The following is a 69,453-nucleotide window of genomic DNA, read 5'->3' as shown; positions in this document are numbered from 1 at the left end:
GCAAGACGGAGCACTCACGTTGCCCTCACAGATTTGGTGTCAGTTAGTGAGAGGTTGGGGTCCACGCCTCATCCAGAGAACCCTGAAAGGACCACACTTACCCAGGAAGCTGTCATCACCACAAAGGGATCAGCCTGGACAGTTCCCTGGACAGTTGGATGGCCAGCACAGTATCATCCAACGCAAAGAAGATACCACACCAAAAAAAAGAAGAAAAAAAAAAAAATACGGGAAAGCAGGGGGATTTCCAGGAAGATGGCAAACTAGAAACATGGACTCTCTTCTCCTCCAGAAAAATAGCTAGAGGTCAGGCTGAAACCACCTGGAAAAGATCTTCTAGGGCTTAGGACACCAGGTGAAGGCTGGACACTGCCTGGAGGGGAGAGGGACAGAGGGGGGGATTGCGATAACAGAACTGTGAGCGGAAACCAGCGGCTGCTGCTGCCGGCGCCCTCCCCACACCAAAGACACGTTAGAATTCTCGGGTCTCTGGGCCTGCGGCTACAAAGGGGGCTCCAGGGACCTACCACCCCAGGAAAGGGGAAGGGAGGGACACAGCCTAAGGCTCACTCAGCTTTTGGCCCCAACACGTGGTCTGCTGTGTCGCACAAGTCCTTCCAGGCCAGGCGGGTCTGTGCCATTGTTTACCTCCAGAGCTGGCAAGGGCTGCAGAGAAATGACCATCTCCATCTCCTTCTCCACTGACGGGGGCTGACTGCTGGGGAAGCAGAGGGGAGTGGAAGTATTTCCCGCCTGGGAAAAGGGAGGGGACTGCCAGGGAAGGCTGGAGAATGGTCTCTGGGAAAGTTGAAAGACAATATGGCTAAAGAGATAAATGACACTGAGAAGACACTGAGGGCAGCAGATGTGGCTCAGGTGATAGGGCATCTGCTTACCATATGGGAGGACCCGGGTTTAATCCTTGGGGTCTCCTGGTAAAAAATAGAAAGCATGGCTGCGTGGTGAGCCAGCGCCCACAGGGTGAGCTGAGTGCCCACGTGGCAAGCTGAGTGCCCACAAAGCGAGCCGAGTGCTGCGTGAGTGCCCACACCGTGAGGCAGTGCCTGTGTAAGCGAGCCACGCAGCAAGATGATGACACAACAAAGGAGAGACAAAGGGGAGAGTCAAGGTAGGCACAGCAGAGACCAGGAACTGAGGTGGCGCAGGTGATAGGCAGCCTCTCTCCACATCAGAGGTCCCCAGGATCAAATCCCAGTGAATCCCAGAGGAGAAAAAACAAGAAGAGAAGACAAAAAGGGAAACAGATACAGAAGATCACACAGTGAGTGGGCACAGACAGCAAAAACAGCAGAGAGGGGGGACAGGGGAGGGGGAAAGAAGACATTGAGTGAGGGCAAAGAAGAATTTGAAGTCCTGAACAGATAAGTAACAGAGTTCATGGGGATGAAAGACACAATAGATTAGATAAAAAATACATTAAAGGGAAGTGGATTTGGCTCAATGGGTAGAGCATCTGTCTACCACATGGGAGGTCCAGGGTTCAAACCCAGGGCCTCCTAACCCATGTGATTAGCTGGCCCATGGGCAGTGCTGATGTGCGCAAGGAGTGCCGTGCCACGCAGGGGTGTCCCCTGCATAGGGGAGCCCCATGCTCAAGGAGTGGGCCCCGTAAGGAGAGCCGCCCAGTGCAAAAAAAGTGCAGCCTGCCCAGGAGTGGTGCTACATACATGGAAAGCTGATGCAGCAAGATGACACAACAAAAAGAGACAGATTCCCAGTGCCACTGACAAGAATACAAGTGGACACAGAAGAACACACAGTGAATGGACACAGAGAGCAGACAACTGGGGGGGGGGAGGGAGAGAAATAAATAAAAAATAAATCCTTAAAAAAATACATTAGAGACATACAACAACAAACTCAAAATGATAGAAGAAAGAATAAGTGATGCCAAAGACAGAACAACTAAAATTGAAGAGAGAAAAGAAAGGAAAAAATTGAGCAGGGGCTCAGAGAGTTGGATGACAACATGAAACACAACAACATACATGCCATGGGAGTTCCAGAGGAGAAGAGAAGGGAAAGGGGCAGGAAGAGTATTTGAGGAAATAACAAAAGAAAATTTCCCAACTCTCATGAAAGAAATGAACTTATATGTCCAAGAAGCGCACTGTACCCCAATTAGAATAAATCTGAATAGACCTACTCCAAGACATATACTACTCAGAATGTCAAATGTCAATGATAAAAAGAAATTTCTCAGAGCAGCAAGGTAGAAGCAAACCATCACCCACAAAGGATGCCTGGTAAGACTTAGCATGGATTTCTCTTCAGAAACCATGGAGGCAGGAGACAGTGGTACGATGAAATTAGGGTACTGAAAGAGAAAAAGTGCCAGCCAAGAATTCTTTATGCAGCAAAATTGTCCTTCAAATATGAAGATGAGTATAAAATATTCATAAACAAACAGAAACTCAGAGAGTTTGCAAAAAAGAATCCAACTTTGCAGGAAATATTAAAGGAAGACTTAGAACCTGAAATGAAAAAACATGAGAGAGAGTCTGGGAGGAGAGTATAGAAGAAAGAAGAGCAGAAAGGATAAACAAAAGAGTAAAAAGACAGACAAAAATATGGTATGACAAATGAAAACCAAAAAATAAAATGGTGGAAGGAAATAACGCATTTACAGTAATATAACTGAATGTGAATGGAGTAAACTCCCCAATCAATGGTTACAGGCTGACAGTATGGATTTAAAAAAAAAAAAAAATACGCCATCACATACTGCTTAAAAAACTCACCTTAGACCCAGGGATCCAAACTGGCTGAAAGTGAAAGGTAGGAAGAAGAATCTCCATGCCAATAGTAATAAAAGAAAAGAGGGAAGTGGATGTGGCTCAAGCAATTGGGCTCCTGCCTATCACAAGTGAGGGCCCAGGCTTGGTTCCCACTCCCTCCTAAAGAAGACAAGCAAGACAGCAAGCTGATGTGATGGGCAGGCATGGCAAGTTGATGCAACAAGATGACACAAGAAGAGACACAAGGAAAACATAATGAGAGAAACAACAAAGCAGGGAACGGAGGTATGTCAAGCAACTAGGTGTGCCCCCCTCCCACACTGGAGGTCCCAGGTTCAGTTCCTGGTGCCTCCTAAAAAGAAGAGCAATACACAACAAACAGACACAGCAAAATGCAAACAACAAGGGAGTGGGGAGAAATAAATAAATAAAATCTTTAAAAATTAGCAGGGTTAGCAATACTAATATTGGGCAAAACAGACTTTAAATGCAAAAAGTTATGAGAGATAGAGAAGGCCATTATACATTAACAAAGGGGACAATTCACCAGGAAGATATAACAGTAATAAATATCTGTGCATCTAACCAGGGTGCCCCAAAATACATGAGGCAAACTTTGGCAAAACTGAAGGGAGAAACAGACGTCTCTACAATAATAGTTGGAGACTTCAACACACCACTCACATCATTAGACAGAACAACTAGACAGAAGATCAACAAGAAACAGAGAACTTGAACAATATGATAAACGAGTGAGACCTAACAGACATACACAGAACCCTGCATCCAATTCAGTGAGTATGCAGTCTTCTCAAGTGCCCATGGATCTTTTCCAGGATAGACCATATGTTAGGACACAATGCAGCTCTCAATAAATATGAAAAGATCAAAATTATACTAAATACCTTCTCAGATCATAATGGAATGAAACTGGAAATCAATAATAGGGAAAAAGAAAATTCATAAACGTGTGGAGGCTGAACAACACACTCCTAAATAATCAGTGAGTCAAAGAAGAAATTGCAACTGAAATCAGTAAATATATTGAGACAAATGAAAAGGAGAACACAACTTATCAAAACTGATGGGATACTGCGGTCGGTACGTCCTGTCCGGTGGACGACGGGGCAGGAGAGGCCTAGGCTCCTGCGGGGGCTCGCAGGCGTGGAGGGCGCGCGGCGGAGAAACCACCACGGAGACGAGGTGAGCACGCAGGTCTAATTTATTAAGGGAAGTACATGTGTTTATATAGGGTTATGGGGGAGTGAGCAGGGGACTGATTGGCTGTGGCCAAAGGGGGATTGGATTGGCGGTGGCGAGCAGTTGGTGGGGGGAAGAGGCAGATTCTAGGTTGGTGAAGGGGCGGCACCGGCGGGAAAGGGGAACGGGGCTGGGAGTGATTGGTAGGGACTAGTTCCTTGCCTTTTATGGTGCGGCTTGTGCTGCGGCTTGACAGTGCGGGAGGGGGCATGTGAGCGTAGGCAGCTTCTGCTGGCTATCAGCAAGCCGGCTGTCGGTTGCCTGGGCGGGGCCGAGGGCAGTGCGCCCGTTCCATGGCTGAGGGCAGTTCACCCGTTCCAGCCGCCCTACACCCGAGTGGTGGGCTGCGCATATCCCCCACTGGGCGCGGCTATGCTTGCCAGCCAGACTTCAGCCTGCCTCACCTCAGGATACAGCAAAGGCAGTCTTGAGAGGAAAATTTATAGCCCTAAACACCTATATTAAAAAAGAAGGAAGAGCTAAACTCAAAGACTTAACTGAACAATAGAAAAACTAGAAAAAGAACAGCAAACCAAGCCTCAAGTAAACAGAAGGAAAGAAATGGTAAAGATTAAAGCAGAAATAAATGAAATTGAGAACAACAACAAAAATTAGAGAAAATCAACAAAAAACCTAAAGCTGGTTCTTTGAGAAGATGAATAAAATTGACAAATTCCTACCTAGATTAACAAAAGAGAGAGAGAGAGAGAAAGATACAAATAAATACAATCAGAAATGAAAGGGGGGAAGTTACAACTGACCCCACAGAAATAAAAGGTATCATAAGAGGATTTTTTTTTAGTTTTTAAAAAATTTTTTATTTCTCTCCCCTCTCCCCCTCCCCACTTGTGTGCTCTCCATGTCCATTCGCTGCATGTTCTTCTGTGACCGCTTCTATCCTTATCAGCGGCACCAGGAATCTGTTTTCTTTTTGTTGTCTGCTCTCTGTGTGTGTGGCGCCACTCCTGGGCAGGCTGCACTTTCTTTCATGCTGGGCAGCTCTCCTTACGGGGTGCATTCCTTGTGCATGGGGCTCCCCTACACAGGGGACACCCCTGCGTGGCAGGGCACTCCTTGCGCGCATCAGCACTGCACATGGGCCAGCTCCACACAGGTCAAGGAGGCCTGGGGTTTGAACCGTGGACCTCCCATGTGGAAGGTGGAAGCCCTAACCACTGGACAAAGTCTGCTTCCCTCCATAAGAGGATATTATAAGAAACTGTATGCCAATAAACTAGACAACCTAGATGAAATGGACAAATTCCTAGAAATTCACAAACAACCTACATTGATGCTACAAGAAAAACAATAACTTAACAGACCAATCACATTTAAAGAGATTGAATCAGTCATCAAAAATCTCCCAGCACAGAAAAGTCCAGGACCAGATGGCTTCATGGGTGAATTCTACTAAGCATTTTGAAAAGAATGAACACCAATCCTGTTTAAACTCTTCCAAAAAATTGAAGAGAAGGGAAAAGTTACCCAACACATTTTATGAAGCCAACATCACCCTAATACCAAAGCCAGATAAAGATACTACAAGAAAAGAAAATTATAGACTGATCTCTCTGATGAACATAGATGCAAAAATTCTCAACAAAATACTTGCAAATCCAATCCAACAGTGTATCAAAAGACTTATATATCATGACCAAGTGGGATTTATTTCTGGTATGCAAGGCTGTTTCAACATAAAATCAATCAATGTAAAACACCACATTAACAAATTGAAGGAAAAAACCACACGATCAGTTGGTGCAGAAAGGGCATTGACAAAATCCAGCATCCTTTTTTGATAAAAACATTTCAAGAGATAGGAAGAAAAGGAAAGTTCCTCAATGTGATAAAAAGGCACATATGAAAAACCACAGCCAACATCACACTCAATGGGGAAAGGTTGGAAGCTTTCCCACTAAGATCTGGAACAAGACAAGGATGCTCACTGTCACCACTGTTATTCAATATTGTACTAGATGTTCAAGAAAAAAAAAATTAAAGGCATTCAAACAGGAAAAGAGGAAGTAAAACTCTCGTTGTTTACAGATGGCATGATACTGAGAGAATTGTGAAGTATCCATGACAAAGCCACTTGAGCTAATAAATGAGTTCAGCAAAGTGGTAGGATACAAGATCAACATTCAAAAATCAATAATGTTTTTCTATACCAGTACTGAACAATCTGAGGAGGAAATCAGGGGGAAAATTCCATTTACAATAGCAACAAAAAGACTTAAATAGCTAGGAATTAATTTAACCAAAGAAGTACAGGACCTATATGCAGAAAACTACAAAACAATGCTAAAAGAAAATTTAGAAGACCTAAACAAATGGAAAGACATTCCATGTTAATTAATTGGAAGACTAAATATCATGAAGTTGTCAGTCTTACCCAAACTGATTTACAGATTCAATGCAATACCAATAAAAATCCCAACAGCTTACTTTACAGAATTAGAAAAGGCTATTGCCAAATTCATTTGGAAACGAAAGTGCACCCAAATACACAAAAGCATTCTAAAAAAGCAGAGCGACATGGGAGGAATTTCACTGCCAAACCTTGAAATATATTACAAAGTTACAGTGATCAAAACAGCTGGTACTGGCATAAAGGTAGACATCAATCAGTGGAATAGAATTGAGAATCCAGAAATAAACCCTCACCTCTGTAGAGTCAACTGGTTCTTGACAAACCTACCATGTCCCTGTCAATGGGACAAAACAATCTCTTCGACAAATGGTGCTGGGACAACTGGTACCTACAACCAAAAGAATGAAAGAGGACCCTATCTCACTCCTTATATAAGAATCACCTCCAAATGGACCAAAGACCTTAATATAAAAGTCAGGACCATAAAACTACCAGAAGAAAATGTAGGAAAACATCTTCAATCCTTGTGGTAGGTGGCGGTTTCTTGGACCTCACACCCAAAGTATGCATAACAAAAGAAAAAATAAACGGGACCTCCTCAAAATTAAGCACTTTTGCACCTCTCAGGTCTTTGTCGAAAGGGTAAAAAGGCAGCTGATTCAATGGGAGAAAAAATTTGGAAATCACACATCCAATAAACATTTAATACCCAGGATATATAAAGAGATACTACAATTCAACAATAAAAAGATAAATGACCCAGTTAAAAAATGGGCAAAAGACTTGAAAAGGCATTGTCCAAAGAAGAAATACAAATGGCAACAAAACACATGAAGAAATGCTCAACATCACTAACAATTAGGGAAATTCAAATCAAAGCTACAATGAGATATAATTTCACACCTATCAAAATGGCCACTATTAAAAAGACAGGGAACTACAAGTGCTGGAGAGGATGTGGAGAGATAGGAACACTTATTCACTGTTGGTTGGAATGCAGAATGGTACAGCCACTGCAGAGGACTGTTTAGGCAGTTCCTAAAGAAAACAAATATAACTTGCCATGTGACCCTGCAGTACCACTACTGGGCATATACCCAGAAGGACTGAGAGCGGTGACACGAGCAGACATCTGCACTGATTCTCATGGTGGCATTATTCATGATTGCCAAGAGTTGGAAACAACCCAGGTGTCTATCAACCAACGAAGATAAACAAACAGACGGTAAGAAGAAATGAAGTTGCAAAGCATACGACAACATGGATGAACCTGGAGGACATTATATTGAGAAAAAGGACAAATACTGGATGATTGCGTCACTATGAACCAAATATATTGTGTGACATAGTGTATGATTCAAAAAAAAATTATATGTATCAATACATGTAATTGAGAAATGTACATTTTTATTCAACTGGTTTTTTTAAGTTATTATTTATCATTTCAATTATTAAATGTACAAGTAAAGTTAAAAAAGAAAGAAATGGGAAGTGAGTCCCAACGGGGACTCCCCGGCCCTGGCTGGGAGAGCTGTGGGTCTGCCACCCTGCTCGGGCACCCGCCCAAGGCCGCGGGGATTCCTTCCACAGCAGACGGTGCCCAGGCCAAGGCGCAGGTCGTGCGGCCACGGAGAGGAGATGGCCGTAACTCAGAGCTCCAGGGCCTGGCAGCACCGGCCTCCATGAGGCGTGACGCGTGCAGTGACCACAGCGGAGTCGGACTCAGAGGCTGGAACGCGGACGCGAAGGGGCTGAGAAGCAGCGCTCTCAGCAGAAATCGTCACTGCCGCCCGGCTCTGTGGATTGGACAAGCTCGTTCCAGGTGTGGGCCGCCGGAAAGAGCGCTGGCTCTGAGTACATGCCCAGCGAGCAGTGCGGGTCGATGTAAGGAAGGGACCCCAAAAAGGGGGCAAACCCAGGCCTTGGCCTACCCCTTATTATTTATTCACTTAGGTGGGAAGAAAGGTGGTTTTGTTGTTGTTGACTAAACAAGTTAATTTAAGGCTTTGCTATCCCTTCTCCAAAATCCAAACATCAGAGTGAGAAAGGAAACGGCTCTTACACTCTCTGACCTCACACATCCAAATGCAGGTTTCTTGTGCATTTTGGCCCTTACGTTCACTGTGACTGGACAGGACTGCCCCTGGCTTTCTCAGAACACTGTGTTCACCAGGCTAGCGCGGTTTTTTTAAACTCTAGAGAGCCTAGGAGTGACCTGGGCCTGTTAAGCCTGCAGAGTTTTTCTCTTCAGTCCAAGACCCTCTGCTAGGTCTGGGGAGTGGCTCAGGAACCCACACTTTTACAAAACACTGCAGGCTGTTCCAGGCAGGCTCCTGAGCCCTCCACTTGCCTTTAGAGTCTGTGCTGGGCTTGAGGAGTGCGGACCCTTCCCCTGCATTTGCCTTGAGGAGCGGCCTCTGCTCTGCTGCCGTGACTGCTGCCAGAAAAAACACAGCCAAGGCTGAATCGCTGTGCTCCACAAATGTCACAGTGTTTTACGTGTGCACCTAATTTCTTCACTAGATTTTTTCTTCCACTGACCTTGGCCTTTGATTTAACTTAGGAGATGGTAAAAGCAATACAACACATCCCTATTTCATTTTGGTTTCTGTATGTGAAATGGGATATATTTTTACCTTATTCTTGTTGTAACTAAACCTTTAGTTTAGTTGTTTTACAGCAGATGTAAGTACCTTGGGAGATACTAGTTATTTTGTTAATGTCATAGTTTTTGCCTAAGATATAATTTAATTTTTTTCCCTCTAAGTATAGGAATAGATCCAGAATTCTGGTATTTTTTCAATGCTATGCCTTGAGTATGGCAGAAATAAAAGTTGAATATTCTAGATTAAAAAATTTTTTTTAAATCCCCTGGAGGATTTCAACAGTGGATTAGAGATGGCAGAAGAAAGAATCAGTGAATTTGAAGATAAGACAATTGAAGTGATACAGGCTGAGGAGCAGAAAGAAAAAAGAATGAAAAAAGTGAACAGAGGGAGCAGGTGTAGCTCAGTGCTTGAGTGCCTGCTTCCCATGTATGAAGTTCAGGGTTCAATTGCTGGTACCTCGTAAAAAATGTGGACAGAGCCTAAGAGATCTTTGGGACACCATGAAGTATGCCAATATACACATAGTGGGAGTTCCAGAAGAAAAGAAATGGAGAAAGGGACAGAAAGAACATTCAAAGAAGTAATAGCATAAAACTTCCCAAATTTAATGAAAGACACGAATCCCAATGAATGCCAAATAGTATAAACTCAAAGAAAACCATGTACAGATGCATAGAAGGGGGTGGGGAACTAATGCTTAATTGGTACAGAGTGTCTGTTTGGGGTGATGGGACTGTTTGGGTAACGGAGGGTGGCAATGGTAGCACTACATTGTGAACATAATTAACACCATTGAATTCTTTGAATTAGTTTGTAGATATGTATCCAGAATAAAAATTAAAAATACAAATATATATCATAAAATTTCACAACACAGTGAACAATTAGGCAAACTACGGCCAATAGTTTATAGTACAATTATAATAATAATATTTCATCAGTTATAACAAAGGTACCACATTAATACAAAGTGTTAATAATAAGTAAAACAGTGTAAGGGGGTAAGGGGGTGTATGAGAACTCTGTACTTTGTGTATGATTTTCTGTATACCTACAACTTCTTTAAGTAAAAGAGCTTACAAAGGCAGAGATTAGCAGATTGGGTGAAAACATAAAGTCTTTCTAAAAGCTGTCAACCAGAGACTCACTTTAGATATGAAGATATAAAGAGTTTGAAAGTGAAAGGGTGGAAACAATATTCCATGCAAAAAATAATCAAAAGAGATGAATTGGCTATATTATACACAGACAAAATAGACTTTAAATAAAAAGAGGTTACATGAGACAAAGAAAGATATTATATATTGATAAAAATTTCAATTTAGCAAAAAGATATAACAATTATAAACATATATGCACTTAACAACAGAGCTCCAATATATATGATGCAAAAATTGACAGAATTGAAAGGAGAAATAGACAATTCTCCAATAATAATTTGAGACTTCAATATACAACTTTCAGTAATGCTAGATCAATAAGAAAGTAGAGGCCTTAACTAGCCCTACAGCCTAATTACTCCTAACAGACATATACAGAACCCTCCACCCAAAACAGCATACATATTCTTTTCAAGGACATATGACTCATTCTCCAAAATAGACCATACATTAGGCCACAAATCAAATCTCAATAAACTTACAAAGTTAGGATATTCTTCGACCACAATGGAATTGTAGTGAATTAAAGTAACAGGGGCTTTGCACTGTCATGATGCCCCAGCATCTCAGACCCAGCTGTTAGGTCCCTCAGTAACCTCCCCTGACACCTACTTTCACAAGGTGAACAGCGGCCCCCTCCCCAGCCTCCTGCCCAGCTTCACACCCCCACACAAGTCAAACACAAACCCTCAACTGCCAGGATTGCTTGGCCGACTGCTGAGCTCCGCCCAGGGGGCACGACGAAGCAGCTTCCCCAGGCCCTTTGTGAGCGTTCGCTCCTGGCCTGCTTCCTCGCACCGTGCTCCTGACAGGTCCCCCATGGGGCGCTGCTAGGTGCTGCTCCTCCCAGTCCTAGCACCCATGAGTGTTAACAAACCTCTGGTGTCAAAATAAAAATAATAAAAGTAAATAAAAAGCCTCTGGTGTCACTTGTCCTTGCCACAACTGACTATTCATATAAAGATCCTTATACTCAATCACAATGGAATGAAGCTAGAAATCAATAAGAAGGAAACCTGAAAATTTACAACTCTGTGCAAATGAACATACTCATTAAACAATCAAGGGGTCAAAGAAGAAATAACTATGGAAATTAGAAAATACTAGTGACAAATGAAAACAGAAACACAACATACCAAAACTTACGGGAAGCACCAAAGGCAGAGCTTGGAGGGATTTACTGATTTACTATTGTAAATGCCTACATTAAAAAAGAGGAAAGGGGGGAGCAGAGGTGGCTCAGGTGACTGGGCTGCTTCTATCATACAGGAGGCCCTGGGTTCGATTACTGGGAACTCCTGGTGAAGGCAAGCTGGCCCGCGCTGCCGCAGAGAGCTGACAGCCCATGCCACTTCAGAGAGCTGACAGCCTGCGCTGCTGTGGAGAGCTGATGGCAGACAGTGAGGGCAAACAACAAGGGGGTAATAAATAAATGAAGTAAAATAAACAAATCTTAAAAAATAAAATAAAATAAAATAAAGGGGAGCTGATATAGCTCAAGTGGTTGAGTGCCTGCTTCCCACGTACGAGGTCCAGGGTTCAATCACGGTACATCCTAATAATAATAATAATAATAATAATAATAATAATAATAAAGGTCACAAATCAATAATCTCACAACTAAAGGAATTTTAAAGAGAAGAGAAACCTAAACTCAAAGTTAGCAGAAGGAAATAAGTAGTAAAAGTTAGAACAGAGCTAAATGAAATAGAGAAGAGAAAAACAATAGAAAATTCAACAAAATCCAAATTTGGTTTTTTGTCAAGATCAATAGATCAACAAACCTCTAGCCAGGTAACAAAGAAGAAAAGAGGACACAAATAACAAAAATCAGGAGTGAAAGGGGAGGCATTATTAGCTACCTTACAGAAATAAAAAGGATCATAAGAGAATACTATAGTAGTTTGATACAGCAATGAATTCCAAAAATAGATACTGGATTATGTTTGTAATCTGGTCAGTAACTGGGTGCGAATTAAGTTATGATTAGGGCTTTGATTGGGCCACCTCATTAGGGTGCTGAGGGGTGGGGACTCACAGATAAAAGGCATGGCAAAGGACAGAGTTGAGGGTTTCTGATGTTGCAGTTTTGATGTTGCAGTTTGATGCTGAAGTCTTAAGCTGGAAGTCAGCACACAGAGGAAAGAGAAGCCAGCCCCAGGAAGAGAGGACCTGAGCCAGGAGAAGACCACAGAGGAATAGAGAAGGCTCCTTAGAAATGGCAGAAACCCCAGAGAAAGAGAGAGTGCCATTCACCTGACAGTCTACAGCTGACCTTGTGGAGAGAGGCAGAGCCTAGAGAGCCTCATAGTCTACAGCTGACCTTGTGGAGGAAACAGAGGAGCTGAGCCCAGAGGAACCCAGGAAGCCTGAGCCCTCGCGGACGTCGGCCGCCATCTTGCTCCAACACGTGGAAATAGACTTTGGTGAGGGAAGTAACTTATGCTTTATGGCCTGGTATCTGTAAGCTCCTACCCCAAATAAATACCCTTTATAAAAGCCAGCAGATGTCTGGTATTTTGCATGAGCACCCCTTTGGCTGACTAATACAAATACCATGCAAAATAGTATGCCAACAAATTATATAACCTAGCTGAAATGGACAAATTCCTAGAAACATGCAATTTACCTAACTTGACTCAGAAAAAAATAAAAAATCTCTACAGACCTATAACAAGTAGAGATATTGAGTCAGTAATAAAAAAAAAAAACCTTCCCAACAAAGAGAAGTGCCGTACTGGAGGGCTTCACTGCTGAATTCTACCAAATAGTTAAGGGTGAATTAACACCAGTCCTTCTCAAACTTTGCCAAAAATTGAAGAGGAGGAAACACTTCCTCATTAGTCATTCAAAGGGGTGCTGATGCAAAGTACCAGAAACCTGTTGCTTTTATAAAGGGTATTTATTTGGGGTAGAAGCTTACAGTCACAAGGCCCTAAAGAGTCCAACCATAAGAGGTACTTCCTTACCCAAAGTGCCAAGAATTGAAGTAAGATGGCGGGCGATGTCTGCGAGGGCTCAGGCTTCCCTCTTCTTAAGCATCCGTGGTCCCAGCTTCTGCTCTTAGCTGTAGGCTGGGACAAGGCTCATGTCTCTCCCAGGGGCTTGTTTCTCTCTGGGCTCAGCTGCTCTGTTCCCTCCACAAGGTCAGCAGTATACTACCAGGCTCGCCTCTCTTCCTGGGGTGTCTGCCATGTCTATGGAGCTGTCTCTATTCCTCCATGTTCTTCTCCGTGTGTCAACATCTGTGAGAGTCTGTTTTATCGGCACACCAAGGGGGCTGGGACTCAACGCTGAGTCACACTCTAATGATGTGGATGAATCAAAGCCCTAATCTTAACATAATTTAATCAGACCTTTCAGCTAAATCTAATACAATCAAAGGGTTATCACACCCAGAGAAATAAACTAGTTTTCAAATATAATCTATATCTCTTCTTGTAATTCATAAATTGCGGTCACCCCTCGGGCTGAAGTGTGGTTTGCTGGCCTGGCGGGGGAGCAGCCGCGGCAGGCCAAGCCGCTGCCCCCATAATAGGGTGGCTGGTTGGACTCACCGCCACCCCTGAAGGAAGCTCGGCATGGGCGCAGAGTGCCCTCAGGTCTCCCCTTCTCGGCAGCCATGCTTCCGCGGCCGCCCCTCCTCCCGGATGGCGCCACACGATGCCTTGTGGGGCGGCACCCTTCTTCTTCCTTCTCCCTGCGCAGGCGCAGGGCGGAAAATTCCAGTCTGCCCTTTTCCCCTCCCCCGACAGCAGCAACAGCCAGGCGTGGGCAGAAAAATCCAGCCCGCCCTTTTCCCTTCCCCCGACAGCAGCAACAGCCAGGCGTGGGCGGGAAACTCAAGTCTGCCCTCTACCCCAGCAACAGCAGCCACCAATCGCTAAACCCTGCCACTTCCCCCAGCAACAGCAACAGCCAATCCCTAACCACCACCCCTCCCCCGTCCAGTACCGCCCACTGACCTTTCGCCGGCAACCAATCAGAACAGGGCGTGGCTTTGACCAATCAGCCTTCCCCAGCCCCTATAAAACTGTTGCCTCTCCCTCAATGAAGTGGACTTGCGTGTTTACCTTGTCTCCGCAGTAGTTCTTCTGCCGTGCGCCCTCCAGTCCTGAGAGCCCCCGACAAGGGCCTGGCCTCCCTTGTCCCCAGTTTGTCGCCTGCTTCTCCGGGTGACCCCCTCGTTGCCGGCTTCGCCGGGCGACCCCGTCAGCCGAACCGCGCAACCCCTGTGAGACCGACCCCTCGTCTGCTGCCGGACTGACCCCTTGTCCCAAGCGGGACTGACCCCTCGTCCAAAGCTGGACCGACCCCTCGTCCGCAGCCAGACCCCACCTCTACCGACCGAGCAAGCCGCCGCAATAAATAATATCAAACTGCCGCATTTCCTAACTTATTATATGAGGCCAATATTACCTTGATACAAAGCCAGATAAAGTCAGCACAAGAAAAGAAAATTACTGACCAATATTCCTTATGAATATCATTTCAAAAATCCAAGTGGAATTTATTCCAGGAATGCAAGTTTGCTTCAACATAAGAAAATCACATTATAATAGAATGAAAGATACAAAGATAACACATGATCATCCCAACTGATGCAGAAAAGACTTTTGACTAAGTGCAACAGTCTTTCATGATAAAAACACTCAGAAAACCTGGAATATAAGAGACCTTTCTCAAATGCTAAAGGGCAATTATGAAAAATCCACAGCTAACATCATACACAATGGTGAAAGCTGAAAGCTTCCCCCTTAGATCAGGAACAAGGCAACGATGGTGCTGTCAGCACCGTTATTCAACAGGGTACTGAAAACCCTAGCCAGAGCAATCAGGCAAGAAAAAGGAAGGAGTCATCTAGACCAGAAAGGAAGCGATAAAATTATCCATATTCTCAGATGACATGATCCTACATATAGAAAATCCAAAAGAATCCACAAGAAAGCTAGTACAACTAATAAACTTATTTGGCAAAGTTGCAGGGTAAAAGATCAGCATGCAAAAATTGGCTGTGTTTCTATCCACCAGTAACGAACAACACGAAAAGGATAATAAGATAACAGGTCCACTTATGAAAGCATCTAGGAATAAATTTAACCAAGGAGGTGAATGGTTTGTGCACTAAAAACTATGAACAATTGCTGAAAGAAGTTGAAGAAGAGCAAAATAAATGAAAAGACATCCCACGTCCATTGATTGAAAGACTTAATTTCATTAAGGTGTCAAAAATATCCAAAATAATCTATAAATTCAATGCAATCCTTATAAAAATCCCAGTAGTCTTTTCACTGAAATGGAAAAGTCCTCAAGTTCATATAGAATTGCAAAGGGCCCTGTATAGCCAAAACAATCTTGAAAAAGAAGAACAAAATTGGAGCACTCACACTTCCTGATTTCACAAGTCCCTACGATGCGACAGTAATTAAAACAGTGTGGTGCTGGCAGAAGGATAGACACATAGATGGATGGAATAGAATTGAGAGTCCAGAAATAAACCCCCACTTCCATGGCTGTTGAGTTTCAACAAGGGTTCCAAGTCCACTCAATGGGGGAGAGAATACTCTCTTCAACACATTGTACTGGGACAACTGGGAATCCACGTGCAAAAAGAATGAATTTGGGACTCTGCCTCTCATGAGCACAAAATTTAATTAAAAATGGATCATCACCCTAAATATAGGAGGTAATACTGTAAAACTCTCAGAGGAAAACAGGGAAATATCTTCAAGACCTCATATTAGGCAACAGATTCTAAGACTTTTCACAGAAAGCATGAGCCACAAGAGAAAAATAGATCACTCTGACTTCATCAAAATTAAAAACTTTTGCACTTCAAAGGGCATTATCAGGAAATGAAAGTAACCCACAGAACAGGAGAAAATATTTGGAAATCATATATCTATTAAGGGTTTAATATTTAGAATATAGAAAGAACTCTTACAGCTCAAAAACAATGAAAAAATCAAACAACTCTACTTACAACATCAGCCAAGGATTTGAATGAACATTTCTCTAAAGACACAGGGATAGTCAATAAGCTCGTGAAAAGATGCAGAGACATAGGAACCCTCAACACTGCTGGTGGGGATGTGACATGGTGCAGCTGCTCTGGAAAACAGTCTGGCGGTTCCTCAGGAAGTTAAACATAGACGTACCATAGGACGCAGCAATTCCACTCGTTTGGTATACTCCCAAAAGAACTGAAAGCCGGGATTTGAACAGTGTATGGGTACACCAATGTTCGCAGCAGCATTATTTACAATAGCCAAAATGTGGAAGCAACCCACGTGTCCACCAACAGATGACTGGATAAACAAAGTGGTCCAGGCCAACAATGGGACGTTAGCCATGAAAACGGGAGCTGGCCCACGCTACAACGTGGGTGAACCTCGAAGGCATCCTGCTTCATGAAAAAAGCCAGAAACATAAGAAAATACCATGTGATTTCTTCTACAAAATATTTAGAATAGGCTAATTCGTGACACAGAAAGCAGAAGAGTGGAGGCCACAGGGCAGGGTATGCGGAGCTGTTGCTCAGTGGGTGTTTTTGCTGGGACTGAGGAAAGGGTTCTGGAAATTGAGTGGTGAAGGCTATACAACATTGGCAATTATTAAAGTCACGGAACTGTCCACTTAATAGCGCTTACAATTATTTTTATGTAATACATACGTACAAGTTTTAAATTTAAAAATTGTTAAAAAAAAAAAAAAAGAAGAAACAAGGGAGGCCAGAGGATGATGATAAAATGACATCTTTAAAGCGCTATAAAAAAAAAAAAAGAATGTCAACTCAAAATTCTAGAGCCAGCAAAACCATCCATCAAAATGAAGATGAGAAAAGCTGTGGCCAGTGAAGAGAACTCCTTTCCAGCCGAGCCTACTGACCAGAGGCCTAAAGCACCTCTTCAGGATCGGGGCAGTGACTGGTGAGGCTGGCAGGAGAACCGGAGGCTGCAGGTGCCAGCAATCACAGAACAAGTCCAGACACGCGCGTATGAGTTTACATGTTATACGTGTATAAATATACCTAGAGAGAGAGAGTTCTTTCTCTCAGACGGTGTGACAATATTCTTTGGGGCTTATAATGTAATAGAAGCACAAATAGGAAAACAGGAGGGCCGGAGGGCTCTGATGACCTGAGTTTGGGCTGTTCGTATAACATTATTTGAAGGTGGACTGTGATATATTACATGTATATAGTAATTTTTAGAGAAATCCCTAAAAACAGTCGCAAGGGGGAGTGGCTAAAACTGAATAGAAATGATGCAACGGAAAACTAAAAAACACCCAACTCAGCATATTTCTCCATTTATTTAGGCCTTATTTAATTTCTCTCATTGTGTATTGTACTTTCAGTGCAGATTCTTGCATATCTTTTGTTGGATACCTTTAAAAGCGTTGATATGCTCCTTGCTGTTGGGAATGGCATTTTAAAGTTTACATTCCAGTTGCTCCTTGCTGTTGTATAGGAGACACAATTTACTTTTTAAACGTTGATGTATTATTTCTCGCTGCATACCAGGCCACCCCCAAACTGACCGTTTGTCCACAGCACCTGCGGCCGGCCCTGACGCCCTGCGGGGCAGACGGCGAGCCCGTCTGAAGGCCGCTGTCCACAGCTGGAGCTCCCCCCGTCCATCGGCTCCGGGTGGGGCCCGTGATCGGGGCGTGGGGATGGGACGACTGGACACGGGCCCCTGCCCACTGCCCCCAGGAGCAGGAGAGGCGCACCTGCCCCAGTCACCCACCCTCTGGATGGGGGCCGGCTGGTGCAGCCTCGGGACCCTGCCCCCTGGACCCTGCCTCCCACCCTTGGGTGTGGGGTAGAGGAACGGGCCCAGAAGCTTCCTCGAGATGGGAAGGGGGATTCGACTCCATCCCGGGAGGAGCAGCGCCAGCTTCGTGGGCTTGGGTGAGCGCGGACTGGCACGGGCTGTGAGCCTCGCTCCTCTAGCTTGGCCTTTCTTGGAAACAAATCCCAGGAAGTACTTTGGATAAAGCAACATCACAGTTAACGTGGTGGGTGAGTCATTACCTGATGTGGGGTAGTCAGTTCTAGGCGCCCTCGTTTATTGTATCAAGGAAACCAGGCAAAAAATTTGAACAAACGAATTTCACTATCAAATCCATTGTCTATTTTAAGCCAAGAAAATAATAACTCTGCCTGCGGAAAAGCTTCTGCAGAATTCCACCTACCCCTGTAAAGACGGTCGCTGAGCCCCCGTCCCTCACGCTGCAGAAGCCAAGTTTCTCCCACAGCCCGGGGGGCCAGCCCTCGGCTGCGCCGTCTGCCCTGCACCCTGGGCGTCTCGCTCCCGTGAGCCGGGGCCCATCTGGGAGCCGTCGCAAGATGCCCATGCCCTTGCTAAAGTTACTGTTTTCTTAGGATAGTGCAAACATAATCAGTCAGCTCTTTTCAGGAGAATTAGAGGTACTCATTTACAGAAGTGTTGAATTACGATTCTTTATGCATCGAGAGAGCAGTGATTACTGATTACTAACAACTGGCAGGGCACGACTGTTTTCTCTGCGGATGGAGAAGTGTGTTTCTACGATGGCCAAGCGCTAAGAACCACAGGGTGACGCAGCATGGGCGAACGCCGACAGCCAGCCACTAACTGTGACAAACGACCGGCTCCTGGCGTCGATGGCGATCAATGAGACTTGCCAAATTAGTAAAATAGAGACCACGAAGCATACATTTGTATTACAGAATAATTTCACAATAACCAGGGACTGTGGAGGCTCCAAGCACGGGGTTAAGCGCTGAGCAAACCTGGCATCCTGTGGTAACCCGCAAAATCAGACTTCGCTGAACAGCTCGGAAGGATAGTGCTGCCAGGGCCGATGGCAAGCTGGATAAACAAGCCACCAAAGTGACAGGGAGCTGCGGGCGGCGCGCACGGCGTCTGCTCCTACCCCTGAGTCATTACTCTTTTCGTGCCATCTCCTTGTGTAAAAGCATATTCTCACTAACATCTCCAGTGTACATTTAAAATCTCTTTTCATTATTATTCCAGTCACACGGAATTATTACACAACAAATTAAATCCTTATTTTGACTTCTTAAATTCACATTATTATGAGCTCCACTACCTTCCCTGTAGTATCTACAGTACTGAAAAGACTTTAATGTAGACTATGTTTGTGTACTAAACGCATAGTATTTATTCACTTTAACTACAGCCATATCAAAATGCACCGTCATACAGGTGAGTTACAGGAAACCCGTTGCGTGCTGGTCACTGCTCACCCTCAGCCGGCCCCGCCTGCCGCTCTGAGCCCGGGCGCTGACCTGCCTGTGGACGGCGTCTCCTCGAGCCCTGTGCACCCCGTGATCAGCCTCCTCCTTAACCTGGGAAGTGCGGCATCCGTTTCCTGCCAGGACCCTGATCTAGGGCCTGAAACGGGGTCTGGGCCAGGGGGCTGCCCGACAAGGAAGGCACAGCGGGAATGTTCTCTCGGGTGGGGGTGTGAGACCCTGACCCTCTGTGGCAGGCTGTGCCCTAGGGCAGCGTTCGAGCAGAGGGCAAGGCGGGAGACTGGGGGTGGCAACCTCGGATGCCCGGGCAGCTAGAGTCCTTACAAAGATACTCGGGTGGCAAGGATGCTTCTGACCCCCTGGACGCCATGGAGGAAAGATGAGCTTCAAGGCTTCGTTTCCAGCTCAAGGCCCAGGTGGAGATGAGAGCCTCTCCCTGCAGCCACAGGGAAGCCTGGGTGGGGAGCAGACCCCAGCCCGAGTGCCAGGCTGCAGGGCTGGTGGGTCTCGAGGGAAGGGAAGGCACTGACTGGGAAGCAGAGCACCTGAAGCGTGGGATGGGGACATTTGGAAGACACAGGTGAAGCTGAGAGCATAACCCCAAGTTCCTTCAAACTTCCTTGCTGAGGAAGCAGCCCCGTGCCCCGGGGAGGGAACCAGGCTTCCCTTCATGCAAGTCTTTCGAGGCCTTCACCTGGGGAAGGTATCTCAGAAGGGAGAGTCGTTTGTCCCACGGACCCTCACAAGTTAGTCAGGGGAGTTAGCGCTCAGCAGATGGAGCAGGAAGTTTGAGCCAGGGGAAAGACTATGTCCCAGAAGGTAAAAAGCCGACTAGTGGAAGACAGCACTGCTAAGAACAAGGAGGAGCAAAGATCATACTATGACAGCTTGAACTTCGTGAACCCCAGAAAAAGACTGTTCTTGAACTAACCGTCCCTGTGGGTGTGAGACCCTTCTGACTGGACGTCAGCGAGGTGTGACTCGTGCTGGAGCTGATATAAGCAGAGACCCAGAGAGAGGCACACAGAGGAAAGAAGCCGCCACGTGAGAGAGGACTCCAGCCTTGACCCAACTGCAGACAGGCAGAGAAGCCCCAAGGGACGGAGAGGGGAGGCTCGAAGAGAGGCAAGCCCTGTGCCTGGCGGCCCACAGCTGGGCTCTGAGAGATGGTAGACTCTGGAATACCAGAAATAGCAGAAGTTGTTTGGTTTTTATAAAGGGTATTTATTTGGGGTAGGCGCTTACAGATACCAGGCCATAAAGCATAAGTTACTTCCCTCACCAAAGTCTATTTGGAGCAAGATGGCTGCTGACATCTGCAGGGTTCAGGCGTCCTGGGTTCCTCCCTCCCAGGGTCTTGCTTCTCTCTGGGTTCAAGGTTTCTTTCTTCCCGGGGTTTGCTTCTTCCTGGGCTCAGGGTTTCTCTCTTCCTGGGCTGGCTTCTCTTTCCTCTGAGAGCTGACTTCCTGGGGCTCCAACTTAATGCTTCGGCATCAAATTCCAACATCAAAACTCTAACATCAAAAAGCCCTCAACTCTGTCCTTGGCCATGCCTTCTATCTGGGAGCCCCACCCACCAAGTCAACACCCTAATGACATGGCCCAATCAAAGCCCTAATCATAAGTCAATCACGCCCAGGTACAGACCACATTAAAACATAATCCAGTATCTATTTTTACAATTCATAACCATATCAAACTGCTACACCGTCTTTTGGGAAGGAAGCCCGGAAGCAGTGTGCATCCTCGGGCGAGGTCCAGCAGCACGTGCGTTTGTGATCTGGCCTCAGTGCTGTGGACTCTCCTGCCCTCTGTCACATACAGCTGGACCTTCCACAGAATATGTAACAATAGAGGATGAAGTGGCAATCCCACTGGAGAGCTTGATGAGACAAATGACTTCATGGAATGGAGGTAAACCCAAAAAAGTCAGGGGCCACCACATCTGAAAAGCTTTAAGGGACTGCAGGGCAACACAGTGTTGTGTATCCCCTTCAAGGTAAAGAACAAATTCATGCTTCCTGTACCTCCTGCCGGGCAGCCTCGCTGGCTACTGGTCAAGCCATGTCCTGCCTGTCGTGAGTGGGGCCCAGCTCAAGAACAGCTCGACCACAGGCGCAGCGGGTCCTGCCCTGGAGTCATGGAGTAGTTTCTCAGCTGCTAAAACAAAGGCCACACGATGGGTTGGCTTAACCAGCAGGAATTCACTGGCTCACAGTTTTGGGGCGAGGACACGTCTGAAGTTGAGGCGTCAGCCAGGCCATGCTCGCTCCCCAAAGGCTGGCGTTCCGGGTGGGCTGCCGGCGGCCCTGCCCCTTGCCTTTTCCATCCCGTGGAATACACACAGTGGCCTCTTCTCTTTTCTCTTCTGACTCTGCTGACGTCCAGCGCTGGCTGCTCCCTGGCGCTTCTCCCTCCGTGTCCATTGTCTTTGCTTATGAGGACATCAGCCACGTTAGGTTAAAGCCCACCCCCATTCAGTGTGGGCACACCTTAGCCAAAACACCACTGCAGGCCCTGGCCACAGGCGGGCACGGCCACGGGCCCAGGCGCCTTCTGAGGAGGACGTGGTTCGATGCCAGCAGACCTCATGGTCCTAGAGAGGTCGGGGCTAGAACAGCACGCTATGGCACGTCTGTCGGGGCTACAACAGCACGCTATGGCACGTCTGTGGCAAGCCCCACGGGGAAGTCATTGTGGACTCCCAGGTCCCAGGCAAAGCGATGCCCCCTGCTGCAGAAAAGTTACACTGTTCCAAAGTCTGCGCTGGGCAAGCCCCCAGCTCTGGGAGAGACAGAGCTTTGCCGTGGGCATCCAGCGACCGCTCAGCAGGCAGGAAGCTGCAGGGCTGGGCAAGCCCGGCAGGCGCCTCTCCCAAGAGAACTGGTCAGCTGAATTTACCAATGGGTCTTCCCTTCTGCCCTGTTTTCTAGTTTGAGGGGTCCGTTAAGTTGGGGTCATGTGCTATCCTGATGGGAAGAGAAAATCTTCCATCGCCATTTAATTTTTTTCCTGAAGAAGCAGAGTTTTCAAAAATGTCTTTTTGTTCTATTTGTATCAAGCAAATTTGCCTCATGAAGCCAGAATCTAAAACCAAGTCCTTGTAAGAAAAATTAGACTTCCCGGAAGGCCAGCACTTCAGTGGTGGGGAGCAGTGTACACAGCAGGGAGCGCAGCTTCCCACCTACCAGGTCCGGAGCTCAATCTCCAACCGACGGGCCTTCAAACACGCAAACACGCCAAGCTGTAATGGTGACCAGAAGGGAGAGGCTCTGAGCACGTCCTGTCAGAAGGAAGAGATGAAAGCAGAGCTGGGCTGCGTCGGAGGGGGGCGGCGTCCCCTCCGGGGCAGGGCGTGACACCCCTCCTCCCTCCCGGAGCTCCCGCTGCCCACATGCCCTGGGGGCAGGCTTCCTGGGCTGCCTGTGCGCCTGATGACACGACCCCAGGCTGCGGTTTCCCAGGAAAGAGGCTCCCAAACGAGGGGCGCCAGCGGAACACCGGCAGGGGCCCGGAGCCGCCGCCCGCCCTCCGCCCTCCAGGCTCTCCCCGCTTGAGAGGAAGGGGTGCTGAAGCGCCCGCGGCGGCGTCTCCCCGGGTGCCAGGACCCTCCTGCCTTCTCCTGCGACACCTTCACCTCTCCCAGCAGCGGCAGCTCCACGTGCTCCGGGCCCTCCCTCAGCCGCCACCGCTGCCTCCTCTCTGCTCCTTGTAGCCACACGTCGTCAGCTCCGCCTCCCAGGGCAGCCTGTCCGGACCCACCCACGTCCCACATCTGCTGGGGGACGCTGGGGAACGCTGGGGTCCCCGCAGCCCCTGGGGCTGCCCCACCCAGCCAGTCCCATGCAGTACCTGGTACGTAGGCACCTGCCCGCCCTCCCAACCGGCCCCACGGAGTCCCTGGTCCCTGGGCACCTGCCCGTCCTCCCAGCCGGCCCCACGGAGTCCCTGGTCCCTGGGCACCTGCCCGTCCTCCCAGCCGGCCCCACGGGGTCCCTGGTCCCTGGGCACCTGTCCGCCCTCCCAGCCGACCCCCGGCCTGCCCCTGCCCGCTGCGGCCCCCGCCTGTCCTCAGGTGTGTCCACCACCTGATGGCCTGGGCTGTGCCAAGGGCTCATCACCAATGCCTGATGGTTTGACTGCATTTTCTCAGTGCACACCTAAAACAAGGCTAAAAACTCAAACCCTGCAGCTGTGCACAAGGTAGAAACGGAGAGCCCCCCCAAATCTCACCCCAGGCAAGGCTTCTACTGTTGGACAGACCCTCAAGTGTCGTTTATGCCCTAAAGGCGGACTCTCACCGCACAGGCGCCCACGCCGCGGCTTCCGGCCAGGGAACTTTTCTCCTGCCAGCGCTCCAGAGCCCAGAGCGAGGAGCGGGCGTGTGGGGGGCTGCGGCCCCGCCTGACCCCCGCCTTGCCTCCAGAGGGCTTTCCTAGTTTGGGCGGCAGCACCTTGTGCTCTGCTGGCTCCCAGGTGTGCCGCGAAGACAGCACCTTCTGCCGTACCTGCTGTTTGCAGCTACCGACGTTCTCACCGGGACCTGAAACACGGATGCACGCAGTGACAGTTTTGTGGGCTGCCTCGTCATCTGCTGGCCTCGACTCGTTAGAGTTGGAGAAACAGTGGACGTTAATTCCACCAACAGGGGCCCCAAGAAGACCTCGTTTATTCCATGACCTCAGGCGACAGAGAACTTGGTCTCCACCCTGTCAGGTTCTCCTTCCGGTTGCCCTTTCCAGAAAAAGAGAACAAAACATAGCAGGGCGAGGGTGTGTCTGCAGGAACTCTCACCTCCAAAGACACCAACTGCCCCTTTCAGGTGGGCTCACGTGGGTGGGGAAGGGGCCTTGTACTCACACCCACAGACACACTCCTCACGTTAGAGAAACAGAGGCCGCGGCCAGCACACCTCGCACACCTGCTCAGGCGCCAGAGCCCTTGCTGGTGACGCCATCCTCCCCAGGCAGGTCCCTGTGCCCTGGCCTCTTCCTTCTGCACTTGCTTCCCCTTGGGCAGGACCCTCACCACCCCGGCTCACCCAGGGAGGGCCACCACACCTACTGCTGCCCTGGGGACGCCCCGGGGACCAGGAGGCCCCAGGCTCCAGGGCTCGAGCAGCACCTCAAACCCCAGCAGGTGGGAGCATTTCCTTGGGGACACTTAGAAGCAAAAGTTGTGGAAATAACACTATGGTTTGGGTGAATTCAATGTCTCCAGTTCACCATAGAAATTATACTTAATAATTTGTTTTCCTACCATGCAGTTGACTGCCTGTAAAGTCTTGTCATCTGTGGCTATCTGAAATCTTTTATGAACTCCAGAGAGAAAGATTATGTTCTTGAACTAGATTAATCTACACTCGTGGGTATGAAGCCCTTTTGATTGGACGTGAGGGGGCGTGACTCACTGACTCTCCACCCTCTCACCAGAGCTGATGGAAACAGCAGCAGCACAGAGGAAGAGACAGGCAGGAAAAAGGGAGCTCTGCCATTTTTGACCCTGGAAGGGGAAGGGGGACTCCAGGCTCACTTGCAGCCCACGCTTAAGCAGGAAGCCCCCAAGAGGCTGGGCCCACCCAGCAGCTCCAGGCTGAAGAGACAAGCCCGATGCCTGAGCGCCCACGGCTGAACTCAGGAAGAGTGGGGCAGGGGAAACTGAGAGGCCTGGAAAGAGAAGCCCTGGCCTGGCTGCCCCCAGCTGAGCTCTGGGAGACAGATCAGGCTCTAACAAGGGGTCGGCGACCTTAAACTGAAATTCAAAAAAATATTCTCGTGGGGACGTGTTGGTGCAGGTGTGATGTATTTATTCAATAACACACAGCATCCTGTGGACCTGGTAAAGGACTTGGACAGGGTCCACCTGACTGGCAAAGGGTCCATGGAGGCCTTGTGGCAGATTCCGGGGTGGGGGGGGGGTGGGGGGGGGGGGGCAGGACCTCAGCAGCCAGCAGCACCTGCACGCTTCACCTGGGGCAGGACCCGGGATCACCAGGAGCTGACGGTGCTGAGAAAGCATCTCTGATGCTGTCGATTTGGACTTCTCACAGTCTCGAAACTGTAAGCTTTTACCCCAAATAAAACTCCTGTTACGAAAGCCAATGCGTTTTGGCACTTTGCTTTGGCAGTCCTCTGGAAAACTAAAACAACTTCTGAAGTGACACACACGTTTTATTCAAGAGTTGATTTTCCAGGCAGAATTTGACTCCAGTTCAGAAAATCAACTGGCAGGGAGGAGGAAGGGGAGGGAGGCGTGGCTCTGGGCAGTGCAGACGCTGGGCTCTGGTGAGGCCCTCAGGCGGGGGCACCTGCAGTCCACCAGCTGAGGAGGACAAGCGCCCCCGGGGCCTGACACGCCACCCCAGCCGGCCACTGCAGTGGGCTTGACAGCAAGCGAGTCGCTTTCCTCACCGCAGGGCTGCTAGGAAGTGCAGTGGCGATGCGGGAGCTGGACACCGTGTCCGCCCCAACAGTGACCTGTGCAGGGGACATCCAGCCTGTTTCCCGGGGAGCCCCCGGCCAGCCCCAGGAACCATGTGCTTGTCCCTCAACCTTCCCGGGCACAGCTGGTGCGTCCAGGATAGACACGGGACCTGGAAGGTGCTGGGTGCTGAGTCACACTAGTGGAGGGGCTCTGTCGAGACGGTCCCCCGGGGGACCCGGCTTTTAGGGGTCCCGGGAGTGCCCGCTCTCCGTCTGCCTCGGCTGGCTTGAATTCCCGTTGCTGGTCACAGTGGCACTGGTCTGTCGTGCTGATGCCCCGTCGCCGAGCTCCTGCCTGTGCCAGGTGCTGCTGGGGGCAGCAGGGAGCCTGGGGACCGCAGACAGGCGATCCAGTATTATTCCGACAGGACAGACCCGTGCCCCGGCCCTCGGCAACCCTCCCTGGAGAAACACACGCACATATCTTCAGAGTGTTTTCCCAGGCTTCCTCAACATGCAGCATACACATTTGGAATGGAAGGAATCTGGGAAGAATTCAAACGTAGTTTTATCCATCCGATCAAATCCAAGAACACGTAACACAGACGACCCCAACAGGTGGTAGGGGTGCGCACAACCTCAGACACATCGTCCAGAGCAGCCTGCGCCACCCACGGCCAAAGGACGGGATTGCTCAAAACCACAAGTCCCTGGTAAGACAAAGGCCAAGAGAGGGTGGCAGTCCACCACATGGCTGTAAAATCCTGACATTTCCGTACGTTCCTGTGACAGCAAAGATCCTGAATAAGGCTGAGTGAAAGCAGATGCAGACACACGCACTTTACAACTCCACCTACACAAGGTTACATTTGGGGGCTCGGCTGGGAGGGCAACCCCCGGCTGCAGAAGTGTGCTCGGTCTTGATCTGTGTGGTGGTTACAGATACGAACCCACAGGTAAAAATTCATCAGGCTGCGCTACTAGCACGTGCGCTTTGCTTTGATTCACCTGAAAAGGAGCCTGCAGCCATGCAGGTAGGGAGACGCCCTCCTCAGCCCCACCTCCCTCGGACAGGAGATCCCCTAATATCCCAGCTCTAATACGCAGAGCCGATTCTTAAAACTTGTGGGCTCCTCTGCCGTCCTCCGTTGTGCTGGTTTGGAGCTGTGTACCCCAGAAAAACGTGTTCTTAACCCTAATCCAATCCTGTTGGGGTGAACCCACTTTAAGTAGGACCCCCTGATTGGAGGTAAGGGGCCAGGGATCGAACCCGGGACCTGGTATATGAGAAGCCAACATTCAACCACGCGAGCTACCTCAGTTCCCAACTTTTTAACACTAAACTTGGGGTCAGAAAAGTACTGCAGACATGAGCTACCTGAGACGGTTTAATTGGGAAATCTTCTAATTAGCAAAACCTAATTTCGTTTAGATTCAAAATGCACTGGTTATACTCAAAGCAGGAGAGTGGGACCCCAAGCCCCAGGTGCTTCCTTCCTTCCGCCCCCGAAGGACCCTACCTGGGCCTCTAATCCCAGAAACCCGCGGCGAGCCGCCGTCACCCTCCAGAAAGGCGCTGCCGTCCTTGCCGCCCCCGTGCCCGTCGCTCGACTCCATCCTTGGTGGAGCCGCAAGCCCCTGGAACTCTCGACGCTTTGCCAACGCCAACCGCCCAGAGGCCCTCGCCTCCAGGCCGGCCCGCTCCCCGCCCGCCCCATTGGCCCAGGGGTCCGCCACTCTACGCCGAGCCCGCTCCGCACCCTTCCCCATTGGCCCAGAGGTCCGCCACTCTACGCCGGTCCCGCCCCGCACCCGTCCCCATTGGCCCAGAGGTCCGCCACGCTACGCCGGGCCCGCCCCGTGCCTGTCCCCACCGTCCCAGGCGTCCGCGGGCAGAATTCGAGCTGCGGCCGCCGGAGCCGCCGCTCCGTCTTCGGGAGGCTGGACGCCAGGCGCGCCGGCCTCGGCGGCGGGAGCGGCAAGCCAGGAGGCCGAGCCTTGCCCCGCTCGCGGCCAACAGACCCAGGCCGCCCGGGCTGGAGCGACCCGGCGTCCCGGCGTCCGCCCCGTCGCGGCTCCGGGCGGTTCAAGAGGACTCCGCCCTTGTCGCTTTGCTGATTGGCTGAGCGGGAGGAAGGCCGCTGGTGATTGGTCTGTCTGGACGCCTCTCGCCGCGCTCTTCCGCCGCTAGCCGGCTCGGAGGGCGCCATTGTCGCCGACGCGGCCGCCGCGCCCCGCCCCGCGCGCCCCGCGCGCCCCGCCCCGTCGGCCGGGGAGCCGGACGTCACTACCCGGCGTGCCCCGCGCCCGGCGTCTTCGCCTCCGCCCGCTAATGTTTGGGGCAGTCCAAGATGGCGGTGCAGGAGTCAGCTGCTCAGCTGTCCATGACCCTCAAGGTGCAGGAGTACCCGACCCTCAAGGTGGGCGACCGGGCCGGCGTGCCGGCGCTCCCACGGCGCCCGCGGGCCGCGAGAAGGCGCGGGGCGGCGGGGCCCGCGCGCGGCCTCCCGGGGGGCGGCGGGGTCTCCCGGCCGGGCTGCCCCGGCGCCCCGACCCGGCGGGCGTGGCCGTCGCCGCTGGCCTGGCGGGCTGCGAGGGCTTCGGGGCCGAGCGGGTTTTGGACTTATCGCCCTCGCGAACGCCAGTGCGCCCTCGGACCTCAAAGGCGCCTGAGCCGCCCACCGGCGAGCTCGGCGGTAGGAACGCCGGCGAAGATGGGGTCCGGGGTGGCGGTCGAGGCTTTCGGGGCGCGGAGTCGCCGGCCTCCGCCGGGGGGTCCCCCCGTGACTCGGGGCGCGCCCAGCTGTCCTGCCGGAAGCGGGGTTTGACGGTGTCGATGGGCTGCCTTCCAGTCGCTTCTCGGGGAAGCTGTCAGGAGAGACTAGCCACCTAGAGGGGGACGCTTTGGACTGGGCGTCACCAAACCTGAAATGCAGCCCTTGCCACTCGGCTGCCAGGTGCGTGACCTTGGGTGGTCACTTAGCCGAGTCGCATTCCATTAGGATGAAACTTGCCTTCCCGAGGTAGGGGCCGGCGCTTGCTCGCTGCACAGTTGATGAAGGATTGTATGGTGACTGCATAGAAGGAAGCTCTGGAGAAGCAGTTTAAGAGATGAAGGTCACAGCGTTCCTAGGTGGCATGGGCTGAGCATTTGTGATTGAGGATTCCTTTCCCCGAGGGCAGGTACCTTTTCTGTCCTCGCAGAGGCTTCAGTGTCCATCTCTGCGGTGATGAGTGGGGGTGTGTGTGCTGCGATTCCCCCACCACAGGGTGGATTAGCCCAGGGTTGAAGAGCAGGGGCTCTTAGCCAGGCTGCGCTGTGGACACCCACAAGCAGCTCACTCCACTGTGCTGTGATGTTCGCACCTGTCAAGAGTGGGGAGTAGTAGTGCCTGTGTCACCTGAGGGTAAAACAGGTGACTGCGTGTTAGGACAGGCCTGGCACTTGGAAAAGCCACCTGTTAGTGTTATGAGGTCACCTGGTGTTGGGGATCGAATCGTTCCCCCCACAAAAGGCATGTTGAGGTCTTACCCCTGGGCCTCCTGGTGTGAATCCAGTTGAAACTAGACCTTGGAAGATGTTACTGGTTGAGATGTACCCAAAATGAATGAGGGTGGGCTTCAGTCCAACATTGCTGAAATCCGTATGTGCAGAGGAGCTTGGACAGAGGAGAGGCCACGGGAGCAGCCAGAAGCAGGAAGTCAGCGGACCCTGGAACAGAAAGAGATCTCCATTACGCATTGCCGTGTGTCGGAAAAGCCAAGGGCCAAGGCTTGCCGGCCGCCAGCCCCACGGGGCCTCAGTCTTTGGGGAGAAAGCATTTTTTTGCTGATGCCTTGATTTTGGACTTCTAGCCTCAAAACCGTGAGCCGATAGATCCCTGCTGTTTAAGCCCACCCATTGTGTGGCGTGTTTTTAGCATCTGGGAAACAAGACTGGCGAAAATGGTCTTCCTGGAAGCAGAACAGCGCGTCTGTCTCTCCTACCCCCAGTCGAGCAGCGCTCTGCTCACAGCACGCGCGTGTCTAGCAGTGGATTTGGTCAGACAGGGAAGGGGAAGGCTGCCCACACGGACCGAGTGCCCATTTGCCATACGCCTTCAGGGTGTGGGCCTTGGCTTTTCTATATGTTGCTTTTTGAGGTTGGTGGATTGCCCTGTGCAGAGACGAAGACCCTGTGGTTCAGAGATGTCTGTGCCCTGCCGCCAGCGGCCTCTACCCCTGCACCTACCCTGTCACTCCCCCACCCCCAGGAAGGGGCACTGGTGGGGGAGCTTTCACCCGCTGACCTTTTGTCTCCTTCATCCCCCTTCCAGCGCCCGTCATTTGAGCTGTCAAGTCTTGAAGATAAGAGCTATGGTGGTTCATCATTTTTGTTGCTGGCTGGTGAGCATGGAAAACACCAGACAGAAAAGGTTTCTGAAAATCCTTTTGCTCAACGAATGAACTGGAAAAGGAAGAGGAAGTTCTCAGGAGGGCGTTCTCCTTCAGGACCTCCTCTCTGTTCCTATTCGTGAACATCACGTGTGTTCAGAGTTACGAAGTAGCATTTGAGTAACGTTGTGCACGTGCGCACGCAGGTAGAGAAATACTGCACTGTCATTCCAGGTGAACTTGGCAAGTTGAAAGTTTTATTTCTTTTTCTTTTAAGGATGATTTTTTAAATGGAGCTTTTAGAATGAGAGATAATATTTCCCAGTTGCTGAGATTTCTCTATCCTTTATTGATGGAGTTAACATTTTTCTAGTAAATACCAGGAGTGGCTAATGGGAAGTTTTACGGGAAACCAGGGCTCCTTGATTGAGAGGGGCCCCTTCGAGTGGCGTTGACGAGACCCTGGCGGAGCCTGAGGCTCAGGAGCTGCTGCCTGCGGCCTGGAGCGGAGTCCAGAGGAGCGGAGTCCGGAGGCGGAGGCGGTGGTGCGGGCAGCGGGGAGGCGGGCGTGGAGGAGGAAGGGCCCAGGGCATCGGGGTCCTCGGGGAGGAGGAGGAGGAGGAAGGGCCCAGGGCAGCGGGGTCCTGGGAGGAGCAGGGCGTGCGCTGCTTGTGTAGCCCAAGGATGCGTTCCTTTGCCAAGTGGTAGGAATTAGCATTTACTTGACTGAATTTTCATCCAGAGGGAATTAAACTGCCTTTCAAGGAAGTTCTCCACAGACTAGTGAGGAAGTACCTCTTCAGGTGATCAGGCCCCGGGGTGGTGAAGCAGCGCGCCTGCTTGCGTTTCATCCTGTCCGCAAGGCTGGCATGTCTCCTTGCCCCAGTGAGCATGCCTTCACTTTCCTTTTACTGGCAAAGCAGGAAGATGTGGAGTAGCCTTGAGGTGTACTTGCCAGCAGCAGGCCCTGAGCTTCAGCTCACCTGTCCCCATGAGCATGTACCGCAGTGGGTGTTCGGGCACTGGGCCGCAGCCCTGCAGCCGGCGCGTGGCCATGTGCGCTGTGGAGCACTCTGCTTTCCTGGCCTGACCCACTGGGTGCCAGTGCCATACCCCAGAGATGTCCCCCGGGGAAAACTGCCCTCGTTGAGAACCACTGGATGAGCTCTCGCCTTCGGGGATCCGTTTTCCAGCAGCACTTGGGGTTGCTGTGCCTTTCCTGCTGTTGGCTGCGTGTCTTTTTTTCCTTTCACGCTGTTGGGGCTGTGGGGGGGCCGTGCTGTGGGGAATGCCGCCGGGCCCCTGCAGGAGGAGGGGGTAGCCCACCTTCTTGGTCTGGAAACCTCTATTTTAGTGACTGAGTTCTTTCTCTATTGTAAAAGTGACTTATAGAAGTTCTCTCTCCAGAGTTTTGATAGCAGAAGACAGTGTAGAGACGTGCCGAGGGTCCACTGCCCCTCTGGCCTGGAGCCCCCGCCGTGCTGTGTTGCGTGTGCCTCAGGTCCCGGGGTGGGCAGTTGGAGGGTCACAGGAGAGCCGTGCGTGAGGCCCAGGATCCCACATGCCCCTGTCAGCCCCTGGCCTCGTTGGTGTGTTTGTTGGGATTGACGGCAGCACGTTCTGTTGTGCTTTTAACTCTAGTCTGTGGTTTTAACTTAGGGCTCACTGTTTGTGCAGTTTCGTGGGTTTTTTGAGACCTTCCTCCTTCCCTCCTAGCTGTGACACCCCGGTGAGGTGCAGGACGCAGAGGAGGGGCCTGGCCAGTGACCGCAGGCCTGGCTGTGGGCCCCAGTGCCTTTCCCTGAGGGTGCCCCTGGCCAGGGGTTGCCCAGCTACTGCGTCCTCAGCCCCACCCGTGCCGGTGCGCCTCCTCCCCCAGCTGTCCTCTCCAGCTGCGCCTGCCCTCAGGTAGCAGGTGGGACGGGGCTGCTCTCCCACACTGGGTCCATACGTGTGTTCTCGTCTGCCTGCGTTCTCTACAGCAATCTTCAAGCTTGACTCTGACCTGACACCCGCGTACACCTGCAGCTTCTGAGCTGGGGCTCGCATTTGTGGACGAGAGTGTGCCCAGGCTTCCGACACCGGGTCTGCGTGGATAGGGCCATGTGCTCTGAGCCTGAGCAGCCCTGGCCTGGCGTGCAGCACTCGGACCCCGTCAAGCAGGCTTCGCGCTTTCATCCTGTTACACTGTGTCCTCGGTGGGTGGCCTTCGGGGAGTGCCCTGGACCTCAGACTTGCTGATGTGCAGAATGGGCCCCTTCCCTCTGAAGGTGCTGGCGTTAAAGGCACCTGGTCCTCTGGCTGGCCACGGCCCCTGAGGTGGATAATTCCCTCCCGCTGGCCAAGCTCAGAGCCTCGTTGGACCTGCGGAGCACCTGTCGCACCCGACACGGCCTCCAGTTTCCTTCTGGCCTTTCAGACTCCCCCAGACCCTGAAGCACTGTGGAGGCGAGGCCTGTGCCCCCGCTGTGTCCTCGGCAGCCTTTCCGTCGTCGTAACCTCTCCCCTGCGGCGGGTGCCTGAGCGCGCAGCGAAGGCGCTCCTTCACCCTGTTGCCTCCTGTCCTCTGAGGGAGCCGCGTCTGCCTTTATGCCAGGTCCTGTGGGAATAGCTGGGGACTGTGACGAGGCTAGAGAGGCCGATTCCAGCTAACTTTCATGATTGAGTTTTTGTTCTTGTTTGTTAATCATCTCCATGATTAACAAATTTCAAGTCAGTAAAAGAACTTTCTGATAATTTCCTCTCGAATGGGCGGGTCAGGCTGGAGGCCGTGCTGTCCCCCAGCCCTGGGCGCCGCAGTTTGGCCGTTTGGCGCAGTGCCCGGAGGCCGGCCCGACCCTTTCCCCACCCACCAGCGTGGACACCGGGCTTTGGGGTCTGGATAACCGAAGCTGAGCATGTTGTGTCTGTTCTCTCAACCCCACAGCTACCCCGCAGGGCAGGACCTTTGTCTCCCCCACTTCATAGCATGGGAAACTGAGGCACAGAGGGGCTGGCCCCAGTCTGCTGCCACCAGGTCATGCAGCAACTGAAAACCCGTGGTGTCCCCATGGAAAGGCTAGTGAGGTGCCTGTCCTCCCGCAGTCTGGCCCTCGGGGCGGGCGGGGATTAAGCAGACGTTTCAGAGACTTTTCAGGTGCTGAGGAGGGCAAGGCCGATGCTGGGCAGGGGGTGGGGTGCAGAGGTCCTGGCGAGAGTCAGGGTCACCAGAGCTCCGTGGCAGGCCTCTTCTGTCCCCAGTACACAGCAGTCCCACCCAGGTGGCATGACTCGTGGTTCAGAGCCTCGTGGAGAGACCGCAGCAGGGGCTGGGAGCGCCTCGGCCGGCAGCGCAGGCTACGCACGGGACGGCAGGCCAGGGGAGTCGGCCCCGCGCCCGCCACATGCAGTGCGCCAGCTCCCATCCACTGTCCTTCCGGGGCGGGCGGGGGTCTGTGCTGACCTGCGGCCCCAAAGCGCAGGTCCTGCCTTGGGCGAGTGGCTGCTGACTGCTGAGGTGTGTGTTGTTTCAGGGGGTTCATACTTCGGCCCTGGGATTTGAGAACTTCCTGGGAAAAAGAATTGCTTGTTTCAGTGACAGCGAGGCTGAGTGGAGGAAAACACGCAGCTGTGCTGGTGGGGCTCACTTTAAACCCCTGCCCACGAGCCTGCCCGCAGCCCGCCCGCCTCTGGGCCAGCCTCCCCTCTGCCCGAGGGCCCCGCTGTGCCCGCCTCCCAGTCTCACTCTCCAGGGCCCGGCTTCCCGCTGAGCCAGGAGAGCTCTTGGGAAGACGAGCTCATCCGCCCTTGGGGCTGCCTCGAGTCAGCTCGGCGTGCGCACAGCCGCCCTCCGGCATCAGCGGTTCTGCCTGGTTCTCCCTCGCGGGCGTCCCCACCGGCCTGCAGGTGGCAAGCGTCACTCCCTCTGGGAGCCAAACCCTTCTTTTCATCCTCATCTCCTCCTCCAGTTGCTGCTTCCTTTCTCTGCTTCCTTCTTCCAGCGTTTCTTTTCCCAGCTGTGACAGTTTGAAGTTCTTTTATGAATCCCAAAAAGAAAAAGATGACTTGTGAACTAATCTGTTCCTGTGGGTGTGAGGCCCCTTTGATTGGGCCCCATCCGTGGGGCGTGGCTCAGGCTGAATCTCTGCCTTCTTGCTGGGTCTGATGTAAACGGAGACCCAGAGAGAAGGCAGCTGGCACGTGGGAGAGGCCTGCAGGAAAGCCAGCCCCAAGGCTGCGAGGTCCTGGAGTCTGGAGCCCGCCAGTACAGAGGCAAGAAAGAGGCCCCGAGGGGCTGGCCCCGGGCGCTCACGGCTGCGGAGGCCAGCCCTGCTGCAGGCCTGCTTGCTCGTGGCAGGGCCCAGGCTCCCCGGGAGCTGGCTGGGAGAAGGCCTCTCTGCTGCTGCCTCGCTGGTCAGTTCACGGCCCCAGAACCGTCGGCCTTTGCCCCATATGAAATCCCCGTTAAAAGAGCCAACATGCTCCTGGCCGTTTGCGTTGGCAGCCCTGTGGCACCCTGCGACACCCTGCGACAGCATGTCTCTGAAACAAGGCCTCGCCCCGACGCGCCCCAGGCGGTGGCGTCCAGGCCAGATGGCCCTGATGCTGCTGCAGTGGCCAGCCCTCTCGATGGCCCCTTGAGGCCCTGCTTGGAGATCTCTTCATCCCCCAGCCCTGGGGCTCAGGGTCCGTCTCGGGGTCTCTGCACTCTTCTGCATCTAACCCAGCGCCAGCGCACGGGCTTGAGGACTATCTGCCAGTGGCTCCCACCCTCCCCCTGGGCGGGCCCCTCTCCGAACCAGGCCTCCTCAGCGAGCCCTGCTCGAGCTCCCTTTTGGAAGTCTGGGAGACACCCTGGAGATCCATGCCCGAAAGCAGAGGCCTGGCCCCTGCCCCCCGCCCCCTCCTCGTAGCCCGCCTCTCCCGCCTCACTGGGGCGTCATCCTGCTGCTCGTTCAGGCCGGGACCCTGGGGGCTGACTCCTCTTATGTCGATCCTCGAGCCCCCCTCAGCCGGTGCTGGCTGCTGGCGCTTCAGCTTTCACCCCTGCAGGCAGCAGGGAAGGGTCAGGGAGAAAAGGGCCGCTCCCCTCGGGCTACCCTGCGTTTGTCCTTAGCTCAGTGGCCAGGGCTTGTGGCCGTGTCGATCTTAAAGGAACCTGGAGAACACAGCCAGTGCGGGCTTGTTGCTGCCCCGGGGGAAGCTGGGGCTGGGACCCCGCTGCTCCGCCGACCCGCTTGGGTCTTTCTCAGGGCCACTCACGGTCTGGCGGCAGGTCCTCTGTCTGCCGTGGTTTGTTTGTTTTCCGTGTGGTCAGGAGCTTTGTTTTGTTTTGTTCATGCTGTATTCACAGCCCCTCAGAGTGCTTGGCACATAGGAGGCATGATAAAGAGCTGTTAGCGAGGTGAATTTCTTCTAGAAATGCCGCATCTCACCTTTGTCCACCCGTGTGTCCCCTGGTACTAGGGCACGGGCAGAGACCTGGGTGGCCGACCTTGTGGCCTCCTTGTCCCCTCCCCGTCGCCCACGTGCCCCAGCACCGCAGCCTCGGCTCCCCGTTCTGTGCTTTGGACCGTCTGGCCCTGGGTTCAGCCCTGGGTAAGTCATGGACTGCACACGGCGTGGTGCGCGCCTCGCGCCTGGAAGGAGACTGTGCTGACCACGAAGCGCCGCTCTGCGTCGGCCGAGCTTGCTGGCTGGAGCGGCTGTCCTGCCGGGCGGCGCGGAAAGCCCGCCCGGGGCTGCCTGGAGGACGCCTCTCCTCCACGCGCACACTGCCCCGGGGTGGGTTCCTGAGCCCCCCTGTGCTGGGGCGGGCCAGCCTCGGTCGCGGTGCGTCCGGCTGGCCCGTGCATGGCGGTCTCCCGGCCGGCTCAGGCCGCTGCTGCTCCACGCCGTGGTCGCCAGTGCTTGCTGGCCCCCCTCTGCGGCCTCTCCTCCAGTTGGCCCTGTGGCGCCGCGGTGATGCTGGGTGGGTCACGCGGACTGCTGTGGCGCCTGCCTGCCCCGCTGGCTGCTCCCCTTCCTTGGAGACTGTTCTCATTTGGCCACGCTCGCTGGGCCCTTCCTGCTCAAATCCGCACCTTCTCCCTCGCTGCCTTCCTCCTCTTTCCCATCTCAGATCTTGGGGTACCGTGGGACTCAGCCCAGGCCCTCGCCTCTGTTTGCAAATCGTCTCTGGTGATCGTGTGCTCTTACAGGCCGTAGGGCCCTCTCTCTCTCCTGATGCTTCCCAAATCTACATCCAGCCGATCTCCCCGAGCCCCAGCCCGTGTCCAGCTGCCTCGAACGTCTTTGCCCGGGGCTCCATTGGACATTTCAGCGTATTTAAGCTTGCGCTCGTACTCTTCCCTGCCTTCCCCCCAAGCCTGCTCAGCCATCCCTTCCTTCTCAGTAGGGGCAGCTCCTCCTTCCTGTCTGGGTAAGGCCAGGACCTTGAGGTGGCCACGACCCCCTGGCTTCACGCTTCATACCTGGCCCGACCACCCACCCTCCGCGTTCGAGCTTCAGGGTCGCTACTGTTCCTCCCGTCCAGCTGCCACCATGGCTGGAACCACCGCGTGCTCTCTCTGGGCCACTGCAGCAGCCCTCTGCCACTCCCTGCTCTGCCCTTGCCCGCTGCGGGCAGTTCCCACCAGCTACCACGTCGCCACGTCATGCTCTTCTTCCAGCCTGGTGCCTCCCTCATGCCTGGGTCCCAGGACAGGGTCGCTAGAATCCCCTGCCTGGGCCCTTCATGACTCGACTCCCTGCCGCCTCTGCCCCGCCAGGCCCTCCCAGAGCCAGCGCAGCCCCTCGCTGCTCCCGAGACATGCCAGCGGCTGATGGCTCGGGACATTCGGCTTGTCCACGTCATGTGGGGTGGTTTAGAACTGAATGGACTCCAGAACATCGCTTTCTCGAGGCTAATTCTTTCCTGTGAGTGTGACCCTGTTGTAAGCAGGGCCTTTTGGGAGGTTAGTCCAGCTGCGGTGTCGCCCAGGGTGGTCTTAATCCTCTTGCTGAAATCTTCTGTAGGAGGAAGAAGTTCAGAGGGGAGAGGGCTGTGGCAGCAGGAAGCTGACAGAGTGGGCCCGAGAGGAGGGGGAGGCTGCAGGCACTGCTGCGTGCCTTGCCACGCGGCAGAGGCGTCCAGGACCACTGGCCAGTGGGCTTCAGGGAGAAAGCATTGCCTACGGGTACCTTGATGGGACATTTTTCTCAGCCTCAAAACTGTAAGCTTCTAAGCTTATAGATTCCCATCGTTCAAGGCAGTGCATTTCATGGTATGTGCTGCCAGCAGCGCCGGCTAAGGCAGCCGGGGACGCCCTTGCCCAGGCAGGCAAGCCCTGCCCTGCTGCCCCTTAAGCTGCAGCCCGCCCCCTGCTTTCCTCTCCCCAGCTGGTGCTGGCAGCTGCCACTGATTTTGCTTTCTGTTTGGTGCTAACTGCTGAGGTCATAAACTCCATCGAGGACAGAGAATAAGTAGTTCTTCAGTTAATGGACGGACTCACACATATTTTGGCAATTTTGTCCAAAGCAATAAGAATTGAAACAAGTAAATGTATCTGTTAGAAAGGAGGAGACATAATGTCATTATGGAAAATTACCTGAATTAAATAAGAAACGTCAACGTTGTAAATCAATACAAATAAATACACGAAAATCAGTCACTTTTTTGTATACCAGCCATAACAGTTGAAACGTCTTATGGAAAAATACCTGCAAACAGGAGCCTAAAGAGCACAGAGATACCCAGCTCCAACTCGCCGCGCATGGGTGGGCACCGAGGAGCCACAGGACGCGTCTTCACGGGGACCTGGACGAAGGGCGGCCTAAAGGAACTGGGACAATGTCGTATGCTTTTCTGTGCCTGACAGTTTATTCCTCATTTGTGATGAGGGGACACTAGGAAGGGCCAGTCTCTCTGCCAGCTCCGAGGGTGGTGCTGCCCCAGGGATGGACTTGCTGCGTAACCACTGGCTTCCACCTGTGTGCTTCATCTAAAAAGAGAGGACACACGCTTTGCTGGCACCACCTGCACGCGGGGGCATTGGGCATTGGTGCTGGGGCCGCCTGTGGTCTGCGTGCTGCGGAGAGGGATGAGCGGTCATGCCCCGTGGTGAGCGCGGCCCCAGTGCTTCCACCGCGGGCATCCGGGGCTGGCGCCATGCTGCCGGGTGTGCTCGGCCACAGCTCCAGCTCCTCGTTTTACGTTGCCGCCTTTGTCCAGAGCCATGGAAGGACTTGTGCACGTATCCAGAGAGCTGAGGGCGTGAATAGGCCAGCACGCGGGCAGAGGGCCCTGGAGGACAGGCAGTGCTCGTCCCTCAGCCGCGCTGGCAGCCACTTGTCGGGTGAAAACAAGCGACCGAGCTCATCAGGTCCTCTGGAAGTTGACCAGACCTGTCAGTTTCCAAGAAGCCTATTTAAAATAAGGGGTTGGAGCCACTTGCCTGCAGAGGCCAGCGCACAAGAAGGCGAAGCCACTGTGGTTCATGAGACTGTTCCATGTGGTGCGCCAGGCACTGGGGTGGACTCGCCAGGACTGCTGTGCAGCGCTCAGTCCAGCCGGGAAGACGACAGCGGTGTCGTGACAAACGTCTGCAGGCCTCTCCTGAGGATTCTCAGTTGTCAAGAGACAAGAACCATGTGGCACTGGGAATCATTTCCTTCCTGCACTGGTAAAAATGGCTGAAAACATGATGACAAGCCAAAATGTATTTTTTTGTCAGAAAATCCACAGGCAGCACTGGAGAAAGTGAAGAGCACGTGATGCAGAGTGGGAAGGCGCTCCGGGGCTGATGGGGTGCAGATGTGTCCCGTGGTGTCAGCCCCAGTCTTGGGAGTGGGGTTGAACGTCACTGCACTAGACAGAGAGGTCCTGTGGTCTTAAAAGCTGCAATGCAGCAAATGCCAAGGAAGAAGGAACAGGTTTCATTAATAAAAACTTGAGTCTTTTGCTAACCAAATAAAATAGGACCGGAATTTTGAAACAAACTTAAAGGAAAAACAAAACAAAACATTGTCATCAAAAGTGATCCATGAAGAGCTGGTTCAAATGGATGAGAAAGATGCAAGACCTCCCCTCTAGTCTGGGGTACTGGACAGGGATACAAAGGAAAGGTATGGAAGGGAAAATGGATTGGGTTGAGGCATATAAAATTACTGTTTTTGTAGGTTAAAAAATTAATAGCATATACCATTATTCCTTTTGAATGAATATAGATGCAAAAATTCTCAACAAGGAAGCAGATATGGCTCAAGCAGTTGTGCTCCCATCTACCATTTGGAGGTCCAGTGTTCAATTCCCAGGGCCACCTGGTGAAGGCCAGCTTCCCCTTGTGGCAAGCTGGCCTGCACAGAAAGCTGGCACAGCAGGATGACGCAACAAAAAGAGACACAGGGGAGACAATAAGAGATGCAGTGGACCAGGGAGCTGAGGTAGCGCAAGAGATTGAGCACCTCTCTTGCACTCCAGAAGGTCCCAGGATCGGTTCCCAGTGCCGCCTAAAGAGAAGACAAACAGACACGGAAGAATGCACAGCAAATGAACACAAAAAGCAGACAGTGAGTGCAAAACAATGGAGGGGAGGTGTGTGGAGAAATAAAAAAAAAAAAAAATCCTCAACAAAATGTGAGCAAACTGAATCCAGCCTTATATAAGAGGATTTCATACCATGAGTAAGTGGGATTTATTCCAAAAGTGGAAGGTTTGTTCCATGTGAACGTCAGTGTGTGTGATGAGCCATTACTAGAGTACGGAACAAAAGCCAGTGATCATCGCGGAAGATGAAAAGGCATGTGACAAAATCCAGCACCCTTCTATGAGAAACACAGTTTATAAAAAATAACCTAGTTAATTGAAAGGAACTTAATCTGGTGAAGGACATTTACAAAAAACCCACATCTCATAGCACACTTGATGGTGAAAGATTAAGCGCTTTCCCTCGAAGGGCAGGAATAGGACGGGGATGTCTACTTTACAGCTCCTGGAACCAGGGCAATTAGCAACAACAACAAAAAGCATGGAGAGACACAGACCAATGAAGTAGAATTGCGGGCCAGAAACCCACACGCCAACGCCAATTGATCGTTGGCAAGGGGACTGCCCCACTCAGTGGGGAAAGAAGAGTCACTTCAGCCAGCGATGCCAAGACAACCGGAAGTCCACATGGCAGCATATGAAGTTGGACCCTTACTCTCACCATGTACAAAATGTTATTCAGATGGGTCAAAGACTTAAATTTAAAAACTAAACTTATGAAATTCCTAGAAGAAAACAAAGGAGTAAGTCTTCACGACCTTGGATTAGACAGTAGTTCTCAAGTATAACATCTAAGACATAAGCAACTAAAATAAATGGGAGTCCATTAATATAAAAAAAAACAACTGGGGAGCAGATGTGGCTTAAGCAGTTGGGCACCTGCCTACCACTTGGGAGGTCCTGGGTTCAGTTCCCACTGCTTCCTAAAGAAGACAAGCTGATGGGACAGGCTGGCACAGCAGGACGACTCGAGACGACACCACAAACAGTGGGTACTACTCAAGCAGCTGGACACCTCTCCCACACGGGAGGTCCCGGGTTTGATTCCTGCTGCCTCCTAAAGGAGATGAGCAGACAAAGCACAAAACCGACAGACACAGAAAGCAGACAGCGAGTGGGAGGGAGAAAGAAATACACCTTTAGAAAAACAAAAAACCTTGTGTTTCAAAGAACACTATCAAGAAAGTAAAAAGATAGCCCATAGGAAGGGAGAAAGAATTTGCAAATTATCTATTTGATAAGGGTGTAGTACCTAATATGTATATAAAGAACTCTTACAACTCAATAAAAGATAAGTAAAAAATGAGCAAAGGGATTTGAATAGACTTTTCTTCAAAAGTAGATACACAAATGGCCAATAAACGTGTGAAAAGATGCTCAATATCATTAGTCATTAGGAAAATGTAAGTCAAAACCACAGTGAGAGTCTACTTTACACCCACTAGAAAGACTCTGATAAAAAAGATGGACAATAATATAAGATGGACAACAGTAAGTGTTGGTGAAGATGTGGAGAAAGTGAAATCAGGATACATTGCTGATGGGATTATAAGGTGGTACAGTCCTGGAAATGAGTTTAGCCATTTCTCAAAACCTTAAATGGAGTTGCCATGTGATTCAGCTTTTCCACTCCTGGTCACATACACAAAATAATTGAAAACAGATGCCCACCCAGAGTCTCGTCATCAATGCGCATAGACTCATTTTCATAGTAGTCAAAAGGTGAAACAGCCCAGACGTCCACAGCAGATGAGCTGAGCCTGGTCTGTTCGTCCACGAGGACGCTCTTCCCCCATGGGGAGGGTTGGAGGAGTGCGTGCTCATCAGAAGTGGAGCTGGAGAGCGTCGCGCACGGTGAGGGAAGCTGGGCCCCGAAGGCTGCGCGTGCATTTTGTGCAGTTCCATTTAGAAGAAAGTTCAGCGTGGGTAGATTCTCAGAGGTGCAGAGTGCACTGGTGGTTGCTTAGGCTGGGGGTGTTGGGGGCACTTAACAGGTACTCGGTTTCTTTTAGGGTCAATGAAAATAAACTAGAAATCACTAAATTGGTACCTTCTTGAAATCTTTATGGGGTAGCATATACATAACACAAAATTTCCCATTTTTAACCATTTCTAAGTGACAATTCAGTGCTATTAATTCCATTCACAATGTTGTGCTACCATTACCACCATCTGTTACCAAAACTTTTATCACCCAAACAGAAACTCTGTACCCATTAAGCAATAACTGGGGAAGCAGGTGTGGCTCAGGTGAGAAGGCCTCCACCTACCACATGGGAGACCTGGGCTCAGTCCCTGGGGCCTCCTGGTGGAAAAGAAAGAAGAAAGTGTGCCTGCGTGGTAATCCAGGGCCCATGTGGCGAGCAGAGTGTCCATGTGGGTGCCTGCACAGCAAGCCAGTGCCCGCGTGAGTGCCCGCTGGCGAGCCAGTGCCCGCGTGAGTGCCCGCTGGCGAGCCAGTGCCCGCGTGAGTGCCCGCTGGCGAGCCAGTGCTTACGTGGCGAGCCAAGTGCCCACTCAAGTACCTGCGTGGTGAGTCAAGTTCCCACGTGGGTGCCCATGTGGTGAACCAGTGCCCTCGTGGCTAGCTGAGTGCCCACGTGAGTGCTCGTGTGGTGAGCCAGTGCCCGCTTGGCGAGCCAGTGCCTGCGCAAGTGAGTCACACAGCAAGATGACTATGCAACAAAAAAGAGAAAAAGAGGATCAAGGTGAAGGGCGGCAGAGACCAGGAGCTGAGGTGGCGCAAGTGACTGGGAATCTCTCTCCACATCAGAGGTCCCCAGGATTGGATCCTGGTGAATCCTAGAGGAGAAAGACAAGAAGAGAAGACAAAAAGAGAAATAGATTCAGAAGATCACACAACGAATGGACACAGACAGCAACAAAAAAAAGCAGAGAAGGGGAGGGGGAGTGGAAGGGGAAAAAATAAAATGAAATAATTAAAAGAGAACTAGTGAGACCAAAGCAACCTCACTTCCTTTAAATAAAACGGCAATAACTACCTCCTCCTCCCGGTGGCCACTTGTAACTTCTGCTCTGCTCTCAGGTCATCAATTTGTTTACTCCAGATATTTCGTGTAAGGGGTGTCAGGGAACACTTGTCCTTCGGTGCTGGGTTCCTTTGACTTTGCTCGGCTTGGTGCTCCCCCCGTTGTCGCAGGCCTGGAGCCTCCCTCCTGGTCAGGGCTGCTGCTGCCCGCTGCGTGGACGGCCGCACCTTGTTTCCTGCGCATCGGGCGGGCCCCTGGCCCCCCCCTTTTGTGCCTGTGACTGAAGCTGCTGTAGACCAGCTCTGCCCGGGGCCCGCCTGCGTCCTCTGGGCACCTGTGTGAGACGTGGGCTTTCCATGCTTCACTTCTGAGGAAGCGGCGCCCTTCGAAAGGGTGAGACTCACGGTGTGGAGCCACAGCAGTGAAGACCCAGTGTCACTGAAGAAGGGTAGCCTGCCGGCGTTGTCACCTGCCCCGGCTGCCCTGCCGAAGGAGCGCCGCGCGGGTCGCGCGGGTGTCGCAGGAGCGCTGCCCACCCGAGGAAGCTGCAGAAGCTGCGCCAGGCTGAGGAAGGCCGTGGGCGGGGCGCCCCGGAAGCTCTCTGGCGGCCCTGCCGGGGGCGGTCCCAGCGCCCCTCGCCCTCGGTAGCCGCTGCGCTCCTGGAACAGGGCGCGTCAGGGTTCATAGGCGCTCAGCGGGGCTGACGATGGCGCCCGCAGGTTTACGGTGCAGGAGACTTTCTTACATGGGCACGTGGTGAGATGGTAGCATCTAGGCTTACTGGATTAAATAGAATATATTTTAAAATTTTGCCAGTTGCTTTTTCCTTTTTAACGTCTACTAGGAAATTTCACGTTCTCTACGTATGTGGTTTATGTCACACTTCTGTTGGACAACACTGCTCTATGGCTTTTATCTTTTTTTTAGTTTTTATATTTGGTGTACTTTACTTGTTTCTCAGAGATGTTTTCAAAAGAAAATACTTTTTTCTAATGCCTCTTCTTGTCGTACCCATCCAGATTTATCATGGCTTTTAATATTTACACTTACCTCACTGTCTGTTTGCTCTTTCATTTTGTCCCTCTTCTGAATTGATAAGGGTTCCTTTGTTCTGTTTAGTTTCCTCTCATGCTTTGGCAAGTTCACAACCCCCCAAGATCAACATTGCCTGATGCAGGCGTGGCCACGCGTCCTCTGGGGCAGCCGTCCCGTGGAGAGCCCTTCCTTGGCTGGCGCCGCGGTGCCAGCCCGTCGCAGGAGGTGCTCAGCGTACGCGGTCGTGGCTGTCCGTGAGGGGCTTCGTGGCAAGGCCTGTCCCCTGTGACTGCTGCCTGGGGTCCCTGTGGGTGGACGTGTCCATTCTCCCTGGTGGACACTTGGGCTGGGCCTCGGGCTCTTAGGTGTAAAGCCGCTGGGAGCACTCAGGCTCGCGTCCCTGTGGGCATTCTGCCTGCCCGGCTCATGGGTGTGCCCTTGCAGGGTCGTCTCGTGCACACGTGGTCGCTGTGTGCACTGCCTCCTCTCACCCGGCTCTCGCCCGAGCAGCGGTGAGTGCCGTGCCCACGGCCGTGCCGGCTCATGGTGTCGGCCTGCTTCGCGGCACGTCCCTTCATGGCTTCAGCCGCGTTTCCAGACGGGGGTTGTGGTGCACATCTGCGGTCTGGGGAGGCCGAGGAGCGCCTGCTGCGGTCCCGGACGAGTGCGCGTGGGAGGGAAGCAGTGGCCCCGTGGCCCCTGCAGGGGGGAGCGCCACTGTCAGTGACCCTGAACCAGGACCCGCGTGCCCGGGCACCAGGCGGCGTGGCTGGCAGGCCGTAGGTTGCGCAGACACTGGCCCTGGGGTGGGGGAGCAGGCACCAGGGTGAGAGCCAGCGGGCGCTGAGGGGACTAGGGCGGGGGTGCCAATCCTGGGCGGGCACGCTGGGTCTGCACGAGGCAGTGGGCGGGCATGCTGGGGCCACACTCATCCAGCTGGTGGCCTTGGGGCTGGCAGGGCGCCCCGGGCGCGTCTGGGTGTGGCCTTGGTTCTGCATGGGGTGTGGCGGCCGCCCTCGTGACCCCTGCGCCCCAGAAGGGGTCCAGGTTGGACGGTGGTTAACTTGGACTCTGGCCCCCCGGGGCAGCCGCGTCACTTGCCTTTTCCGTGGGCGGGAATGTCCTGAGCTTGCAGGACCTGGTCCGGGCGTCCCTTCGTCCCTCTCTGCTGCGCCACCCGCCACCGCCAGGCGCTGCGCCATGGGCCCGACCTCTGCAGGAAGGGCAGCGGGCGAGAGCTCGCCTTCACGTGGTGCCTGCGGGCGGTGCGGCGCGGTCTCCCGCACGTGTGGCCTGGCGTGCCGCGCCCCCTTGCTTCCAGCCTCGCCCTTGGCCAGGCACACGCTTGGCCTGGACGGCACAGCAGTGGGCAGACTCTTCTTTTCTATGCTGCGTTTGTCTCGACTGTTTACTGAAGTGTACCTGTAATACCTGGGCCTGGTGAGAGTTGGGGGCTTGTGCCTCATATCTTGGGATTTGTGTCTCGTCATTTCTTGGTAGCTCACGTAGCTTAGAGTGTCAGCCCAGGTCAGGTTGGAACGAGAGGCCTGGCCTCCCCACGGGTGGTCTGCAAGGCTCTGGTGTGGGCTTCACCCCGCGTGAGGGCTCTGGAGGCACGGTGGGGCCGGCCCCGCTGGACTGGAGCGCGCGCTGCTGACCCCGGCTTCCTGCTCCCTTCCGGGGCCTCTCTCGCACCCCGAGGCTCCCTTGGCCTGCCTGCTGGGCACGGGGCGCTCCGGGGTGCCCGGCGTTGTTCCAGCCTGGAGCCAAGCACATCCTCTTTCAAAAGTAGAATTCGTGCTGCACTTAGACTTCTTTTTAAGGAGGTGCCGGGGATTGAACCTGGGACCTTGTACCTGGGAAGCAGGTGCTCAGCTGCTGGGCCACACCTGCTCCACTCAGACTCTGAGTCAGACCCAAGGAGGCACCTGCCCTCCCCGCCCAGGCCCCCCACCAGGCGGCCTGCGGGGTCAGGTCTCTGTCAGGGGTCCCGCCCACGCTGGGTCTGCGCGTCCTTGTTGGGTTTTGGTCTCTGTGCATATTGTGTCTTGCAGTCACTCCGGGCTTGCACAGAAGAGCTGTTAGTTGGTACAGGGGACGCTCGCCTGCCTCCCGGCTGCACCGTGCAGCCCTGTGTCACCGTGGGCACGGCCACCAGAGGCCCTGGGCCCTGTTTGGCCCAGAGGACCGCCTGGCCTGCCTGATGACCCCTCAGCACAACCTGGGGTGGCCGGGGGGCCCGGTCCAGCGGGATGCTGAACGCAGCGCGGGGCGCGCAGAGCAGCCTTTCTCCCGTGGCAGGGCTCCGTGTCTGGGGGCCGCAGGTGCCCTGTGTTTGTTCTTTGCTGCAAAGTCTGCCCTGTCTTAGCGTAAGGGCTCTGGCGTACTTGGAGCTTCAGGTCGTGCCACGACGGGCTCTCGTGTGGGGCCTCTGCCGGGGTGGAGTGTGGAGGCTGAGGACTGTCCACGTGGCCTCCTCTTGTTCACTCGTCGCGTGGTTGTGTTAAGAGCCCGCCAGGTGCCGGGCACCCAGTGCCATCTGCAGCTCACCCAGTGGATGTGGAAAGAAGAGCTTGCCCCCTTCTTTTTTTTTTTTTTTACAAGCAGTACTGACTCCTGAGAAGAAAGAAGCTCCCAGGACAGGCGGTGCTGGGCAAGGGGGGCGTCCCGCAGGCTGCCCTGGGCCTGCGCGGTTCTCGCCGGGCAGTCCCAGATGCGGGCCCCTCTGGGTCGTGCTCTCCTTTCTCCCCAGCCCCTGACGCCTCGTGCTCCCCCTTCTGCCAGCACCACCTGGCCCCGAGCGGCGGCTCTGCTTCCAGACCCGCTGTGCGACATCCATTGCTCTGACCTTCTGGGTGAGCACTGGGATTCTTTTAGAAAGAACATTGGCATTGCCCGTGGCCTGTAGGTGGAGAGAGGCGTGTCCTCTCCTGCTCTGGTCTCCTTGCCCTGGGTGAGCTCACTGCGTTCAGTCCAGCCCCGTCCAGGGGGTATGTGGTTCTGAGATAACTGAAGTCGAATGTTTTTGCCACAGAAAGTGCCACACTGGAGCCTCGGCACATCCTGAGTGTAGACGGGGCGCTGTGTGTGGGTGTGGCAGGCTCAGCGGTCCCTCCCCCTCCCTAGGTGCCCTATGAGACCCTGAATAAGCGCTTTCGGGCAGCCCAGAAAAACATCGACCGCGAGACCAGCCATGTCACCGTGGCGGTGGCGGAGCTGGAGAAGACCTTGAGTGGCTGCCCCGCCGTAGACTCCGTGGTCAGCCTGCTGGACGGCGTGGTGGAGAAGCTCAGTGTGCTCAAGAGGAAGGTGAGTGCGTGTGGGCGGCCTGGGGCCCAGCCTGCCCCGGCCTCGGGCAGCAGGCGGCCAGCCTGGCCAGGGGCGCAGGCACGTTCTCGGGAGCTGGGCGGGCCCGTGGCAGGAGAGGCTGCCCGCGGCTGACACCTGGCCGCAGACTCTTGTCGTGAGAGCCACGGCCTTTCCGTGTCACGTGCTCGGCAGTCGTGTGGTGTGGTTTCGAACAAGAGCGCCCCAGTTCAGTTAGGGATATTTCAGATATTAAGTTAGGCTTAAGAATCAAGATTCACTGACTTCTTAAGATTCAGTGAGTTTTTAAGTTTCAAACTCAAACATATTAATGTCTTTAAAATATTTTTTTTTTCTAACAATACTTTTTTTCTTTTTTAATCTAGTACTTTTATTTTTTATTTTTTGGTGTCACCAATTTGAATATTTCTTTAAAAATAAACTCAGTAGGAATTTTGCGGACTTGAGCTGGATTTACCCCAAGGCAGATTGAGCTCGGTGTTCCAGACTATTTTTTTAAGGTCACGACCTCCTTCCATTTGCTCTTCAGAGCAAACAGACACCCAGTGGCCCAGCTTCTGAGAAGCGTGCTCCCGGGTGCCCGTCCCACCAGCCAGGCAGCAACGCTGCCTCCTCGCAGCTCTCCAGGGCAGGCAACGTCAGCGTACCTTGCTGTCGAGAAATGCAAGCAGAGAAAGACGAGGGAGCACGCTCTCCTGTTGTCAGAAAGCTCGTGGCAGCCCTCTGCCCCGCAGGACCTCCCACCATGGCCTCCCAGCCTTCTGGGGTACTTTTGCCAGAGCTAGCTAGAGCTGTGTGGTCTACTATGATTTTGTCACAGCTGGCCAAGGAACGGCGAGTGTAGCTCAAGTGGTTGAGCACCTGCTTCCCGTATATGAGGTCCTGCATTGGATCCCCAGTACCTCCTAAAAACAAAACAAATGAAAAAACCAACTCTCGTTGGAGAGCAGATGTGCTCAGTGGTTGAGGAGTAGATGTGCTCAGTGGTTGAGCGCCTGCTTCCCATGTGCAAGGTCCTTCAGTCAGTCCCTGGTACCTCCTGCAAAAAAAAAAAGCTGGCCAGGAAAGAGAAGTGTGTCTGACCCTGTGCCTGACACCTGCTGTGCATCTGGGGCCACTCAGCACCGCTCAGCAGCCTCTTGCTAATGGCATCCACGGGCCTCAGAAACTAACCCTCCATGAACCTAGATGTCTCTGAGATCATTTGGCTCACCCCTGCAATGAAAGAAACAAGAACAACTTGTACTGTTTAGAAGGACTTTATCTTGTCAAAAGAAAGCGAATTTAGCAGGAGGGAAGAAGGGACTCTCCCTTCCAGGCTCTCAGGGCTGAGCCAGCCAGCCTCCCACCAGTTTCCACCGTGTGGGACTCCCGGTCTTGCTCCAGGAGTACCCCAGTCCCAGCCGCTGGTGAGGCCAGGATGGGTAGCAGGTTGGCTTATTCATCTCTTGAATTTTGCATCTAAACAGCATGTGGGATTTCTTGTTTCTGGGAATGGTAGATTAGGGTACTTGGCTCATCTTCCCGCTGAAAACAGCCAACAAAACTGGATAAGGTATTCAAAAGTATCTTACTGAAAGCACCAAAGTGTTCATGATCAAAGGAGTCATCTGTCCAGAATTGAAGGGGGGAGGGGGGGTCAGAGGAGTGAAGAGGCAAGAAAGCTGCTTTTGTCCAGGCCAGACCACAGCGGTGAGCTCCTGTAAGGAACAAAAGACCCAGGGCCAGTGGAGAGTGGAGACCTAGGAGGAGGTCTGTACTGGTCAGCCAGCGGGGTGTGATGCAGAGTACCAGGAATCTGTGGGCTGTTATAAAGGGGATTTATGTGCAGTAAAAGCTTACAGTTACCAGGCTCTGAGAAGTCCAGTTCAAGGTTACTTCTTTACCAAACTCTGTGGCCAGTGTTGAAGTAAGATGGTTGGCAACGTCTGCAAGGGTTCAGCCTCCCTCTTCCCTCTTAAGACTCCGTGGTCCCAGCTCCCTCTGATCTCAGCTGCAGGCTGGAGTGCTCCTTTCTCTTCCTGGGGCTCAGCTGCTCTGGTCTTTTCACAAGGTCAGGCGAGTGGCTCATCTCTCTTCCTGGGGCCTCTGCTGTGTCTATGGAGCTCCCTTCCTCTTTTCTTGCATATCTGCTCTGTGTTTCTACTTCTGTGTTTTCCTTGAGTGAATGGCCATTTATTTAGCCCACAAAGGGGGCAGGGACTCAAACTGAGACACCCTAATCGTCGAATCAAACCCTAATCTTAACATAATTTAATCAAAGGTGTCTCAGTTGAATCTAATACAATCAAAGGATATCACACCCAGAACAGACCAGTTCACAAACATAATCAATATGTCATTTTGGAATTCATAAATAATCTCAAACTGCCACAAGGTCTTTCCTCAGAGCAAGGGGGCACCCCAAGTGCACTTATGCTCACAAAGAACTGCAGTTCAAGTTCACAACACCTGGGCTGCCCAGGGAAATCTAGCCTTCCTTTTCAAAAATAGCAGTAGTCCTGGCTGGAGGCACCAAGGAGAGCAAACGTGGATCCTCCTGTGAGGAGGATGCCTTCAATCTGAGCATCACAGTATTCCTAAAATTAAGTCTTCAAATACAGTAACCAGCACAGTCAAAGATAACCAGGGACATAAAACACCTTGTGTGGGGACCAGCAGAAACAACTGAAAGAGACCCGCAGACTTCAGGTATGGGGATTATCAGGTTCCATATATGACTGCGTTTAATAATTTGAAAAGCAAATACAAAGAGTGATTTGCAGAGCTGGACCAAATAAAAATTCAAGAAGTGAAAAATATAGTAACTGAAATGAAAAACTGAATGTTTGCTTATGACTAATGGTTTATGTTTAATGGTTAGACAAAGCTGAAGAGAGAATTAGTGAATTGAAAGAGAGGCTGAAGAAGTTATCTAGAATGCAGGAGAAAGACATAAAAAGGTGAAAATACGTAAGAGTGTAAGACAGACTAGAACAAAAATCTCTGGTATGTTTAATCAGAGTTCCAGAAAGAGCGGGGGCAGAAACAGTACATGAGGGCATCCTAACTTGCTTTTAGACTGGTGAAAATCACCAGTGTAGATATTTAGGAATCTAAAGAACCTCAAACACGGTAAACAAAAAAAATGCACATAGGATTTTCACACAGTGAAACTGAAGAAAACAAAGCAAAAAGAGAGAAATCTTAAAAGCATCTGGAGGGGACAAGACCTCTTCCCACTGAACAACAAATCACCCTACAGCCAATGTCTTCACAACCGTTGGAAGCCAGAAAATAGTGGACTTTGCTGGAAGAAAATAAGTGCCAACCAGATTTGTAGACCTGTGCTAGCCAGTACTTAGCTACTAGCCTTGTGTAACTGCTAAAATTAGCATTTAATAAACTTAAAAGTTGTTCCTCACTTGCACTGGCCACACACACTTCAAGTGCTCTACAGCCACATGTGACTAGTGGGTACTGAGTTGGGTAGTGCAGAAATAGGGCACACCCATCTGGTTATATTAATTTTGAGCAAAATAGATTTTAGGGCACAAAACATATTGAGAGATAAAGATCACTTTATAATGATAAAAAGTTTAATTAACCAGGGAGCTATGGCAGATTTAAAATTACATGCATCTGGTAACACAGCCTTAGAATATATAAAGCAAAATAAAGCAGCTGAAAAGAAGATACATGAAGTAGTATTTCAACATGCTACTCATTAATTAATACAACAAGCAGGAAACTCCATAAAGCATTGTATTACAGTTCTCCAGAGAAACAGAATTGACGGGATACATATGTAAATATTAAGGTTTATTCTAGGAATTGGCTCATGCCACTGTGGGGGTTGGCAAGTCTGGATTCCGTCAGGCGGGCCACAAGTTGGAAACTCAGTGCAGGTGAAGTAGGACTCCCCAGGAGAAGCTGGAAGTTGCAAACTGGTGAAGGTGACACTGAATTCCTTGGAAGCGGGCTGGCTGAAGTAGAAATGGAAGTGACTCTTTCTGGCTGCTGGAATCCTGGGTTCTCGCTTCAAGGGCTCCAGCCGACTGGGTGAAGAGCCTCCCTTCATTGCTGAGGGCGTTCTCATTTGTTGATTGTAGATGCAGTCAGCTAAGAGTGGTTTAAATCCATCTGTGAAATGCCCTCAGTAACGGTCAGGCCAGCGCTTGCTTGACCAAACTAAACTACTGGACATGCTAACCTGGCCAGGTTGATACGTGAAATTAGCTGTCTCAGGTACAGATTGTTTAATAAACACAAATGTCCCTGATGGACACAAACAGAGTACTCTATTCAACAACTACAGGATCCATTTTTTTCAAGCACATATGCAGTATTAATAAAAGTAGACCATGAGCTAAGCCATAAATCTCAAATATCTCAGGGGATTGGAATCATGTATAATGCACATAAAAGCAAGAATGTGTAAGATAGAAAACAAATCTAAAATTGAGAGGGACTGTGGAGACTAACTTGGTACTTGAAAAAATCGACAAAATTCTTGCAGATTTAATCAAGGAAATAAGCAGGAGCACAGTGGATCATTATTAGGAATGAAAGGGAGCCCCCACAGACACCTAGTGCTTGATTCTGCCAGAGGGCTGCCGATGCCGGGGCCCAGAAGTGGGTTGGCCGCACCTAGAGAAAATAAGAGGGCCTGGTGAACAAAATTATACCATGTACTTGAAAATTGAGATGAAATTGTTAAATGCCCACGAAAATTTAATTTCCAGAAGAAATAGAAAGCCTGAACAGTTCTAAACCATTAAATAAAGTGAGTCAGTCATCAAAACACTTCCCAAAGAAAACTAAGTCCAGGTGACTTCAGCAGTAAGCTCTACAAAAATCAGGACAAAATAATTTCAGTCTTATACCAATTCATAAAGAGAACAGAAAGCAAGGGAACAATCAATGCATTTTTCCCCCTTAGTTTTATTTTGGAATAATTTTAGGTTTGCAGAAAAATTGCAGAGATACTAAAAGGTTCCCCTGGACCTCGTTTCCAGCTCCATAATGTTAACATCTTACATAACCATGGTATGTTTCTCAGAACAAGAAATTACATTCCCTATAGCTAAGCTTACAGGCTTTCCTTGGATTTCCTCAGTTTCCCCACCTGAGGTCTTTTTTCTGTTGGAAGATTCCATGTTGGACATAGTTGTATCTTTTTCACCTCTTCTGTCTGAAAGTTGAGAATGGCAGAGTTGCCTCTTGCCATTTATGGACAGGTTGTTTTAGAGGTTCTACCAGTGCTGTTAAGGCTTAAAAAGTAGGCGTGGAGGAGAATGAAAATCATCTGGGATGCTGCAAACTATGCTCAGAGGAACATTGATAGCTCTGAATGCCTATGTTAAAAAAGAATGGCTCCACCAGCAAAGAGAAGAGGAAGGAACACTTCCTGACTCATCCTGTGAGGCCAGCCTCACCCTGATCCCAAGGCCAGATAAAGGTGGTACCAACATCCTTCTGGACACAGATGCAGAAGTACTCAGCAAAACACTAGCGAACCAAATCCAGTAAATTTAAAGGATTTGTCCCAGGAATGCAAGGCTGGTTCAATATGAGAACGTCAGTCAGTGTAATACATCACATTGATAGTTTGAAGGGGAAAATAAAAATACTTGATCATCTTAGTTGATGAAGAAAAGACATTTGACAAAATCCAGCATCTTTTCGTGATAACACTCAGGAAACAGACTAGAAGGGAACTTCCTCAAAATGATAAAGAGCATGTGTGAAAAACACAGCTAACATCATACTCAAGTGGGGAAAAACTAAGCGCTTTCTCCCTAAAAACAGGAGCAGGACATGCCCACTGTCACCACTATTATTTGACATTGTACGAGAAGTTTAGGCAGAACAATCAGAGAAAGTTAGACTCTCTTGATTTGCAGGTACCACAGTCCTGTATATAGAAAATCCCAAGGGAGCCACAAGAGCGCTACTAGAACCAGTCAAGTGGCAGGATACAAGGTAAACGCTCACAAATCAATTGTTTCTATACACCAGTGACGAACAGTCTGAAAAGGAAATAAAATTCCATTTACCACAGCATCTAAAAGAATAAGTTTAATCCAGGACATAAAGGACATGCACATTGAAAACTACAAAACATTGCTACAAGGAATTAAGACCAACCGAGTGGAGAAGCATCCCGTCTTTGTGGATTAGAAGACACACTTCACTACGTCATTCTGCCTAAAGCGACCTTCACTTTCAGTGACTCCCTGTCAACACCCCAGAAGCCTTGTTTGCAGAAATGGAAAAGCTGATCCTCACGTTCATTTGGAATTGCAAGGGGCCCGTGCAATGGGAAAAGCACAGAGCTGGAGGGCTCGCAGGGAGCCTCCTCTGAGCCCAGGAGGGCCCGGGGGTTGCCCGTTGTCAGCGCTTCCCTGGGAAGAGAAGGGCTGAAGAGCAAGCGGGTGCGCGAGAGGTGGGGGGACGGCAGGGCGTCTCCTGGACCGCGCTGCCACCACTGGGCTCGGGCTCTGTTCCCGCTGCTCACACCTGGTGCTCCTGGACGCAGTCTCCCTGGTCGGGCTCTGCCTGGGCGGGAGCAGGTGTCCCGTGGGACCGCTGGGTGAGGGCCAGGGAAGCAGGCCGTTGCGCCCCGCCTTCGGTTTCCTCAGATGCTCCTCGCCAGCTCTTCGAGCAGCGCGTGTGCACCTGCAGCGGGGGTCCGGTCGTGCAGGTGGAAGGGCTGCCGTCCCCGAGGCTGCCTGCCACTGGGGCGGCGGGTGTCAAGGGCTCCCAGAGGGCTTCAGCGCCTTGCACGTGCCCCCCCCCCAACACAGTCCTGACCCGTGCGCCCCAGCCGTGTCCTCCAGAGCCTGGTGGCCTCACGGCTGCCTAAGCTTGGTGGGGGGTGGCCCCCACGTGGCATTGTTGTCAGCCTGCCGTGGCCCGTCTGCAGATACAGCTCAAGGTGGGGTTTGGTGACGCTGAGGAGAGGCCAGTGCAGTGCCACCATTGGACTTGCACGTCCTCAGCGTGTCTGTGCCCAGCCCGGGAGCCTTGCCTCGCAGCCGGCTGTGCGGAGTCAGCCAGTGCCTGTGAGCCTTCGCCAGGCGGGGGGCGCTTGTGGTGCAGTTACAAATTCCAAAAATAGGTAGCGGGCTAGACTGTAAACTGCTCTGTGCCTGGGCGCGATTAAATGACCAGGGCTTTGATGGACCACGTCAGCAGGGCCCCTTGACGGGGGGGACTCACAGGTAAAAGACACGGCGAAGGAAGAGAGTTGGAGTTTTGTTGTTGGAGTTTTGATGCTGGAGTCTTGAGCTGGAGCCCCGAAAAGTAAGCTCACAGAGGAGCTTGGTTGTGAGGAAAGAGGCAAGCCCTGGGAAGAGAGGAACCCAGGAAGCCTGAGCCCTCGCAGCCGTCGGCAGCCGTCTTGCTCCAACACGTGGAAATAGACTTTGGTGAGGGCAGTAACCTATGCTTTATGGCCTGGCATCTGTAAGCTCCCACCCCAGATAAACACCCTTTAGAAAAGCCAGCAGGCTTCTGGCACTTTGCATCAGCAGCCCTTGGCTGACTGTACAGGGGGCCTCCAAGGGCAGATTGCTGGGCCTCAGCAGGCCTGGGGAAGACGGGGCTCCCCTGTGCAGCGCAGAGATGGCTGGGCGGTGGGGGCGAGGTGGTAGCTGGTGCACCAAGTCAGCAAGTCCATTCTGCATGCCTGTCTTTGTTTTTTTAAAGATTTATTGTATTTATTTTTACCCCCACCCCCCGTCATGGTCTGCACTCGCTGTTTGCTCTCTGTCTGTCGTGTGTTCTCTGTGTCTGCTCTCATCTTTTTAGGGTACACCGGCGACCAAACCCAGGACCTCCCATGTGGGAGGCGCCCAGTTGCTTGAGCCACCTCCGCTCCTGTTTTGTGTCTCTCTGTGTCCTCGTGGCATCATCTCGCCCCGCCAGCCCACTGTCTTGCTCCCCACCTTTAGGAGGCACAGGGAACCTGAACCTGGGGCCTCCCGTGTGGCAGGCGGGCGCCCAGCTGCTTGAGCCACACCCGCTCCTCGCCCTTCTGTTTCTGTTACGCTGTCCGTTCTGCTCGTGGTGTGAGCCTTGGGGTCAGGGGCGCCCGACATCAGGTGTGGCTGTCTGTCCAGGCGGTGGAGTCCATCCAGGCCGAGGACGAGAGTGCCAAGCTGTGCAAGCGCAGGATCGAGCACCTCAAGGAGCACAGCAGCGACCAGCCGGCGGCGGCCAGCCTGTGGAAGCGGAAGCGCATGGACCGCATGATGGTGGAACACTTGCTGCGCTGCGGCTACTACAGCACCGCCGTGAAGCTGGCGCGGCAGAGCGGCATCGAGGTAGGGGAGCGCGGGCCGGCGCGCGTCCGGGACATGAGCAGGCACAGTGTCCGCCATGGGTGTGCCCCGCCAGCCGGCGTGCCAGCCGCGAAGCCCGACCCCAGGGGCAGGGCTGGCCACCTGGGCTCTCGAGCTGTGGGCGCCACCCCGCCCTCAGGCCCCGCCTCCAGGCCAGGCCACGCCCTCCAGGCCAGGCCCCGCCTCCAGACCAGGCCCCACCCTCCAGGCCAGGCCCCCCTCCAGGGCCCCCACCTTCGAGGCCAGGCCCCGCCCTCCAGGCCCCGCCTCCAGGCCAGGCCCCGCCCTCCAGGCCCCCACCTTTCAGGCCAGGCCCCGCCCTCCAGGGCCCCACCTTCCAGGCCAGGCCCCGCCTCCAGGTGGCCCCCCTCCAGGCTCCCCCACCCTCCAGGCCCTGCCCCCAGGTGGCCCCCCCTGCCCCCCAGGGCTCCCCTCCAGGCTCCCCCACCCTCCAGGCCCTGCCCCCAGGTGGCCCCCCACCCTCCAGGCCCCCCCTCCTGACCTCCTCACCCTCCAGGCCCCCCTCCAGGCAGGTGCCCCGCGCCCCGCATGTGCCCTGCTCTGGGCTCCTCACCCCTGCTCCTCGCAGGGCTGTGCGCTTCCCCCTGGCGTCTTGGTGGCAGCCTCTCCCAGGGCAGGCACTCGCCGCTTGCTTCTCCGGCCTGGAGGCCCTTGGGCAGCGCGCTGACTGAGTTCCGTGCGCACTCCTGAAAGGCCAGCAGGGCAGCAGGCTTCCCGGCTGCTGCGGGACGATAGTTTCTCTCAGAAGTGCTTCCTTGCGTGGGGCCACGGAGCCCAGAGCAGCATTGGCTGGAGTGGAACACGGGCCTGGGCCTGCCTGGCCGGGGCTGGCGCGGGGGCTGCAGCGGGGGCGGGGGCGTCGTCCCACAGCCCTGGTGTGGAAGGGCTGCTGCAGGCTGCGTGTCCTGCTCACCCACATCTGCTTCTGCTGGTGAATCGCGTCACAGCCACAGGCCATGGGGCAGGCGGGAGCTAACCTGGGGTGTGCACTGCCCCCAGGGAGCCCCCGGGTGCCCCATGCGCCTGCTGTGTGTGCAGCGCTCACACGGGCTCAGCCCCCGACGCCCCTGCCTCGCACGCAGCCAGGAAGGGGCCTGCCCCGCCCGAGGGTCCTCGTGGGGTGGGAGTGGGCCTGGCGGGGGCAGGGCATCAGGGGCCGGGGGCCGCCCTGACCACGACCCGCCTCCCCCAGGACCTGGTGAACATCGAGATGTTCCTGACGGCCAAGGAGGTGGAGGAGTCCCTGGAGCGGCGCGAGACGGCCACCTGCCTGGCCTGGTGCCACGACAACAAGTCGCGGCTCCGCAAGATGAAGGTGCGCGCCGCGCGGTGGCGGGCCTTCGCCCTCACTCCCATCGGGTGCCAGGCTCGCCGGGGCCCTGCGGGCTTCGGGTGGTGGCGCGGGCGCGTGGGTGGAGATGGTGAGAAGCATGCCCTCTTGAGTTGGGTGGGCACGGAGCTCTCAGCTGGAGGAGCAGAGCGGAGCAGCCTCTGGGCACATGCCCGGCCTGCTGTGCAGCACCCCTCACACTGCCCGGCGCTCGGGCACAGGCGGGTTCCTCTGCTCAGCGCTGGACGACAAGGAGCCCCAAGGAGCCCCGCGGCAGGGCTGGCGAGCACCGCTGCCTGTGGTCGCGTCCTGGAGGGCAAGGCCCTGCCCGCCCTGGCCCTGTTCCACCAGCTCCTCACGTCACTGCCGGAGCCGCTGCTGGCTGCCTGTGGGTGTCCGTGGGCGGGCTGGCAGGTGGGGGGGCCTCCGGGGCTGGACTTCCCCAGGAGCAGCACGTGCGAAGCTGAGGACACGGCCGGCAGGGCCTTGGGTTCCGGGCACCGCGGGGCTCCCCGCGACAGGGTCGCAGTTTCAGCCGACACCCGTGCAGAATAACAGTGCCTCACCTTGGGTGCCTGCGCGTCCGTGCCCTGCCGCTCTAGGAGTTCTAATGACTTTATTTAAGGAGTTTCCGGGGATTGAACCCAGGACCATATGTGGGAGGCAGGTGCTCAGCCGCTCAGCCACGTCTGCTTCCTTCTGCACAAGAGAGCCGGCTTTCCGAGTCACGCTGAGATTGCATGGAAATCGAGTCTCCCAGCGGCCCCCCACCGGCTTCCCATTAGAGTTGCAAGCCTGGCCCTTAGACCTGGAGCAGCAGAGCAGCCCGCCCCTCCTGGGGGCCTGGCGGAGGCCCTGCCTCTGCCTTCCAAGGGGTCTGGCCTCTGGCCAGCTCCCCCACCGCCTCCATCCGGCTGCAGCCTGAGCCACCCTGTGGCCCCGCCCCCGCTGCCCTGCTCCAGGCTGCAGCCACCCCAGGGCCTGGGCGAGGCCCTGCCTAAGCCCCTGCCTCAGCCCCTGCCTCAGCCCCTGCTCAGCAGGCCTGGGCGCCCACCTGCCCCCTCCCCACTGCGGCCTGTCTCCGTCCACGCACGGCAGCACCTCGGACGTACGGGGCGCCTGCCGGCCACAGTGCGGCTCGGGCCCTGGCGGGCGGCACATGCTCCTGGGACGCGGTGGCAGAGCGTGCTCCAGCAGCCCTAGCGGAGGCACCTATGACCCTTCTCGGTCCAGTCACCCACTCCGCGTAGGACTGGGCCTCTGTTGTGACCTGGCGCTGGCTCCCTGCGCGGGCGCCTCTCACCTGCCCACAGCCCGCGAGGCCTCTTGGTGGCCGTTTCATGGGTGTGCCGCGTGCATGCTCGGGGTTGGCGCAGGAGCGGCCCAGCCCGCTGGCCGCGGGGTAGCTGGTGGCAGGAAGGCGGCTTCCCTTGCTGCTGTGCCCCAGTACACCCGTCAGTGCCCCAGCGCCCAGCTGGTCCACAGGTGCCGCGGCCTCGCGGGCAGGCTGGCGCCAGCGCTGGGCAACGCACTCAGGAGGCCCTGCCTTGTCTTTGCGCAGAGCTGCCTGGAGTTCAGCCTAAGGATCCAGGAGTTCATCGAGCTCGTCCGGCAGAATAAGAGACTGGATGCCGTGAGGTAGGTGGGCCTGGCGCGACCCTGTCTGCGCTGTCCCCTCTGGGGAGGAACCGGGGTTGCCTGTCTGGAGCTTGGGGTGGGCGGTCCCCGGAGCGGGCTCAGCTGGCCTGCGGGGCAGCCGACTGCGTGGGCCTTGCTCCAACGCGGCCAGCTCGCTGCGCCCTGGACCGACACCTCGGCAGCCGGCTCCCGGCCTTTTCTCCTGGGAGAGCAGGGCAGCGCCGAGCTGCAAGGCCGTGCCCACGGGCCGGGCTGAGGGGCGCCTGGCAGGGGCTTCGGCCCCAGGCGCTGCAGCGGCGCTGGTGGCGTTGGCGTGTCGGAGGCTTTCTGTGCAGGGCAGGTTCCGGCCGCGTGTGGTTTCCTGCCCCCCATGCACGCGGGTGTCGCCAGGCTCGGGGCGTGGGCTCTGCCGACCCAGGCGGCTCGACGCTGGGCGCTCCAAGCCCATGTCCGAGCGGCAGGCCAGTGAGTGCAGGCCAGTGAGGCGCAGCGGAGAGCCGCCCCTGCCCACGCCCGGGGCTCCTCCTGCACCCTCCCCGCTGCCTCTGGGGCGCAGGCTGGTCGGGGCGGCGCTTTCTGCTGCTCTGTCCTGCAGGCTCCGACTGTGGGCGCCCCCAGGAGCAGGGCGGGCGCGGTGAGGGTCCCGGCCCCCTTGGGCCTGCCCACAAGGGGTTCCTCGGCGGGATGCCGGGTGCCAGCGGCCCTTCCATCCCAACACGCGTCTCTGGGAGCAGGACGGCGTCCCCAGCCGCCCAGTGCCTTGCTCGTGGCTCGTCGTTGCCGCGGCCCCAGCCCAGTGCGGCTCCTGCCCACTACACCGCAGGCCTGAGGGGCCTGTGCAGGGGGGCAGGGGCGAGCCTGCTGGCGTCCCCACCTACTGCTGCCACCCCCCCCACTCCCAGCGGGTCCTCAGGGCGAGCACAGGAGTCCCCGGGCCTGCCCAGGTGGTGGTGACGGCGGCGGTCCCAGGCCTGCAGTGCGCAGCAGCGGCTCTGTGGCTGGACCCATGGAACGCCTGGGGGGCCGAGGGGCGGGGCTGGGGGGGTCTGAGCCAGCGGGGTGCGGGGGGCAGGCCAAGGACCCACCCGGGTGCAGTGTAGGGTCTGGGCTGTGGGCCGCCGTCTCTGCCAAAGGGCCTGGGTGCAGCTCCCAGCAGCCCCCTGGGGACCCTCCGCCTCCCAGCATCTTGCCCGGCGGCAGTCGCTCTGCCTGGGAGGGGCCGCCCTAGGGGCCTGCGGTTTCCTGGTTTCCTCAGTGCGTGGGAGCCTGAGCCAGGTGCCCTCTGGGACAGGCCTGCTGAGGTCTTCCCTTGCAGCTGGAACCCCCAGCCCTCCGCGGTGCGCACGTTAACTGCCTGGCCTGCTCCGGCGTGTCCAGGAAGGAGCCCGAGGTAGCAGCCTGCAGTTCCCGGGCGGCCCCAGAGGCCGGTGCCTGGACGCCAGTGAGGGCGGGCGGCGGGCGGCATGCGGGAGCGCTGCTCTTGAAGGCGGGCCTGTGGGCAGCGGCCCTACACCGGCACTGCGGGACTCTGCGGCCTTTTCGGTACTTGGTGTCGGAGCTGACCCTGTCACTACGCTGTCGTTCGCGCTGAGTAGAGCGGACCGAGGGCGTGCAGGTGTGGAGCTGCGCCGTCCTGCCTCCTGTGGCACCTTGACCCCCTGCGTTGCTGAGACATTAGCAGGATTTCAGCAGCACAGCAGCTGTGAGCCGGTGCCCCGTTTCTGGCAAGCGCTGGGCGCCACTGGGTGGGTCCTTGTTCGCGCCGTGCTCCCATGCTGGACCCTGGAAGAGCTCTTGTGCAAATCAGGTCTAGAGTCCATTGCCCCAACTCGCCAAGGTCACTTGGACCTTTAGCCTTCCGGGTTAGCTGCGGGTGTTTCTTAGTGAAGACGGGGTGCTGTTGTCGTTGCCCTAAGCCGCAGTGCACGCTCCTGGGGGGTGCTCGGTCTCACCTGCACGTGCAGAGCTCTGCTGAGCCTTCTCCATGCATCCTGGGCACTTCTGCATGTGGCCTCGGGTCCTCGGGTCCTCGGTGTCACCTCGGCAAGTGCAGGTCCAGTTTCCTCCTGGTGTCAGGCAAGCCCCGGCCTGTTAAAGCACAGGAACGGGGCACGTGGCAGTGCTGCTCAGTGTAGGGAGGAGGAAGGTAGCTCCTCTTGGGTGGCCAGTTGTGGGCTAAAGCAAACCAGCCGTGCGGCTGGGGGGGCGCACAGACGTTGCGCAAACAGAGCAGGGACGAGACGAGCCTCCCAGCCCAGGGCGGGGCGGCCCCGTCCTCCACCTCCCGACACACGGACCGTGCGCGTGGGGGCGTGTGCGCTGGTACAGTAGCAGGAGGACGGGCGGGGGCGCCTGTGGAAGCCAATGGGGTGTGTTGCAGGGACACGTGTGCCCCTCAGAAGATGGGGGTTCCCTGTGAGTGGCCTCGAGAGCACACGGCTTGGGGGGGGCAAAGGCAGGGGGTGCGTGCAGGGGCCCTTGGAGCGCAGATCCGCTCACAGAGAGACCTGTGTGTGCGTGTAGGAGCGTGTGTGTGGCGCACTGTGCGCATGTGAGCGCATGCAAGCGTGTGGATGTGCACATGGGCGTGCCTGTGTGTGCATGCATGAGTGTGCGAGCATGTGGAGGAATGCACGTGAGTATGCGTGAGCACGTGCTAGTGTGTGGAAGGATGTGCGCATGTGCATGCACGTGTGCAAGCGTGTGTGAGCGTCTGGATGTGAGCCCAGAGGCTGGCTCCCTTCCACGTAGATCAAGCGTCGAGCCTTTTTCCTGGTACGTCCTGCCTTTTGCTGGCTAGCTGGGGTTCCGTTTGCGCTAGCAGAGGAAGCGGGACGTGGCCCTGGGCTCTCCCACCCTCACGCCCCGCCCCGCCCCGCCCCACCCCGCCCCGCCCCGCCCTCCCAGGCAGCGAGTTGGGCCGCTGTCCGCTGTCCGCTGTCCACTGTCCGCTCTGGGAGTGTCGGTTTAGGAGGCCAAGAGGGGCGCGCCCGCCGCGGGAAGCCCTGGCTGCTGTGCAGGGTGCGGGGCCGCCCGGGCCAGGCTGTGCCTGGGGGACCTTGAGGGGGGTGCGTGTAGAGGGTGGAAGTTAAAACAAGGCTCTGGGGACTCGGGGCGCCCCACAGGCTCCGTCCCCCACTCCCAAGGCTGCCCGGGGCCTGTCGGGCCGACACGGGGCTGGCGCCAGGCGAGCTGGCCGACGGGGCTGCAGGTCCATGTGCGCTGTTTTCCAGACACGCCAGGAAGCACTTCAGCCAGGCGGAGGGCGGCCAGCTGGACGAAGTCCGCCAGGCCATGGGCATGCTGGCCTTCCCGTCGGACACGCACATCTCCCCGTACAAGGTAACGCGCCTGCGGGCTAAGTGGGCGCCCGTTCGCCCCGTTGGCAGATGGGAAAGCTGGCGCGGAGAGGGCGAGGGAAGCAGCCCCAGCCCCACGGTGTGCGGCCTTGCAGGCAGACGAGGGTGGGGCCGGGTGCTGCCGAGCGGGGGTGGAGCAGCGCCGGGAGGCTGAGGCCTGTGGCCCCAGCTGGGGGCCGCAGGCAGAGGGGCAAGAGCCTGCCCTGGGGCATGGAAACCCTGCGGCCCCCTCTTCTCACCCCCTGTGCCGTCTCTCGCTTCGGGGGTCCCTGCAGCCGGGAGTCAGGCCGGCACATGTCCTGCGCACATCGGGTCTTTGCTCCAAGGCTCCCAGCTGGGGTGGGAGAGGGTCCTTGCCCCCTTGGCCTCCCCGTCCCCGCCTGACGCCCTGGTTTTTGGCGTATTGTTGGACCTTGGTCCCTGACCGCTGGGCAGCCCCCTCGTCCCTTTGACCTTGTGGCTTGATGACGTCTTTGTTTCTCGTGTGGGGTCTCGGGTAGGAACGTGACCCTGGGCCAGCATGAGCTGCAGCCAGGTCCTCCTGGATGCTGACCGGAGAGCACCTGGCTCGTGTCCTCAGCCTCTCCGCTTGCGGTGAGCCAGGAGCCGTGCCGCCGGGTCCTGCTCTCGCTGGGGTCGTTCTGGGCCTCCAGGTCAGGAGCAGAGCAGGCCTGCCTCCCCGCCCCAGTTGTTCCGGGGCTGAGCAGCTCGCTTGGGCCTGAGTGTCCCTGCAGGCCTCCCCAGAGGCAGCCAGGACGCTGCCCCTGAGCGCACACGGGCTGGGGTTTGGGAGTGCGCGCCAGTGAAACGCCGTCAGGGCGAGGCTGCGGGCGCCTGGGGCAGGCGGGACCTCCCAGCCGGGCACGACACGTTGGTTTCTTCCTGAGAAGACGTCAGAAGCGCAGCAGGGCCACCTGCTCTCGGAGGTCAGCGGCTAGTCGCGGTGGGGCGGGCGTCCGTGTGCCTCCGTGTCTCCTCCCGAGGGAGTGGGCCCAGGACCTCGAGGCCTGGGGACGCCGTCAGCGCAGGGGCGCCGAGCCACAAGCCCGGGCGGCCCCTCTGCAGAGCAGCCGGCTGCACCCCTGCCAGCACCAGTGCCATGGGGCGGTGGGCGCAGCCACAACAGCCACACGTTACCAGACAGGCCGGAAGAGCGCCTCGAAGGACAGGGACCGAGGAGCATGGCGGCGCCGGCGCAGAACGGGCACTTTGGGCTCAGGGAGCTGCGGCGTTGTCATCGTACCTCCGGGGAGAGTTGAGCCAGTATGCGTCCTTGGAGCAGGCGTGGGAGGCTGAGGAGAGGAGCAGAGCTGCCCTCCGTGACGGAGCTGCGGGCGCGCGCGCCCCGGTGGGAGGCTGCGGGCATGAGGGGAGCAGGGAGCGCACACCCCAGGACGCGGGTAGAGGGATCCCGGGTGCTGTTGCCGCCCTGCACCCGCCCTCCGCACGCCTGTTAGAGCCTGTGCGCATTTCAAGTGGATGAAAAATTATGAGCAGCGCTGGACTCCGTGGGACGCTCCTTTCTCTGGGCTGTGCCACGGGAGGGCCGCGTGTGCCCCCGTGACCGCCTCCACTCGGGTCAGGGCCTGGGGCTGCCCGGACCCCCAGGCTCGTGTCTGGGCTTTCACTCGCTGGCTCGCACACTTGGCTTTGAGTCTAAACCCAAGGCCTTTTAATGGAAAGATGTTAACCAAATTTAGGTTTGTTTTCTGTGATTCTTTAGCCTGGGGATTGCTGTTTCTCATCCCACCAAATTACTTCTCTGAAATAACTCTCTCCGTAAACGTTAATGCTGGCGGCAGACTCTGCGGTTCTTTTCTCGTAGCGATGCCGCAGGAGCGGCTCGTTCAGGGGGTTGGTGTTGACTCGGGAGTGAGCGAGTGTCCAGGAGAGCGGGGCTGGGCGGCGCCGGTGCTGATCTGCAGCATCAGTGCCGTCTGCGCGGTCCCCTCCACCTGCGCGGCGCGTCCCTCGCGTTGGCCAGGCTCCTGGCCCCGGGTCTCCACCTGAGCCCCCCCCCGACCCATGTCCTCCAGGACCTCCTGGACCCGGCCCGCTGGCGGATGCTGACGCAGCAGTTCCGGTACGACAACTACCGGCTGCACCAGCTGGGCAACAGCTCCGTCTTCACCCTCACGCTGCAGGCCGGGCTCTCGGCGATCAAGACCCCGTATCCTTCAGGCCACGGGCCCTGCGCCGCGCCTGTGTGTTCCCGCTGAGCCGCAGCCACCCTGCGCTCGCACCTGGCAGCTCCTGCCTCGGGCAGAGCGGCGGGCGCCGTGCCAGACAGAACCCGGGCTCGGCGCTGCTGGAGGCGCTGTGGCCCGTGGTGAAGCCCGTGCTCTGACCACGGACCAGGCGCCACGTTGCGGCCGCGCTTCAGCCCCGCGCTTCAGCCCGCGTCGTCCCGGCAGCTGCGGAGCCCGCTGTCCAGAATGGTGCTCCCGTCTGGTTCCCAGGCCCGCGAGAGTGTGGGCTGCCCTGGACCCTCGTGGTCTTCTCAGCCGGCCTGCCCCGTCCTGAGCGGGCGCGCTGCCTGCTGCCTCCACTCCCTGCCGGGCGCCTGCCCTGGCCGCTTGCTGGTGGTGATGGCCCCCACCCCCCTCCCTGGCAGCCATTCGGTGCCAGGACACGCTCTGCCCCCCAGGAAGCCTCAGGCCCCGGAGGAAGGCACCCAGCCCCGGCCTGCCCTGACCTGGAGGCCACGGGGCTGGGTCAGAGCCGGGGGAGGCGGGAGGGGTCCCCGCAGGCGGCAGCTCAGCCCTGCCCCCTCTCCCGGGCAAGGAGACCTGTTCTGTCCCTTGTCCTGGCCCAGAGGCTCTGCCCAGGTGCGGAGCTCGCTGCACCGGGCAGGTGAGCAAGTCCAGCCTCCCGGCCCCACGCGGGCGCCCGTGACCTTCCTTAACCCACGACACAGGCAGTGCTACAAGGAGGACGGCAGCTCCAGGAGCCCCGACTGCCCCGTGTGCAGCCGGTCCCTGAACAAGCTGGCGCAGCCCCTGCCCATGGCCCACTGCGCCAACTCCCGCCTGGTTTGCAAGATCTCAGGCGACGTGATGAACGAGAACAACCCGCCCATGATGCTGCCCAACGGCTACGTGTACGGCTACAACGTGAGTGGGGGCGGCGGGCGGCTCCACGGGCCGAGGCGAGCTGCCCAGTGAAGCGCTGGGCGTGCCCGCTACCTGAAAATGCTAAAGGGGAGGCGGGCACTGCTGTCGAGGGATCCCACGCTCCCTTGACGTGTATCTTCAGGAAGTAACTTGGTGAAACAGGACACTCCCCGGAGTTTGCCGCCGGACTTCGTGGCGTCCTGGCGTACACTGCCTGCTCTGGTCTTCATGTTTTCCTGCTTTTGTCTTCCAGTCTCTGCTCTCCATCCGCCAAGATGATAAAGTTGTTTGCCCGAGAACCAAAGAAGTCTTCCACTTCTCCCAGGCCGAGAAGGTGTACATCATGTAGGCCGTGTCGCCAGGCACGCCGCGGCAGCCCTGGGCCGTCCGCCCTCCAGCCCCAGCCTGCCGCGGCATCGTTGTTTCTTGCGACCAAAGATCAGTGAAGAGAGGAAACGTGGTTTAGTAGGTTTGTACTTGAAAGCAGCGATTCGATTGGCGAGATGAGGTTTTGTAACGTAAGTCACTGTTTGATGCTGAACAGTACTTTCACCTTTCCAAGGAAACTTCTCTAAAGACCGATGTGATGTGAGCTCTGAGGGAGCCTTCTAGAACATTTCAAAACAGGAATCAGTTGTGTCTTGAGCTCTCCGTTTGCTGATCACAAGGCTGGGGGACAAGGGGCTGGTTCCTCCCCAGTCCCGCGGCCCGGCCTGGCGCCTGGTGCCCGTGCCCACTCGCCCTGGGCGCAGTGCCGTGACCTCGGCCTGCGGCTGCGGCCAGAAGCCGCGCACGGTGCCACGGCCGCGGACCCGCCCACCCCACACACGGCCGCCTGCGCCTGGCCTGGGCGCAGCCCCGGCGTCCCAGCACCCTGCGCCGCCTTACTTCCTGCTTTGAGAATGTGTTCACGCGGAGACCCACTGGACGGCGTTTCTGCAGAGGCCTTGCCGGATGGTTCCGTGAGTTTAGTCCAAATATCATTCATCACAGAAGAGCTGAGTCGAAATAACTACCAATGACTTTTCCGAACAGATGAACCGTCGTAGTTTACAGAAAACCGAATCGTAGAGGTTTGTATTTAGCGCTTATTTTTGCATGTTGATGTTGACTAGCTAATAAACTGTACGTGTAAAACATGTTAATAAAATGGTTTTCTATTTCTCAGTCCTGTGTGAGGAGGAAGCTGCTGTGCTTGTCTAACACCGGCCGGGTCTCGTGCCCCCTGCCCGCGGCCTGGGGCTTCTGCTCCAGCCCTGGGTCTCCGCCTTGCCGCCTTGTGAGCGAGGAGTGTCCTGCCCCGCGGGTCCCTGTGGCCCGGCCTGCGTCTTGGCTGCCTTCCCTCCTCCCAGCGTGAGTGTCCTAGCGACACTTCACCGCAGTGACCAGCATCCTGGCCGAGCCGCCTCCCAGGAGTCCTCCCTGCTGCCCCCCGTGAGCCTCACAGCTGGCCTCCAAAGCCTCAGCACAGGGTGGGTCGTGGGGGGCAGGGCAGGGGTCCCCAGCCAGCCCCTCTGCCCTGGGTGTGGCTGCCCAGCGGCCACACCTGGCCCCCTCCTGCGGCTCCCCATGGCTGACAGTGTCCGTCCAGGTCGCCCTGCTCCTCCTCCCGTCTGCACTTCTGGTCCCACCAAGCAGGCCCCACACAGCCCTAGGAAAGCGCCTCGCCTCCGCCCCCTCGTCCTCCCTGCCATCCTTCCCAACGTCCTCCCTGTCCCCCTCCCATCGCTCTGATGTGCTCCGACCTCTGACGCCTGCTGCTCTCACAGGTTTGTTGGAGAGCCCCATGGCCGCGTGGCACAGAGCCAGCGGGCTGCATACCTCTTATAACCACGCCCCCTTCCTCCTCGGCGCACCTCGCTGGGTCTTCCCCGTTGCAGTGACCACGCCATCTGGGGTCTCTCTGCTACCTTCTTTGCCCAGCCTCAGAGTTGTACGGTTTCTTCGGGTGTGCCTGGCCCCCCGTCCCAACCTGTCCCCCCAGGACCTGGTGGCGGCCATTCCGCCTCCTCCCCAGTGCCCCCCCACGGTCACTAGGCCCAAGGGGGCCGCGCCCCTCCTCTGAGGCCGCTACAGCCACCGCAGCCCAAGTCTGTCACGGTAGCCACTTGAAATACTTCCGTTTTATTTTTTTATTATAGACCAAACAATCGAATCATATCTTTTTAAGCAAGTTAGTGAGCCAAAAGTGGGAGGATGGCAGGGTAGGAAGCTCCAGAAATTAGTGGTGCCACTAAAACAGCTGTAGACCTGCGGGAACTGTAAGAATCAACTGTTTGACTCTGAAATCTAGTGCAGCAGCCAAGGAAGAGCTGGACAGAGAGGCCGATACGATTGCAGCAAATACCTGTGACTATTACCTTCCTTGCAGCAGGGTTACCACCCCCGGCCCAGCCCACAGCCGTGTGGCCGCAGCAGGGGGACTGCAGCCAGGGCTCTGCAGCTTGCTGGTGCCAGGGGGCCTGCGAGACCCAGTCCTCCAGTGTCTGGAGTTGTGGTCTGCGCACTGATGTCCTGTTTTTTTGTTTGTTTTTTTAAACTTTTTTTTATTGTTTTTTTTTTAAACTTAACTTTGTACACTTAGTAATTGAAAATATAAACAAAAATTATAAACAGTTGAATAAAAACATTTCTCAAATGTACTGGGTACATAAAAATATTTTGAGTCATACAGTATGTTACACGACATATTGGGTCCATAGTAACTCAGTCATACTGTGTGTGTCCTGCTGTGTCTGGCTTGCTGCTCACCACACAGTGTCCTCCAGGTTCCTCACGTTGTCTTGTGCTTCACGACTTCACATCTGCTTACAGCTGCATAATATACCATCGTGTCTACACCACAGTTTGTTTATCCATTCATCAGTTGATGAACACCTGGGTTGTTTCCAACTTTTGGCAATCATGAATAACGCTGCTATGAACATTGGTGTGCAGGTGTCTGCTCGTGTCTCTGCTCTCAGTTCTTCTGGGTATATACCCAGCAGTGGTACTGCAGGATCACATGGCAAGTCTATATTCAACTTCTTCAGGAACCGCCAAGCAGTCCTCCACAGTGGCTGGACCATTCTGCATTCCTACCAGCAGTGAGTAAGTGTTCCTATCTCTCCACAGCCTCTCCAACACTTGTAGTTCTCTGTCTTTTCAGTAGTGGCCATTCTGAGAGGTGTGAAGTGATACCTCATTATAGTTCTGATTTGCATTTCCCTAATCATTAGTCATGGTGAGCATTTCTTCATGTGTTTTTTTTGCCATTTGTATTTCTTCTTTGGAAAAATGTCTATTTAAGTCTTCTGTCCACTTTTTAACTGGGTCGTTTGTCTTTTTACTGTTGAGTTGTAACATCTCTTTATACATCTGGATATTAAACCCTTAATGGACATGTGATTTCCAAATGCTTTCCCCCATTGGGTTGGCTGAGTGGCCTGTTTGGATCAGCCTTTCTGGTTGCCGGGGGCCAGCACTGAGGGATGCCCTTGCACCGCCCTCCTGAGTCAGAAGCATCAAAGGAGTCTTGAAGTGGCTGCACTGCTTTTTCCTGTTTGGGGGCAAAACCAGGAAGTGCCACACATTGACAGCTCCGGCGCTTAAGGGGGAAAAAATACTAGCAATTTCAGATGGAAGAATTACATTTCCAGAGTTACAGCAATACGATACTCAGAATGTTTAGTTCTCAACAAAAAAACTATAAAACATGAAGAAACAGGAAAGTATGGCCCATTCACAGGAAAAAAAGAATTTGTCAGAAACCACCCCTGAGGTAGTTCATGTATTGGAACCGTTGGTAGAAAACATTAAATCAACTGTCTTAAATAGGTTCAATGAACTAAAGGAATCCACAGGCAAAGAACTAAAGAAAATTACGAAAATGGGCAGAATAAAGAAAAATTGTAAAAAGGAATAGAACAGGAATTTCGGAGCTTCCCAATACAGTAATTGTAATGAACTCACTAGAGGGGATTCAGCAGCAGGTTTGAGAAGACAGAAGAAAGGATTGGCAAACTTGAAGACAAGACAACCGAAGTTATGTAGCGTGAGGAACAGAAACAGGAATGAAGAAAAGTGAACAAAGCCTGAGGGACCTGTGGGATACCATCAAGTGTTGCAGCAGATCCCAAGAGTCCTCGAAGGACAAGAGAGAAAGCTGTAGAAAAGGTAGTTGAAGAAGACTTCCCAAATGTGATGAAAGACATGAACATACACATCTAGGAACCTCAATGAACTCCAAACATGATAGACTCAAAGAGATTTACGCCAGACACATTATAGTGAAACTCAAAGAGATTTGAAACTCAAAATCCAAAGACAAAGAATTTTGAAAGCAGCAAGATAGAAGTGACTTGTCACACACGAAGGATCCTCAATACAATTAACTGGCTTTCTCATCAGATACCATGGAGGCAGAAGATAGGTGGATGACATATTTAAAGTTCTTAGAGGAAAAACCTGTCAAACAAGATTCTCTATCTGCCAACATTAACCTTCAAAAATGAAGGAAAAATTAAGACATTTACTGATAAACAGAAGTTGAAAGAGTCCATTACCAGAAGACCTGCCCTGCAAGAAATACTAAAGGGAGTCCTTCAGG

At 54.4% G+C, this 69,453-nt stretch overlaps 1 protein-coding gene and 1 long non-coding RNA gene across 6 annotated transcripts; one reads left to right on the top strand and one right to left on the bottom strand.

Annotated features, from left to right (window-relative positions):
- Positions 1-25,573: 25,573 nt before the first annotated feature.
- LOC111761126 (uncharacterized) lies at positions 25,574-27,833 on the bottom strand. Of its 4 annotated transcripts, none has more exons than XR_009186788.2 (2): positions 27,721-27,833; positions 25,574-26,556 (listed from the first exon to the last, which is right to left on the bottom strand). It is a non-coding gene; the product is annotated as an uncharacterized lncRNA (long non-coding RNA). The 4 variants fall into 4 exon arrangements; XR_009186787.2 differs by lacking the exon at positions 27,721-27,833 and adding an exon at positions 27,367-27,711 and having other exon boundaries at positions 25,574-26,629; XR_002794574.3 differs by lacking the exon at positions 27,721-27,833 and adding an exon at positions 27,367-27,711.
- Positions 27,834-28,052: 219 nt separating this feature from the next.
- MAEA (macrophage erythroblast attacher, E3 ubiquitin ligase) lies at positions 28,053-66,032 on the top strand. 2 transcript variants are annotated; one of them, XM_004480402.4, is made up of 9 exons: positions 28,053-28,266; positions 46,877-47,059; positions 55,183-55,386; positions 56,618-56,740; positions 58,317-58,393; positions 61,627-61,735; positions 63,789-63,922; positions 64,670-64,865; positions 65,119-66,032. In XM_004480402.4, the coding sequence occupies exons 1-9, from the start codon at positions 28,198-28,200 to the stop codon at positions 65,212-65,214; spliced, it is 1,191 nt and encodes a 396-aa protein (XP_004480459.1). In that variant the 5' UTR covers positions 28,053-28,197; the 3' UTR covers positions 65,215-66,032. The 2 variants fall into 2 exon arrangements, with proteins under 2 accessions (XP_004480459.1, XP_071073732.1); XM_071217631.1 differs by lacking the exon at positions 28,053-28,266 and adding an exon at positions 43,872-44,024.
- Positions 66,033-69,453: the final 3,421 nt, after the last annotated feature.

The sequence above is a fragment of the Dasypus novemcinctus genome, chromosome 1 (genome assembly GCF_030445035.2).
Source record: "Dasypus novemcinctus isolate mDasNov1 chromosome 1, mDasNov1.1.hap2, whole genome shotgun sequence".
Lineage (NCBI taxonomy): Eukaryota > Metazoa > Chordata > Mammalia > Cingulata > Dasypodidae > Dasypus > Dasypus novemcinctus.
The sequence above is the reverse complement of the archived record's forward strand: the minus strand, read 5'-3'. Positions and strand labels throughout refer to the sequence as shown.

Excerpts from the sequence above, each read along its gene's own strand:
- MAEA (XM_071217631.1), top strand. The coding sequence starts at position 43,887 with ATGCAGGCGTGGCCACGCGTCCTCTGGGGCAGCCGTCCCGTGGAGAGC. Across the intron at positions 47,060-55,182 it reads TCAGTGTGCTCAAGAGGAAG|GCGGTGGAGTCCATCCAGGC; the intron begins GTGAGTGCGTGT and ends CTGTCTGTCCAG. Across the intron at positions 56,741-58,316 it reads CGCGGCTCCGCAAGATGAAG|AGCTGCCTGGAGTTCAGCCT; the intron begins GTGCGCGCCGCG and ends GTCTTTGCGCAG.